General features: G+C 37.2%; 2 protein-coding genes across 2 annotated transcripts in view; both read left to right on the top strand.

Annotated features, from left to right (window-relative positions):
* LOC143567861 (cadmium/zinc-transporting ATPase HMA3-like) overlaps positions 1-4,729 on the top strand; it is an 11,623-nt gene extending 6,894 nt beyond the window's left edge. Inside the window, exons 5-7 of the mRNA XM_077054156.1 lie at positions 1,608-1,832; positions 2,616-2,818; positions 3,496-4,729. Of these exons, the coding sequence (XP_076910271.1) occupies positions 1,608-1,832; positions 2,616-2,818; positions 3,496-4,638 (1,571 nt within the window). The 3' untranslated portion in view covers positions 4,639-4,729. The remainder of the gene's footprint in view (positions 1-1,607; positions 1,833-2,615; positions 2,819-3,495) is intronic.
* Positions 4,730-34,899: 30,170 nt separating this feature from the next.
* Positions 34,900-51,730, top strand: LOC143567862 (putative inactive cadmium/zinc-transporting ATPase HMA3). The gene is made up of 8 exons (XM_077054157.1): positions 34,900-35,122; positions 38,910-39,167; positions 39,379-39,732; positions 39,805-39,942; positions 41,628-41,946; positions 48,548-48,750; positions 49,534-49,736; positions 50,414-51,730. The coding sequence occupies exons 1-8, from the start codon at positions 34,930-34,932 to the stop codon at positions 51,551-51,553; spliced, it is 2,808 nt and encodes a 935-aa protein (XP_076910272.1). The 5' UTR covers positions 34,900-34,929; the 3' UTR covers positions 51,554-51,730.
* Positions 51,731-72,089: the final 20,359 nt, after the last annotated feature.

Below are 72,089 nucleotides of genomic sequence, written 5' to 3'. Positions count from 1 at the left end.
ATCATAATTTTCCAACGTTAGGAGTAACACTTCTGTTTTGAACCAATAACCCTGCATGGCCCATTGAAACTCGGGGCAAAACTGTTTACACTCGAGCTCCTTCCCGTCTGCCACTCCCACGTTAATAGGAGTGATGTCTCGTACCTCGCACTGCGGTTTCTTGGCAACCCGACTGTCAATGAAATTGTGAGTGGACCCGGAATCGATGAGAATATGCAGCTGACGATTTCCCATTGAACCTTGAACCCTCATAGTCGAGTAAGACGACATTCCAGTTAGTGCATGGATCGAGATTTGGTGTTCTTTTTCATCGTCTTTGATGACCTCAGTTTCTACCTCTTCTTCATCGTCAACCTCGATGACATAAACTTGGCCCCTCGGCCGTGCACATTTGTGACCCGGTACGAACTATCCGTACACCAAAAACATTCCCCTTTCGCCCTTTTTTGTTCCAGTTCTTTACTACTTAAACGACGTTGGTTGTTACCTGGCTTAGCCGTGGCAGTAGTGGTTCGGGTGGGTGTGGGTAAAATTGGTAGTTTAGCTGCATTGGTAGGCGGAGTAATCTTTGTGTTGTTCGGCTTAGCATTACCCCCGTTCCATTTCCCACCTGCAAACTTCTCCTCAAGGGTTTCATTATTAAGGTCTTGTGTCTTGGCCAATCCATACGCTTCATGCAGTGTACGTGGTCTGAACATTTTTACCGGCCCCGGATGTCCGGCTTGAGGGTCTTGATATACAAACTAACGACTTGGGTTTCGCTTAATGACTTGTTCAACAACGAATCGAAAGCGGTGTTCAGTTCCTGTAACGTACCCGTTTGTTGTAGCGAGGCCATTTCCTCCAATGGGTCTTCGAACATAGCATCAGAGAAACGAGCAGAAATGGAACGAACGTACTCCGACCAGGGAACCTCAGCAACCGTAGCGTTTCTGGTCTTCATATAGGCCCGGTGCCACTGTAGGGCATCTCCCTCCAAGTGAACCGCAGCGCACCGCAGCTTGGATTCGTCGGGTGTATCGTCCATTGCGAAGAAGTGCTCGCAACGGTAAACCCAACCCTCTACATCCTCTCCCGAGAACTTGGGGAAGTCGATCTTTCCGATACGAAAGGGTTTGGAACCCCTGGAATCGGCATCGGGACCGGAGGACCCAAAAGAACTGCCGGACGATTGCGACTTGTCCCGCACAGCCTTCAGGATCTCTTCCTGCTGCTTGGATGATTGTTCCTGCTGTTTCATCAAGGCCGACAACGCAGCTTGGATATCACTGATGGCTTTATCGTGAGACTTAAGGGTGTTATCGATTTCGTTGTTACGTGTGTTTGTCATGGCGGCGGCGGCAGAGCTCCGATGAGGTATCGAGAGGCTCTGATACCCTTGATATGGTTGAAGAAACTAACAAGGAGATAAACGAGGAAGCTTAATTTCTGAATGATTAGAAACTAGCAACAAACCGAATTAAATCCAAACCAAACATTCAAGTTACAAAAGACACCCCACAAATAACCAACAAAGCCATAATGGTCCTCTATCATGCATACGTAAATAACAAAACAAAGAAAAACATAAACATAACCGAACGGATCGTATCAAACCGACACCTAATTTCGTTTATGGGTTATTTGCAGGGTTTCAAGCCTAGAGAGCAAATCTAGTCATCCAATGGCTGCAGCACTTGTAGACTATGCACGCGCTAACTCAGTCGAACCGCAACCCGACAACGTGGAGGAGTTCAAAGATTTTCCTGGGGAAGGAATTTATGGAAAGATAGACGGGAAAGATATTTATATTGGAAACCAAAAGATTGCCATTAGAGCAGGATGTTCACAAGGTAAAATATTATTCACAACATCATTTTAGATCTCATTTCAACCACTCGAATCAAGCCGAGCTTTAACAGGCACATTTATCAAAACGAGCTCGATCCTGGGCTTTACATGTCGAGTTTAACTAGACTCACAGTTCTAAACGAGCCTCGTATTTATATTATTTTTATTTAACGTTATTTAACGTACTATATATATATAGAAAATAGTTACAAGTATTTCACAACACCATTTTTAGATGTCATTTCACATGGGTGTAAACGAGCTGAGCCACTCATGGATTACTCAGGATTCGCTTGCCAAAAGCATGAACTAGATCGAATTTGAGCTTCACATATTGAGCTCGACTAGACTCATGAGCCTAAAGAGCCTGTTATATATATAATTTTTATTCAATATTTTAAATACGTGTATACATAATAACTATTATATTGTATATTTTTTATGCTAAAGATAATAAATTATATATATATAATGTTAAAGACAATTATACATGAACACAATTATATATTTGTGTTTATGCTAAAGACAATTATACATGAACACAAAATAAAATATTTAGTAAATAATAAACGAGACAGGACCGAGCTGTGATTGAGCAGTCGAGCTTGAAAATCTACTCTCGAGCCGAGCTCAAGCTTTAAAAATAGAGCTAGAAACGAGTTGAGCATGAGCTCTTCATGTTAAACGAGCCGTGCTTGAGCTTAGGTGAGCTTGGGTTAGGCTCGGCTCATTACATATTTTTACTCCCATCATGTTTTCTAACTTGTTTACTGAACTATTATTAGTTCCAATGAACCGGGGTGAAAATAACAAAGGGAAATCGACTGGTTACATATTTGTGGGGCCCACACCTGCTGGGGCATTTAGTCTCTCTGATTCATGTAGAATTGGAGTAAAAGAAGCACTCGAAGAACTTAAATCTATGGGGATCCGAACAGCCATGCTTACGGGCGATTGTGAAGCTGCAGCCGATTATGCACAAAATCAGGTGAATAGATAGAAAATTCTTGTTTCCAATATTAGATGTGCAATTTCAACCCGTTTATTATTAAACGGGCTTATTTGAGTTAAATATTATCTCTAACAGGTTAATTTATAAAATTTAACCTGTTAGAAATAAGGAAAGTCAGTTAGTTCGACAAATTTTCAACCCGTTTATATAGACATGGGTTTATTTAACTTAAATGTTATCTCGAACGGGTTAGATCTTTTAACCCGTCAGAGATAAAGAAAGTTGGTTAATAGACAAAAATAAATAAAAATTCAACCTGTTTATTTATAAATGGGTTTATTTGAGGCAAATAGTATCTCTACCGGGAGCTAAGGAAAGTCAGTTAGTTATTCGACAAAAATTTCAACCCGTTTATTCATAAATGAACTTATTAAAAGAACTAGATTATTATTGTAATATAAATATAACTTTTGTAATCACTTAAGTATTTATGTAACATTTTTCTGGAAATGTACCAACAAGCGGTTGCTGATCAACGAACATGAACCAACGCGTTTTGGCCCGTTTATGTCTGAACGGGTAAATAAAAAAGTAGCTAAAAGGAAACCGGGTTCAAAGTGACCTAAACTGTAATTTTACTAACCCTTAGATATTTCGACCCGTTAACCACCGTGCCCGACCTGACCTGTTTAATTCGCATGTTTATTTTGCAGTTAGGAGGGGCATTAGATATGATTCATGCAGGCCTTTTACCACAAGACAAGGCAAAAATAATAAAAGAAATTCAAAAAGAATCGAAAACCGCGATGGTCGGTGACGGGCTAAACGATGCACCCGCTTTAGCCACAGCCGACATTGGGATCTCAATGGGAGTTTCTGGATCCGCACTAGCAAACGAAACCGGACATGTAATCTTAATGTCAAACGATATCAGAAAAATCCCGGTAGCCGTGAAACTAGTGAGAAAAGCCCGCAGAAAAATATTCGAAAACATATTTATTGCAATCATCACGAAAGCTGCCATAATCGCATTAGCTATCGCGGGCCACCCACTCGTGTGGGCCGCAGTTCTCGCGGATGTCGGGACATGTTTGTTAGTGATTTTCAACAGCATGCTTTTGTTACGAGGCGTAACTTTGAGAACCGTGAAAACGCATTCGGGTTCTCATAATCATGCTCAATGCGTGTCGGGTACGAAGGTTCAAAAGCACGGTGGGTGTTGCGGTCATGGTCTCGAAGATAATGCACAAGAGTTGAAGCATTTGGTACAAGTAAACGAAGAAACCGACAGTTGCTGCACGCATCACGATGATCATGATAATCATGTATCCGAACCGGATGATAACGACGACTGTTGTCATGATAATCACTGCACACAAGATACGAAAGACGAGTGTTGCGCTGACGTCACTCATGATGTCAGCGAAGGAAAACAAAAACACGGTTGTTGTGCTGACGATGACGTGGAGGAGATACAAGAGGTGAAGCATGTGGTACAACCACAACATGCGTGTCAAACCGCTTGTAAACCAAAACAAGAGACCAAATGTCAAGAAACCAAATGTTGTAATGTGACTAAAGATGTGGAGTCACATTGTTCGGGGAATTCGGTTAACGAAACAATCAACGATAACAAGCCGCATTGTCACTTGATCGAGGACACGACGAAACATGAAAACCATCATCATCATCATCATAACCATAACCATCACCACCATCCCCATCATCATGGCTTGAAGAAGAGGCATGTAAGTGCATGTTGCAAAAGTTTTATAAGTTACAGATGTTGTGGGGCGCAGTCTTTGAGAGGTGGATTTAACAGGAAGGGTTATTTATCAGAAATTGTGATTCAGTGAATATTCACATTATCTTAAGGGGGATTATGGATATCATATACATGATGCATGTTAATAATGGGTGTAATAGAGGTATTGTTGCCAGTTTAGGAGTTTTATTGGTAAGATGTACCCTGGTGTAATTTGGTATGATATTAAAGTGTTAAGTTGAGATTTATACGAGTATGCGCATGCTTTATGACACGTGGGGGTGTGCAGATACAGCTGAAATAGAATCGAAGCGAACCATATTACCACATAGGTCATGTCGGTTCTAGTTTAGTATTTCAAAAAGATGGTTTATGTTTGGTTACTAAACTAGAACCGACTAAACAACTTTTTATAAATTTGTTTTTCTAGGTTTTCAAAATGATGGTAAGATTCCATTCATTTTCTTTTAACAGTAAATAACATTATGTCCTCGAATAAGATCAAATGAGAATGTAAAACAGTTTGACGCACTACAAATGTCATCGAATCGTGACAGCAAGAAACCCAGAAGTCCTATATTCTTTAGTAAGTACGGTGTATTTTGGTATTCCTAGTTAATCAAACAACATATGATATGAATTTAGCGCTACAAAAGCTCATTATCGTCTTTACCCAATAATTGTTACACTTTCTACCCGGTACCAACCCGCGGCGAGTTTTTAATGTTCGCTATTTATGACAATATGACACGAATAAATGTCATTAAAGCACTTACTATTCAAGTTTAATATAGAAAATATTTCACAAATAGTACATGTGGTAGACTGTAGAGATGGGCTAAAAACAGGTGAAAATCCATATTCGGGTGTTTAACTGACACACACACAGAATACAGCCGGTTTAGCCATACCCATCCAGCAACCTCCTAAAGTTTGTTATGGACTGAATCTCACCTAGCTTATTCTAAAACAATTTAAGTTTTATATTTCCATACGCAAAGAAATCTTTCTGTAAGTAAGCGCGCGGCTTTTAACCACGTGGTCGTGGGTTCGAGTCCCACGAATGGAGAACCTTAGATCATTTTATCACTAAAATCAAAACCAGATTGATGCATTTATTGGTTCTGCCTTTTCCATGCAATGTTTTAGTCAATCAAATTTATGCAGTTTGGTGTTTCATTTATAGAGTTGAGACTAGAGAGAGTGTGTTGTTAGGATCTCGATTATGCAAAATACATACACATTTAAATTGCATATAAACGAACACGAGAGACAAGGATTTATATGGTTCTGTTGCTTGTGTCGAAACGTACCCTACTATTGATGAACAGGCTTGGAGCGAGCCAAGCGCAGCTATACCAGGTTTGAGTAGTGAACAGTACAAACAGTTTATTAACATATTCAGTATGAAGAATTCGCCTAATTCTGAAATCTCTCAACCTATGGCAAACATGACGGGTAGATTGGATGAAGGTGACAAATGGGTTGTTAGACTCGGGTTGCACCCATCATATGACCCATAATTTTGATCTATTTCATGGCGACATCGAAACATCACATCGAAACATCACGAGAATTGCCTGTGACCATTCCCGATGGTGATTCTATACCCGTAAGGAAAAGGTTCATGTACCTTTCCAAATGGAACAAACATTCGGGGCGTGTTATTGTCAGAAATTAAACTTTGATTTTATTAATAACCAACCACGAACCAGAAACAAAGTCTTTTTTTAATCGAACAGAGAAGATATTACATCACCGATCATAAACCAACTACTCAGATCATCTTTGTAATGATCTGAGATTAACAACTCTCAAGAACAAAGGAAATTGATGATACAACAAACCCTAGATCTAGATATGAAATACAGAGAGAATACGAGCTGGTGTAGAGAGAAAAAGAAACAATATCTAGATAAAAAACAACTCTCATATTCAGCAGTAATATAAACCGTCAGCTGCAACATACTCCAAATGGGCCTTGGGCCAAAACCAGCAACTTTACTTCATCTAATCAAGCCCAATAAGACTCCACTCCACCATCTAATGTATTTTAAAACCTTGTGTAACATAAGTTGTTCTGGACTAAGGACATGATAATCAAGACCATGACTATAAAAGTTTTGTAAACACACAAGTGATGTTTGAAATTGAAATCGACATACCATAGATTATCCCATGATATTAACGAAGCAGACTGTCTCTTTCTTTGATTTTGCAGTGATGCATCAAGTGTCCTTGCGCGCAAACTAGCCGAGCTCAGTCCGTTTTGACTTATGAGAGCTCTGCCTCAAGCTTGGTTTGGCTTGTTTCGAGCTCTTTTTCTAAAGCTCGAGCTAGGCTCGTAAGTTGTTTTTCAAGTTCGGGCTTGCTTGGCTCATTTATTATTTGTTAGTTAACTAGCTTTAGAACCCGTGTAATACACTGATTGATCTAAATAATACAATACAAATAAGGTTAAGTAATAAATATATAATCTATATGAAAAAATGTATTAAATTTGTACTACTATCCATACCATGTGTATGAATCAAGCAAAATCATTACTGTTAGAAAAAGTTTATTTTTTATTTTTATTTTTACATTGGATGATTAGAATATAAAATTTTAATGTTGAAAAACTTCCAACAAACAGTTTATAAGCTGCAAATGACAGTATTAAAGTTCCATTTTTCCACCTTTGACTATAAAGTCCAGTTACACTGGATAAAAGTCAAGGGTCAGTTTAAAAGTGTTAGAAAAGTATACTTAACCTGTTGTAGAAAGAAACACAGATAGCCACAAACAACTGCTGATATCAGTGACAAACCTTTGAAAATCGACATAAATTCTAGCAACTATTTTATCATTTTGGAAAGTCTATTTTAGCATATAATATCTTTGACTTTCTATGACTAAATTGAATACTTATTTCTACTTTCATGACAAAAATAGTTTGCGTGTACCTTAATTTGTATACAGTTGCCAAAACAAAGGTAGAAAGAACCGGTCAAACATTAAGTTTTGTTAGGCTATGCGTCGGGCGAATTGCGACATGTGACGCACAGTCAGCAAAATGGTAGGAATTTGTTTTTAGGTATAATGTATGTATATATATATATATATATGTATGTATATAACACACACACACATATTAATATAATAATTAAATCATTCCTCTAACGTCGACAAATACCCCCCCGCCCCATTTCGCCCCAATTTCGCCCAGGGGCGGTGTTCCACCCTAATGTCGCCCAAATTCGCCCATCAATTTTGCCCAGTACACATGGCCTTAAGATCTAACAAAATCGAAATATGAATTTCATATAATAGCATGCATTGTTAGGCTAAAAAAAGAAATGGAACTAAAATTTTCTATCATCACAGCTTGTTGAGAAATGGAAATAATTTGAAAGTGATAAACTTAGCCATGCGTGCAACTTATCGTGTCACATCACTGCTACGTAGGACAACTAATCACTCATTGGTTCAAGCGTCGTGGATAACTAGCCACTATCCCATTAAATAATATTAATTAAACTATTTAAAAAGAAGTGGTAAAGTGAGGTGAGGTGAATCTTTTGATTGATTTACACAATTAATTCATTTAGTTGTTAGGGGGTTGAAACCACCACTTTCTTTGACATTGCTGTTAATTTGGGTGGTTCTCGCCACCAATTGCACCTCATAAAAAATTTATGGCGTCGCGCAGCAGGCTTTGTCATGTCCATGTGACATTGATGATGTTAGGATTAGTGAAGGCCTTTGGGTCGGGTTCGTTGGTTGACATTTAGAAGAAAAACGGGGGCGGCCCGTATAATTATGGAGGATTGCCCATTTGGAGTTTTCTTAGTCCCTACTCTGTTAAACCTAATTGTTATCTATATATACCTAGTCATGTATTGTAATCTTTTGTGCCATGCTTAATAAAAATACCCTAGTTGCAGCCCGTGGACGTAGGTCGCCTTGATCGAACCACGTAAAATTTCGTGTGTCTTATTTATTGCTTTCGTTTGTGCGTGTGTGTTTGTGTTTCCGCTGCATACCGACTATGTTAAATACCTAACAAGTGACATCAGAGCCAAAGGTTTGTTGAACACACAGTGCACTGAGACGAAGAACTTTTTTCCGGTTTATAAATCCTATTCATAACCCTTGCAAATTGTTTTTTCTTGGTGTGGCACGTTTTCCAAGAAGGATTTCAAGGTAATTGATTTGCAAGTCAAAAGGGAGTCCTTTTTTTTTTCTTTCTGTCATGACTAGTGTTGGTACCGGGAATGAATTCTTAGGTAGATCGATTACTTGAGAATGGATGATCGGTGCAATAGTTGAGTAAGAATGTGAATATGAAAGTGAAAGTGTAAGTATATTATCTTTGTTGTGTGTTTGTTGTGTGTCTCCTTACAAACATAGCCTCCCCTCTTATAAGGTCCTTATAAGGTCAGGGAGAAATAGAATAGACAATTACATAACATATAATATTGAGATTTCTAAGTATACACTATTTCCCCCTGGTCTCTAGTCTTCTCCGCGAGCCTCTCCTTTTCCTTCTTTTACCCAACGTGTCTTCTTCTGAGCTGGGCCGACCATTTTCCTTGGGTCGCCCACTTGGACTAGGCCACAACACCTTTATGTAGTCTTGACGAGACCAGCCCCTGATGTTGCTTTCCCACTCTTCCTTCACTGGGCTTGGGCTTTTCCTCTCCTTTGGGCTGTTGTTATGGGCCCATTTCCTATGTAACCTCTTCAAGTCCCCCGGTCGATTATTGTTATTATTTATGGTGACGATAATAGACTCGTTCGCTCAGCTTTCCACTTTTATGAGTGGCCCAATCGTTTATGTCTTTTCTTTCTTCCAAACCCAAGTATTAACTTTTTCTCTCTGGCCTAGGCCCATTTTTTGGCCCACTGGCAATTTAAAGGATGCAGTAGATATTTTTCACAGTCTTCAAGGTTATAATTACCTTCTATACACCTCTCACTTCTCATTTCCTTTTTTCACATACATTTTCTCCTTTCATCTTTCCGACGACCTTTGGTATTCCTCCCCGTCCTTCTTCGCCGTCAAACAAACATGTTGGTCTTTCTTTGATATTCTTGCACCATGAGTTGTGATGGTTTGTCCACTATCGCCTCCACCGTTTCTCACGCTAGAATGTTATCTTTTTGTTAAAAATATCAAATCCCCCTTCCTTGTCTCCTACTCTTCCTAACCTTAGCGATATCGCTGCCCGCTGAGATGGACTCATAACCTTGTATACGAGAAACTTTGATTGTGCTAACGTTCGCTATCCGTTGACGGAATTTCAACTCTCTTTGCTAAAACACCACAAGTTGTGTTTTTCCCAAGTCGATCCCCTGGGTTTTCTAAGGGTTACCCACTTTGAGGTGGCTTGTAGGGCGATGGGTGGCGCCGCGACTGTTCCTCTTTTCTGGCGGTTCTACCGTTTGAAAATAGATGGAGATTGGTTTACATTCGAACGTCGATCGGGTGCGGGTCACCTTCCCTGCTACTCTAAAATGCCAATGGGGTTCTATCCTCGCGATTGGAAAGATAGTTTTTTCTTCGTTTCTTCCTCTTTCGCTCCAGGACTGCGTTGTTGTCGTTCCACATCTTTTAAGGTTCACGACCCTGTTCCCATTCTACCTCCCAGTCAACATCAATTGTACCAGCTCTTAATTAAAAACCCCACCGAGGCCGCGACCTATCCTAAACCCTTGTTATATTTGGCCGGATTGAGCAAAATCTGGTTGGACCCGTCGACCCCTCCCACTATATTTGTGGATGACCAAGGTTGGTGGTTCTTTTACCCTATTTTGCTAGTTTCCATATGTCTTTGATATTAACCACTTATTTTTATTGCATGCAGAGATAATTTTAAAGGAACTTCTTCAGAAAGGCGCCTTAAAGTCTGCCGAATTTGTGACACTGCCCATTCAAAAGAGTGATGCATCAGAGCCTACCACTCCCTTTGCTGCCATGTCCCAGGGTTCTAGTGCCCGGGTTTCTCTTCTGATGCTGATGCTCAAAGGCCTGCCAAACGCAAGGATCCCGCTTCCGATATCTTTATTGCTTCTTTGAAAAATCGGTTGCACAATGCTAAACGACCTTGTCTCAGCCAGAAAATGCCCATGGATTCTTTTCCTGCTACCTCTCACGAAGTGATTGATGTCGAAGCCGAGTTGAGCTTTCCCACAGTGAACGAGACTGGAGTGGTTTCTAAGTTTGTGGCTCCTCAAGATGTTGATACCAATTCCCATGGTCAGCAGCCGAAAATACCTCAAGATCATCCCCAGGTATCATCAGTTCCTTTTGAAGGTGGATCGCCTTCCTCAGGTGTTTTTATTCCCAGGTGGGGTATCATGGCGAATGCTTCTGTTCATTCTCCACAATTAGCTCATGAATTCTTAACTGAGGTGGTTCCACCTGTTGACTATGCTCATGTTCGAGGCTTGACGGCTGACGGTTTGATTGGTGAATTTGGGATGTACTTGTATTGGACTTTGGTTTTAGGGGTTGCTACCCGTCAAGCGGTGATATAGTTGAACCGTTCTTTTCATGATGGTCAAGAGGAGCTAGTTGAATTGAGAAGCTCTTTGGAAAGAAGTAGTCAAAAGATCATGGAGATGAGACGACAAGTTGTTTTTGCTGAAGAGAAGAATTTAGAGCTTCCCGGCTTGGAGGCTAGTTTGCAATCCTCTAAAGATCATGTTTCCCGTTTGACCGCTGAGCTAGCTATTGCTAATGACCAGTTGAAAGAGTTGGATGTTCTTCGCTCTTCGCTTAAGGCGTCTCAAGAAAAGCTAGCTGAGGCAAGTTATTTATCATGCCCCTCTTTTTTTTTCTTTCGTGTGACCCTCTCTTTTAAACTCTTGCAGCTGGAATCTTCTCCTTCACAAGTCCAGATACATCAGCTGGAGGCCTCCCTTGCCCAAGAACAAGCCAAGTATGAGGAGCTTTTCAAGAATACCCATGTTACCCGGGAACAACAGAACAAAATCATTAAGGAGCTGGGGGTGGAGACTGACCAACTTCATTAGGAGTTAGACAAAGTGAAAGGTGAGAAGGAGCGGATCATAACCGATGGTTTGAAAATGATTTATGAGAGGGATCGCTCTTGTCGGGAAGTTCTTCAGGCGCTAGACTCTATGAACGGTGCTGTCTTTTCTTCCGACTTTCACATGGTCTGAAAGCGGGTCATGATTATGGTCTTAAAGGAACTCCTTTCCTTGAAATCCCCACCTTTTCGGACACGGCGGAAGCTGAAGCCGAGGCGATGTTTTGTGCTTATAATGTTGTTCCACCCATCTTGCTTCTACTTCCCACTACCCTGGGTATATCAGTGGAGGGTAGAAAAGCCTCGGCCCAGGTGGTGGATCCACCGTCTCCATACCCGTGAACCTGCATTGGTTGCTGGGTATTTATCTTATGCTGTCTTTTGTGAACATTAATAATTGTGTTTTGTGTACTTTGTCCAACCGTTAGTTTTTGGTACTTTATCGGTTGTTTATGTGAACTCAGTAAGGACTATGTAATCGTGTTGCCCCTTCATGGGCTTTGCTTTCTCTAATCATGTGGTTTGCTATAGTATTGTAGTTGTTGTTGTGTATGAACCGCGGAGGTTGTTTGAAAGTTTTGCGTGTTTTTGGTTAACCATTTTGCCTATCGGCAGGCCTTCCGTGTTCCTTTTGTGACACAAAGGTGTGCGTATGACCCCCCCCCCCTCTTAGGGCCTTCTCGTCAGCGAGGCTAGGGGGTAAGTATTGGTGATTTTGCCTTTTGTAGCAAAGTGATGTAATATGAGTTTTAATCAATTGCGACATTTTTTCCTTTGGAATGTCCTATCTATCCTCTCAGAGAGGGCGGTATGGTAACTCAAAGCTTTTTAAATATCCCAACTGTACAGTTGTATATGAGTAAAATGTTTTGCATAACAAACAAAAGGTACTTGAATCCTTCTTGTTTTATTAATTCACCCTCGTTACATCATTAGATAAACAAAAAGAAGCTGTTTAGAGCATTTTATAACAGGCGATTTTCCTCTTGGAGAGGTAACTCAATTTCTCAAGATGTTACCAAAAAACTAACCCTTCCTTGTTCACGGTACCGCCTCCCCGTAGTTAGAGGTTTAGGCATATTATTTTCTCAATTGCATGAAATTCCAGGTCCTTGGCACCTCCTTCCCCCCGTGGGGTAAGCGAGTTTGTATGAACCTTTATCTCCAGCCCAAATAATTTGGTATGGACCTTCCCACTTGGGGCCCAACTTGCCTTGATCTTCCTGCCTGCTTGCTTCATTTTCCTTGAGGACCAGATCTCCCAATCGAAACTTGATCTCTCTGACCCGAGCATTATAATATTTCTCTACCTTCTTCTTGTATTCTATCTCTTTCCGAGCGGCCAGTTCCATTCTTTCCTCGGCTAGATTCAGGTTTATACGGAGGTCTTCTTCGTTCTCAACTTCCGTCCTCCTCATTTGGTCAATCGGCAATCAAATCTCAGCCGAAATCATTGCTTCAGTTCCATACGTTAAACTGAAAGGTGTTTCCCCATGGCTGGTTTTGGGCATGGTACGATGGGCCCACAAGATGTGTGGTAACTCTTCCACCCAGGCGTTTCGATGTCTGCCCAACCTACTCTTGATTCTTTCCACTAAACTTCTGGTGACCCTTTCCACCTGACTGTTGGCCTGGGGTGTGCCACAAAAGTAAATATTTGTTTGATTTCTAACTGTAAACAATCATTAAATAATTATCTAAGAAAGCTGTAAACAATTAATTTTGAACACATAATGCAAACAGATTAGCACGTATGGGGCTCCTAAGCATGTTACTAAGGCACCACTCACGACCTATCTTAAACCTTCGACTCTGATACCAATCTGTCACACCCCAACCTAAGGTGGAAATGCAGGGGCGTGAACTGATTGCTCATAGCTCTCAGGTACTATCATGCAATAATTAAATTGACAGTATCTATTAATTAAATTCAAATATTCAAACCAAATCCAATCAAACAAAATACATCATCAATAATTAAAACAAATAAGAAATTAGATAGTTCAAATCATATTAAATATTGATATCTCTTCTCTAGCACAACAAACTCTAAGTTTCTTCAATAGATCTTGATCAATCAAATCACACGGTGACCTACATTTGTGTTGAAAATACAAATAATTTTGTCAACATGAGGTTGAGTGAGTAAAACACCAGTTTAAGACACTACAATACTAATATATCAAGAAAACGCAAATTGTTCCTGTGAGATAAACAATTAAGCCATAGCACATAAACAATTCAACCAATTATAAAGATATGGCTAAACCGTTGCCATGCGAATCGGGCATTGGTTGCCAAAAAATGAGTTGTCGGTGAAACCATTATCATGCGAATGGACGCCGGTCACTACGACGGTCGTATAATCATACTATTAATTATGGACCTCTCCGAATTCGGTAAAATAAAACAAGTAAGCAAATAGCAAGTTATGCATAAACTGATATACACACAAGGATAACAGTTTCTAATGTGGATAATGATAATAATATAAATATACCTAAGTTATGCATATGTCCCAAAAATATAAAATGAGTAAAATAGGGGAGTGAAATACTCACCTTAGCAAGTTAAGCAAAGCGGGAAAGATTCAATAAGAAAGCGATAAATCACGCTCTTCAGGAATTACCGACGAGTATCCTAATTACAATAATTACGGAAATTAAATATGAATTCAACAACGAATCAAAAACTAGATAGAGATTCGGGAATTTTGATGATTATCAGGTGTGTTCTTGCGAAAGTTTAATATAACAAAGATTTATTATTACTTTAATAAAAAGTATATTTTAATTAACAAAATGCTTAAATAAATATTTATAAAATTTTGGATAGATTATAGAAAGGGATTTGTTTTTAACTATTTCTTTTAAATTAAAAATACATTTAATATATTTATATACATTTATATATGTTAGAAATCTTTATTTATCCTAATATATGTATACATATATAGTTTTAAGAAAATACCGAAAACGACAATTAAACGTTGTCAGCTTAGTAAAATAAAGTTTATTTATCATCCATGTCAATAATATTAACTAATTAATTAAACAAAACGAATACCTTTTTAAAATCCTTATTATTTAAACCATTAACAATTATTAATAACTATTATACATTAATATATACATAGGGCTATTGGTTTTTAATACTCTCAACTTTCACTCATTGGACAATAACACTCCCAACTTACGATTTGTCCCTCACCACTCCCAACTTGTAACTTGTTTTCTTCCATCACTCCCGAACTTAACGGACACTAATTCCGTTAGTTTTTTTGCTGACGTGGCATGTATTCACTGATTTGGCATGCTATTTGGAAAATAAATTATTTAAAAAAACACAAAAACACAAATATTGTACACACACACACACAAATACATGCACACACACACACACACAAATAGACATATATACACACTACTACAAATACCACCAACAATCCATCACCACCGTCTACACCACCACATCGGCCTCCACCATCGACGCCAGCCTCCATTGCCTTCACCATCACCACCAAACCCTAGACCAAACTTTGCTAAAATTCAATTATTTTGTTTACAGTTTGAATACATTATCATAGGGCTTTTGATCGGAATAAAGAAACAAGTAGAACACAATGTTTATTACCTCAAATTGCTACTCTATCATTACCGGCAGATAGGGTTCAAATTGTTTATTAACGAAGTTAGGGTTCGTTAAGTTCGGGAGTGTTAGAAGAAAACAAGTTACAAGTTGGGAGTGGTGAGAGACAAATCGTACGTTGGGAGTGTTATTGTCCAATGAGCGAAAATTGAGAGTATTAAAAACCAATATCCCTATATACATACATACATATATATACACACACACACACACACACATTCATATATGGTATTTAACCAAAGTTCGGAAGAAGACTAGTTAATGTGTCGGTTTTAAGAAAAATATAATTTTATTACAGGATTTATAACATTTATTATATTAATTAGATGATTAAATATACTAGTTTCATTCTCCTTTTACCAAAAATAAAAATAGAATCGGGTTGGGGGGTTTCGAACCCGTGCCCCCAGCCAAGCAAATCATCAATACACATCCCCTAGCCACCTGGGCTAGGGAGCCACTTGGTTTAAACATAACAACAAAGTATTGTATCATGCAGAACCCAAATACTATATTAACCCTAGAATCATCATTCGCTCAATCTCATTTATTTTTTATTTAATTGATTTGGGGCTCTCATACCTTGATTAAAAACGACCATAATACATATAACAATTACCTTAAACGGTGTTGTATTGATGGTGATCAAGAAACAGATAACGACAGCCAGACGATGATCAAGAACAAGAACAGGAAGAACAGTTGATGTTGATTCAATTGGTTTGCAGGCTTTGATCGCGGGATTGAATGGATGGAGTGCACCAGTTTAATTTGACTATTATCAACTCTTAATAGGCAAACCCGATTAAAAATATAGGCGGTTAACATATTTTAGGAATTATAATCAGTTTGTAACATCCTAATTTTTTATAATAATAAATAAAAAGGATTGTGTTTATTTAAAAGTGTGTTAATATTTAATTAAGTTAAATAACATAAAAGAGTGAGGGTTTGGTTAATGAAAGATGAAATAAGAGATGGTCATGGGCCTTAGGTCTATGGGCTTGAGAGAGTATAAATACTCCTTAAACCTCCCTAAAACCCTAAAATCTCTCATTCTTATCCACTAGCCTCTTTACACACCCAAAAACACACACAAACACTCTCAACCATTTGGCCGAGATCCAAGATCCAAAAACCAAGCTTAGATTTTGATAGATCTTTAGCTAAGCAAGCAAGAACAAGTCCGTAGCATACGTTGAAGCTAATCCGTATATATAAAATGTAAAAAGGTACGTGCTTTACGTATAAAGGTTGTGTTTTTAAGAACGGTTTGCCCTAAGACTGGGTACTAAGTCAAATCAAGTATTTTTATACCATAAAAATATAAAATTGATGTTAAAAGTGGACTTAATGAACTCGCGAGTAAGAACGGTTCATGTAAAAACCCTAGATCTAGCGTAAACGGGTTTGAATCAATAAAGTGTAAACTTTATTGATAAGTAAGCTAGATCTTGGTCTAGAATAGAAAGGAGCGTGTTAAAAGATAAAAGAACACAAAAATATGGGAATGGATGTTAGATTATGAAGTGAAAATGAGAATAAAGGTGTTAATGCCCAAACAGTGGGTGTATTCGAATAAAGCAAGCATTCGAATAGAGTGTATTCGATTGGAAAGGAAAGAAAGAAGGAAAAAGGTGCAAACACCTTTGAATCAAATAGAGATCCCATTCGAATAGAGGTTCCATTCGAATTGATAACCCATTCGAACAGAGATCCCATTCGAATAGATAACCCATTCGAATAGAGATCCCATTCCAATGGATAACCCATTCTATTCGAATGGATAACCCATTCGAATAGAGATCCCATTCGAATGGATAACCCATTCGAATAGATAACCCATTTGAATAAGAGGTTTGATTCGAATGGATAATCCATTCGAATAGAGTAGAGAGCTCATTTGAATGGAATGTTAAATTGATCTGAGGGCTCATTCGAATCAAACTGACCATTCGAATAGAAGGTCCATTCGAATAGAATAGTTCATTCGAAGAGAACTGAGAATTCATTTGAATCAGCTTAACCCCAGCCAGGCGCTCTGCCCCTTAGACCCCGCTAGGGGCTGCCGCCCCTAGAACCCTGCTGCTAGAGGCGCTGCCCCCGGACCCCCGTTCATTGAGGGGTTACAATAATTTAGAAGTATGATATAGTTAGAGATAGTTAATTGATACTTGTAATTATTATACAGTTAGTCATGCATAGCTAATGAAGGGCATTACTATAAACTCAGAAATAAACATGATCCAGGTGAGTTTCTAATCCTATTTCATTGTCATGTTTTCGGGGCTGTGTGCATACTCGATCTGATTAGTTAATACACTTACCTTAAGTGGAAAGTGTATGATATGTGATTGTCATATGTATGATGTATGAATTATATATGAATGCTATAGAAAGTATTGAGAGTATGTATGAAAGTTTATGCATAAAAATATAAAGAAAGGTATGGCATGGTTGCACGGAAGAAAGGGACCAGACCCTAATAATATTTTTGAGGATAGGGACCAGGCCCTAATAATATATGTGAGGATAGGGACCAGACCCTAAATATATCTGTGATGTTGGGGACTAGACCCTTATAATATTTGTGATGTTAGGGACAAGTCCCTTACAGTATCTGTGAGGTTATAGGGCGAAAGGCTCTTTAAAAGGTAACGATAGTTATGTATGTATCATGTAAGTAAAGAAAGTATGAAAGAATGAACGCATGAATGCATGTATGAAAGTAAGGTGAACAGGTTAAGTATTTAAGATGTATATACCTTCGGGTATGCATACAAGTATGTGAATGTATTGTATGTTGCTTGATTAACTGGAACTCACTCAGCGTAGCTGACTTTTAGTATGCACTATGCACGCAGGTGAGTAGGATGAGACAGCTAGCTTGAAGAGAGGCACATGGAAGAAGAATAAAGAAGATGACATCTGAAGACTTAATTTTATGATGTTTGAACTTAAGACATGTTTTATATGGTTTAAATTTTAAGACTTATGTAATGAATGGTTTTCTTTTATCTATTCCGTGAAACCTTTTAATTAACTCTGATATTGAGAACTGTGTTTTTTAGTAAATCCAACGCCAATGTAGGGCACCGGGACTGGGGCCTTACACAATTGTGATTCGTTTTTCCAATTATTTGAGGGATATGATTAGTATAAATCATATAAACGATATTGTGAGATCAATTCATATTATAGACGAAGATTAAGGGGCAAGGAAGCATAAACAGGTTACGGTTCGGGTATAGAATACAGGTTATGGATCTTGGGTGAAATAATTATAATAATCTTTTGATAAATTTACAGTTTGGTCCTTGCACTTGATATGTGGATACAAAATTAGCTAAAACCTAAGTTTAGGGTATAAATCGTATATATTTCAAAGATAAAATGGATTAATTAAATAAATATAATAAACATTATAATAATAACTCGATAAACACGATTTTCATTTATTAAAATTTCCCGAACATCAAAAGAGGTCGGGTAAACGGATAAAAATATTAAATGGAAAAACTGAGTTGTTACACATGTCACATTATATTTATAACTAGTTATTATAAGTTAATAATGAATTAATTAAAATGCTAATGATTATGTATGCATTATGAGGGAAATAATAACAAGATGAGTTGCAAAACTTTTGATATGCAAAACTCTCTCCCTCCCTCTCTTGGCCGACCTCATACTCATACACACACACTTTGTATTTTCTTTTCTCTCAAGTATTATACACACAAACATCTCTTAGTTGGTGATCAAGATCAATGCGTTAAAAGGATTGTTTAGTTACATTTCATTAACCTAGCAAGTGATTTTTTTATGATTATGTTGATATATTTGGTAGGTTGGGATTATGGATTAGTATCCAAATAATGTCTAATCAATGAATCCAAAATTTAAAATTGAAATATTGAATTGATCATCATTGTTGTTATTCTTGGTTTGAGATGTTACATAAAAACACTAAATGGTTCAATGTATACTGTAACGAAATAATAAAATATGATGATTAGTTGATGAACTAGAACCATAATCATGTTAGAAATATGATTTACATGTGTTATAAATGAACTTAGTTTGCTATCAAATTCGTTAATGTTTATTGTTGGTAATGTAAATTGATGTTAATTTCGTATTTTTGAGTGGTACTCGATTCTATGATATAGTATATTGAGTCTAGTATCTAGAAAACTAAGAATTATAAATTTTGATTTTTGATTTAATAGTTTTTATGATTTTACAACTTTACATGTCTGGGCTATTGTGAAAGGTTGGTATTATGCTCTTGAGTTTAAGAAACATACCTTGAGTTTGACGAAGGAAGTTGGGTTTATTCCATGTATGTAAGATCATAGATTGAGTTAGGATTCTAACCCAATTGGTCTTGCATGATTTGGTTAAGTAGAGAATTTTAGCCGAATTTATACTTCAGGTTACGCACTAAAATAGCTACATTTACATTGTTATCTTGTATGAAGTTTTATGATTTTTGTGTACATTGGAAAAAAACAAAAAAAAATAGCTTGGTAAACTTAAGACTTGTAGCTTTCTATCGTAAACTTTTCATAATTAAAATCAGTGATTTTATGTGTTAGAAAAATAGGTTTTGTAGGGTTAAAATCTGCCTTGTGAATTCAGATTTGTTAAGTATGCTTCATGATGAGTGTTATGATAATTTGTGCACTACTTGACTTGTTGGATGATTAGTACATGGTTTGGCACTTAAGAGCTGTTTTGACTAAATGTTTAGTCTTAATTGAAATCCTTGTGGTGGTGAACACTTGGTTGCACCATTATTAATACATGTAATATGGTGTAATATAATTGCACCATTATTAATACATGTAATATGGTGTAATATAAATGTTGTGCATTGTTGCTAAACGTATAAATTGAAATGATACTTGTCAAATATAAGTTAATATATTTAGTTATAAGTCACCAATAGGTTATCGTGTCAACTCGGTCAAACTTTGTTCAAAGGCCAACTCAGTCGACCTTTTTGGTCAACTGTCAACAAAGTTGAACCTTTTGATTAAATGTTAACGAAAGTCAAACTTTGGTCAATGTTAAAAAAGAAAAGGTTGGTCAAAGTCAATTAAATTCAAACTTTGGTTAAACACTAATAAACAAAAGGATTGTTTGGATACTAAGGGTTCTTGGAATCACTACACATTACTTGCGTACGTATACTTTAGGGTACTTGTACGGGAGTTTTGCCTAGCAGTTGAATTTATTTTTAGCACGCATTCGAGGTGAGTTTCATGGCGCCTCTCTTTTACTTACTCCTTTTGAGGGAGAAAGCATGCATAATCCTTTTTGGATCTTGTAGATTATTTATCGCATGTAAACGTAGTAAACTTATAAACTGAAAGTTCTTACACATATTGGACCGTTAATTAAGGTTAATTGGGGGGGGGGTAATACTACGTAGTACTATTGGGATTGACAAACTTTATCCGCACTAAAAATTACTGGATGTCGGACGGGTGTAACATTGACATAAACATTTCCAAGTCAGGGTAAAGACTTGTTAGGAGGCACAAACTAACATGTTTTCGGTTGCAATGGACACTACACTATTGTGTCATGAATACTAGCGTACTTAACTAGTGATAGATAATGCTTACATTATCTACTTATTCAAAGAATTGTTTTTAGATACAAACCTGTGAACTCACCGATCGTCGTATTGACCCTTTTAGCATGTTTTTCTCGGGTCACTAAGGTGCACATCAGGAGTTAGAATTGCATTGTGCTTCTATGGATTTTATCAAACAATCAAGTTTGTTTTGGTTACATGAATTGTAGTGTCTGGGAATTTAACTGTGAACTAGTTATTTATAATTTGTAGTTGTTTTACGCTTCCGCAAACGTAACTTACACCGAAATGGCTAGATCTTGGTATGTCACACGCCGCGTGATAAAAAATTTTTAGTTGAAAATTGTGGGTGTGGCGTTTATAACCATAACTTTTTGTTGCAAAATAATACACTTATTTATCATAGATTTATATACATGTTAATAATCATTATGTAAGTGGGTGTTTGGGTGAGCTTCTAAAACTTGGTTATTTGCTTTTAGAAATGCAAAAGCATTTTTGAATAACTTCAATTTGAAGCTTTGATGGAGCTTTGGCAAACATCTTTTATTTTTCAAAAAATAAATAAGCAAATTTTAAAAGTTCACCCAAACACCCCCTAAATAGGATACGTTTAAAATACAAAGGGCCACAAAAATGAAAAATGTAAAAAACCAATCTAGTTCGTTGATCTTATATTTAAATGGTTGTGATTAATCTAAAAAAAATAATAATGAAAAACGCATAAAAGGAATAACTCACATTTGTTGACTTTGTCTTCCACATGCAACTATGCAAGACATATGTCAATGTCCCCAACATTTAATGTTCATAACTTTTTCATACGACAACTTTTTTCTAAATTCACCATAATAACAAACACTTTTTATCATTAATATGAGTATCATATTGTTATATTAAAGAAAAATTTAATACGCTTTTATATATTGTGTTATTGGTTGGTCATTGTGTTTTTCAATTAGTACTCATATTAAAGATAAAAATTAAAACAAAATTGCGTTATTGTGTTTTTCTTCTTACCAATTTTTTTGTTCGTCATTATGTCTTTCTACTCATCATTGTGTTTTAGTCATTGTGTATTATGTTCATTGTCTTTTGTTCGGTATTAACATGTGACATTCACTTAATTTGAGAAAAAGAATATTACGTTCATTACGTATTACATTTAGGTTATTGTATAATGTGTATTTTTCATTGTGTTTTACTTTTCCAATCATTGTGTAATGTGTATTCACCATTGTGCTTTACATTAAGGTTCTTGCGTAATATATATCATCATTATGTTTTATGTATTTGATAATTCGCGTTTATCTTTTCAATTATATTTACATATTAGGATTACACAACGGTGTTATTTGGATTAAAAAACACACAATAACAAAAAAAAGACACAATTACAAGCAGAAATAACACAATGACGTAATTTTTTTTTAATTTTTATATAACAAAGTCATAATCATATTAAAGATAAAAAAAACGCTTGTTATGATGGTCATTTTTATTAAATATCATATGAAAAAATTATAGACGTTTTAAAACGATGAGAGAATTAACATGTGTCTTGCATGTTAAGAGAGAAAATATGTGTTATTACTTTTATGTCATTATCACTTTGGTCCCATTAAAACATGTCAATCAATTATGGATTCTCACACTTCTCTTTTATATATATATATATATATATATATATACACATACTAGTTGGAAACCCGCACGATGCTGCGGCGGCAACGATTTACATCATAATATTCGTTTATGTTAGTTTTTAAGTCTATCGGGGTGAGTTGGTGACCACCATAGCGGAGTGCAGCTATAGGTGCATAAAAAACCTGAAAAAAAACACTAGAAACCGGGTTTTTTTATACCCGGGATTTTATTACCCGAACCCATACACATACCTACCCGTAGGATACGTCTAGGGTATGCATTTCAGTACCAAAACTCATACCCAACAATACCCGAAAACTGGAAACGGTGCAAAGGATAAGGTTTTTAAAGACTACCAAGACCAAAAAAAATTATAAATATATATCTAAACAATACCCCCAATAAAGTGCAACCCTTTAAAAAAAACTTAATGAATACCTAAACATATACCTAAAAAAAACCCTGAAAATAAGGTTTTTTCAATACCCGAAGATAGGGTCATAGAATATCTGATTCTATACCTGACCAGGTTTTTAGAGACTACCATGCAACATTTTTCTAAAATAGGCCAAACACATTGATACGAAATAAACACATAATCTTCTTTAAATAAAATGTCAAATACATTGTTCCAAAATAAACACGCAACCTTCATAACATTGTTCCAACTTCCAATTTATCCGGTGTTACACAATAACCTTCAAATGTAAATGAGTATGATTATGAAAATGCAGATTTCGTTTATGTGGGCAAAAATTTTACATAATGATATGAAAGTGTCTGCAAATGTTCAAACAAAATCATAATTAGTAATTTGTGTAAACCAGTGAATTAAATAGTTAGTTATGACTTATGAGATCTTAACTATGAGCTTAATAATTAATAATAATAATAATTTTAAACAGTTTTTCTTTTTTACAACATTAATCATACTCTGTCAATATTTAAAATAAGATCTTGTAGCTTACTCACTTATTCAGGCTTGCCTTACCTGAAAATATCCAAAAAAAAGTGTATTCACTTAAAAGAATCAACTGGATAACTAAAATGTAAAATTGTTGTTTGCAGGTCAACCAATGGCCCGTACTAAAAATTACTCGTTTTGACACAAAATGATTTTGGCTCGTAAAAATTATTCGTTTTGATAGAAAACCTCATGTTGTGACAAACCCAATTTCACCGAAATAAAGATTACTCGTATTGACACAAATCCATTTTGACTCGTACTGACTACTAAAAATTAATCGTTTTGACACAAACTCATTTGACCCGTTACCTAATTGATTCAACCCTTCATTTTGTGTAAAAAATAACACTATCAAAACGATAAAGGCTAAATAAACTCACTACACATAAAACTACATTCCATCTTACCCAATTATTTGAGGCACGAATCCAAATTCAGAATGAACAATTAGGCATGCCGTCTTTCCGTTAGTCGCTCCCTAAGAAAATTCAGAGTTTCTGCAGCTTTAAACTCTTCTGCAGTAGGTTCTGAAAATGGCTCGCCACCACCATATTTACTGACCAAAGACTAAAACATCACGTCTGCCTTCCTTTCCTCTGACTTTGCATTTGTGAAATGTTAGCATATAAGTCATCTGAATCTTTCTTTAACATGCATTTAGTCAAATGAGACAATTCAAAACAATATATGAGCACCAAGTGACTTCAAATAAGACATTTTTAGTTTCATTTATTTAATAAGAACTGTTAAACCGACATCAAGTACATCGTAAAAAAATGGACCAACAACAGAATATCAATATGTATAGCTTTTTTTAACGTCCAATAATTGCCCCAAAAGAAGAATGCAATATATACACATAACATTTTTTTTAATATTTCCAAAAATTATATTTGATTAAAATAAACCAACTACATCAGCCGATAAAAACTACAAATACACAATAAAGCCCCTTTTATGTTTATGTTTATATAAATATAATTACTAAAGGAACAGACACAAAACAAACAAACATAAACGACTGAACATAAACATACGTAAATAAAGAAAACATATAAAAAGGATTAAATTTTTTTTTAAAACAGTTTATTTCATCAAGTATGTCACTTACCGGTCAATTTGATCTACTGTGTTTAAGAAACATGAAAAACATCAAATGGAGAATCAAGAAAGCTCAAATGTTTGCAAAAATAAGCAAAACCCTCAAAATTTTAGCAACAATCATTTTAAAAAAGGGTGATTAATTGACAAATTTATATAATTGAATAGTCTAAATCATAGTAGGGTCCAAATCAAGCAACTGAAGAATTTAATGTTGCTCAGAAATCAATAGTTAAAAACAGACTTAACCAAATTAACCAACTTGATCGTATTGAACAATTAACCAAGATAACTTATTGAAGAGGTAGGTCCCAGCAGAGGTGATTACTCGTATTGACACAAATCCATTTTGACTCGTACTGACTACTAAAAATTAATCGTTTTGACACAAACTCATTTGACCCGTTACCTAATTGATTCAACCCTTCATTTTGTGTAAAAAATAACACTATCAAAACGATAAAGGCTAAATAAACTCACTACACATAAAACTACATTCCATCTTACCCAATTATTTGAGGCACGAATCCAAATTCAGAATGAACAATTAGGCATGCCGTCTTTCCGTTAGTCGCTCCCTAAGAAAATTCAGAGTTTCTGCAGCTTTAAACTCTTCTGCAGTAGGTTCTGAAAATGGCTCGCCACCACCATATTTACTGACCAAAGACTAAAACATCACGTCTGCCTTCCTTTCCTCTGACTTTGCATTTGTGAAATGTTAGCATATAAGTCATCTGAATCTTTCTTTAACATGCATTTAGTCAAATGAGACAATTCAAAACAATATATGAGCACCAAGTGACTTCAAACAAGACATTTTTAGTTTCATTTATTTAATAAGAACTGTTAAACCGACATCAAGTACATCGTAAAAAAATGGACCAACAACAGAATATCAATATGTATAGCTTTTTTTAACGTCCAATAATTGCCCCAAAAGAAGAATGCAATATATACACATAACATTTTTTTTAATATTTCCAAAAATTATATTTGATTAAAATAAACCAACTACATCAGCCGATAAAAACTACAAATACACAATAAAGCCCCTTTTATGTTTATGTTTATATAAATATAATTACTAAAGGAACAGACACAAAACAAACAAACATAAACGACTGAACATAAACATACGTAAATAAAGAAAACATATAAAAAGGATTAAATTTTTTTTTAAAACAGTTTATTTCATCAAGTATGTCACTTACCGGTCAATTTGATCTACTGTGTTTAAGAAACATGAAAAACATCAAATGGAGAATCAAGAAAGCTCAAATGTTTGCAAAAATAAGCAAAACCCTCAAAATTTTAGCAACAATCATTTTAAAAAAGGGTGATTAATTGACAAATTTATATAATTGAATAGTCTAAATCATAGTAGGGTCCAAATCAAGCAACTGAAGAATTTAATGTTGCTCAGAAATCAATAGTTAAAAACAGACTTAACCAAATTAACCAACTTGATCGTATTGAACAATTAACCAAGATAACTTATTGAAGAGGTAGGTCCCAGCAGAGGTGGTTAGGACCCGCAAGACTTCCTTAAAAGGAGACGTCTGCGCAGTTGAACACGCAAGACTCCTTAAACGGACGTCTGCGCAGTTGAACCCGCAGACTTCACCATAGGGACGTTTGCGCCACGACCTACCAAACCCGCAGGACCCACCACGCTCAGAGTTGTGACGACCTCACATGCGGTACGCAAGCTGGTCCCGCAGGAAATGCCTCCCTATGGTTTCCAAGTATCCACCTGTTCCCGCAGGTGCGGATACCCGCCATTAGGGACTGGCCACCCGCGCAGCATGGCTACACGCATAAGGCTCAGACTCGTAATAATTCAGTAGTCACCTGAAGAAGGAATGAGCAAAGCCGGGAGCATTCCCGCATAAAGGCGGGAGGGGGAAAACTCCCGCCTAAATGAGCCAGTCCGTATAATAATGGAGGATCTTTTGTGTGATACCTGACGAGGTATGGACAAAAGATCTGATCAACGATACGACAGCTCACTGACAGCAGCATGGCAGACAACACGCCACAGCACTGTGACCAATAGCCGCCGCCTGCTCACCAACTCCTGCCATACCACATGCCTAGCCTGTAGTTGGTGGAAAAGGAAAAGTGAACAGCACGCCTGGTCACTGTCAGCCGCTGCCTATCCACCAATTACCAGCAGAGCACGTGTGTAGGCCACAGTTGGCAGAGTAGTAGGCCGGCTAAACCTCCTTGGAAACCCACCTTCGGCTATAAAAGACATCAAATGGTATTATCATTTCATCATCTAATATCTTGTATAATTTACCTGATAACTGCTCTAGTATTAATAATATACTTTTATATTCAAAGAGTAATATAGACTGATTCTCACGCCGGAGGGTGGTCACAAGGAGGAACCCCCCCCCCCCTTTCTTAGTGACGAGCTCACGGTGTCTGTTTTGCATGTTATCGGAAGAACCATCTTGCCGGAATTAACCCCTCGTGGGAAACGTCTATCTAACCCTCAGGTTACTCGTAATCTGTCGGGGTTCGACTGGTGTTTCTTCGCTTATTTAACCGAACCACGACAGAATTAACCAAAGGGAACAACTAACCAAATCAGCGGACTTAACGAAGAAATAAACATATTTGCCTTTCACTCAAATATTATAAAAACAACAAAAATATTTTTTTCATAAGAAATATTTAACTCTCTTTATTGCTCCAGTATATCAGTTACACTACAAATCAAGATAAGAATTAAAGGGCCAAATCAAGTAACACATAATTAAGACATACAAATCAAGCCAACATGAACATCAATACCATGAGTCCAAAACTCACCTCTAATGCTCCAACAAAGACAACATGAATACACGATACTGTTTTCAAATCATAATTAACTTTATAAAATGTACAAAAAGTTTTTGCAGATCAGCCATAAAACCGTTTCAACTTGAACGCAACTCGTTTTTATCCATTACTCAACTTGAACTGTTATAACCAGTTACTCAGCCTGAACATGTTACTCAACCTGAGCACATTTCGACCATTGCCTATCTGTCTCATATAAGAGAAAACATACCCTTACCAAATATGAAATTAAGAATTCAGTCAGCTATTCTTATTACGTTAATATAATCGTAAATATTTATATAATCTATTCCTCTTATGTACATATTTTAGTGACCCAATATCATGAGCACGTTTCGTGAAAACAAATAAGCACCAAAACTTGCTACACCGCATCCAACATCTAATGTAGCCCTTGTTCGGGTCAGCTCTAGCATGAATCATTTGTTTTCAACTAATTCGACAAAACTATAGTAAACCAAATATTAAATGACATTATTAAAATTATTATTCATTATTATCAACTAACACATCCCACACATAACAATAGCTAATACTTGCAACAAACTACACTTTAACCGTTTACTTTTAGGGTTAATTAACTCTCAAGTCTTAACTATAGATAAATATCTTTATATTAAATGATCACCAATTTTTAATTGTGTATAGTGCATGTATTACCAAGTTGGACTTGTTTTAAAACAATTTTACAAAACTAAATAAAAAAATTTATTTTTTTTCCAAATATACCCTTTAAACACGTATTAATACCACATAAATCTGTTTGCAATTTGTAATCGAACATAGTCAGATTTAAAAAAGATAGGCACAAAATATTGAAAAACATGACAAATGGACAAGATAATCGAACCTCACCATACCTTGCTCAACTTAAAAAAAAAAAAAAAACTTTTGCACGAGTTAAATCATCCCAAATTGTGCATTCATCATTTTTTTTAACTATCCAAAATTAGTTGAAGATAAAGTATAAAACAAAAACATACCCATTAGGGCCACCAGACTCAAACTCTTTAGAAATAAACATTCACATTGTACAAAGAGCACTGCAAGGGTATGCACCCCTAATCTGCAATAGAAAAAAAAGTGACATTGAAAATCTGATTAAATAATATTATCAGAATAGCATGATGACGTGTGGTGTAAATTTCGAACAATAACAAAGCTCACCGGATAAAAGTGGCCTCTAACAAAGGTTGCACCTACAAAGCCCACTGATCCTCACACTCTAACCATGGTTTGTTCTTGTTATAACCTGCACAATGCATAATATGTTGAAATTTGGAAGCTTATAACAATCAGTTCAATTATCTATCAAAATTCAATTACATAATTTTCATTACAACATATCTCCACATTAAAAGTGGAAATAAGATTTGAGCCCAAACTCATCAAAACACTATTTCGAGTCACAATCCTTAAATTTCTACTTTAAAAAGATTAGAAACATCACCAAATTAACACCATGATATAGATTAATATTCATATTCAAATTTCGGTTTTATGTAAACAAATAATTTACAGTAATAAGTTCTTATATGAGTAGAGGAGAGAATTTTAGAAAAGTTAATTTCTCCTATGGTGAAGTTAAAAAAAACAATTTAATTTGTTTCCAAACAAATCAACTAACAATTTTATTTAAATTAAAATTGCCCCATCAGAGATCTCTAATACAGCATAAGTGTGAATTGACTACATACAATAAATTAATTATAAATAAATTTAAACCACATACACAACATTTGGAAGCAAAATTACCTTATGTTATGCTTTTTTCAAACAATACAAAAATTTGTAATTTCCTTTAATACTCGAAGAACTTCCAAATCATCCAACCTAATTGAAAAAAAACAAGGAACAAACAAACGAAACGAATTAACACGAATGTGATTAGAAAAAACATTCGATATTTTTGAAATTCTCCGTCATTTTCTCTGAGAAAGCAAACACTTAAAAGAAAATAAAGAAGACTGAGCTTACCATGTTGTTAGCAGGTGGACGGACACATGAGTAGTTTTGAAAGAAGCAGATAACTGGTATGGCAGCGACGATACAATATAGGAACAAATTATAAATGGCAGGCTCTCAAGTCTACTCAAACTCGAGGAATGATGTTTAAACTCGTACTCATTTATTAGGCAAACTTATCGTTAGGCTCATACTCGAACTTGAGCTCACTTCTCAACTCGGTTCAACTTCTAACAAGTCGATCGTGAATAGCTAACGAATGGTTGACACCCCTAGTTTCGCAATCTCACTAGTATGTAACCAATATTTTCTAAAAATAATTGGTATTAATAAACATAATTCATATTAAAAACTCACTTTATGCTAATGTAATCGAATTTGACAAGTAACTTCTACGTGCATTACCTTGCTTTTTCGATTCTGAAATCAGATACGTCTAACAAGTTCTAAATATTCGTTACATATTTGTAGAGCATTAAATTTTGGAATAGGAAATTGTAAATTACTTAATTACCTCTTGGCCTATATATAGCCGACAATTATATGTGATATCTTACATAATAATGCTATTAAATGACTTCAAATAACAAATATAATGACCGAGAACTTTGCTTGTGTTACTATCTTACGTAATACTACAATAAGACAATAGTTATCTAGGATTTAGAATATAAATCGTGTCAGGTATGTTGTTCAACCCAAATATAACCAATATTTTCTTTAACAAAAACATCAACGTTAACCCCTATATATTAAAAAAAGTATAACTCAAACAAGACTTATTTAATCTGTTTATTAAAGGTATCAAATAAGTTGATAGGTAATAATCGATTTATAAATGTGTTTAAAAAGATAATTAAACGAATCACAAACGGGCAAAGGTTAGGCCGTTCACATGCTGAGACAGTTTTAGCTCGTGTTTGGATTGGTTTGTAAACAAGCCAAGCCAAACTAAGACCATGAGTAGTCATAACCAATGTTTTGAAACTCGGCCTGGCCGGTCGGACCGGCCCGACCGGAACCCGGGAGTAAAACCGGTTCGGGTCGTAGTATACAACCCGTTTTCTAATGAACCGGCCGGGTCTCGCGGGCGCCGGTTGGGCCGGACCCGGTGACCCGACGATTGGACCGGCAGGTTTGTTAATTTCCTTTTTTTTGTTTAATCAGTTCTGAATATGTGAAAATAATCACCAAACACAGCCGCTCCTAACAAACTAAACCCTATAATCACTTCATGACCCACCACCGCCGCTCCATAACCCACCATCGCCGCTCCAAATCACCAAACACACAAACTTCGTCGTCTCGTCCCAAATCACATAAGGTAAGTAATGAAGAAGATGAAGAGATGAAGAAGATGAAGGAGATGGGAGATGAAGGAGGCGGCCGTGTTTAAAGCAAACTAACCCTAGATGAGATATATTGAGATATATCGATTTATGAAAGATACCGGAAAGAAATTAATTTTTTTCCTTTTCACCTTTTGTTTACTACAAATTACATTATTCATCCTCAATATTATAGTATTAGCAAAATAACCTTAGACTTTTACATATTAGTGCATTAGAAATTTTACATGGCTAATCACTTTTATGAGATATATAAATATATGTTATTTATATTATTTATGATGTCATCCGGGTCAAACACCGGTCCGCCCTCCCGGGTCGGTCCGACCTTTGACCCGGTAAGGCGTTCGGGCCGACGTCCGGGCCGGGTCTGAAAACATTGGTCATAACTCTCCACCCCCAGGCGTTATGCGTCACGTGGCGCCCAGTCAGAGTTATGATTTTTTACCAAAACAGAGTGTAGTCATAACTCTCCAACCCCAGACGTTATGCGCCACGTGGCTAATCATTTAAATAATAAATCATTTAAATAAATAAACTTAAAATTAAAAGATACATTAAACTTCCAAATAAAAACTAAAAAAAATACATCAAATTAAAAAAAATACTAATAAAACTACATGTTATATTTTTCTAAAATTTTCGCTTGTCGAGCAACTTTTAGAGATTGGACTCTCGGGTCGGCTTCGGTTAGCTCACTTGATAAAATCTCGATGTCTTTGTCCATTTGATTTCTTCTAAGAAGTTCGACGGCGTCCAAATTTACTTTAAGTCGTTCGGTTCCAAGTTCGTGTAAATCTCGGAGTCGAGTGTTCATTTCATTGAATTGACTATCCATTTCGGGATTCGACGACGAAGCGACCCCTTTCACCTTTCCCTTTCCCCTGGTTCTTCTACCTCCTGGCCGAGGCATCTCGGTAGTATTCACGGCATCATTATCACTTAAGTTGAAGTTTCGAGCGTCGGAACGGGGCGTGTCTGGATCAACCGAAGACGATGTTTTAGACTTTTTTTTACGCGGACCAACTTCGGCTTCGGCATCCAAAACCTGGCCCCATTTTGGGTGAAACCTCAACAGGTCTTTCCAAATGCCAAAGAAGTTGAAGGCCCCCGAGACCTTATGTTGATACTCTGTCAACGCGTTTTCCTTGACGTCCGCGTCGAGACACCGCTACTCCTCGTTCGATTGATCCGGGAGTAAACCGTATGGAAACCCATGCATTTGGTGTTTATGTCGCCCCATTTCGACAGTATGGAATCTTTTTCTCTACGCGAGTCCCCGCCAAGGTCGTGGAACAACTCTTTAATTTTGTGCCAAAATACCCCCGTTTTTTGATAGTTCGCTAAAAAAATTAAAAACATTACACGTTCAATGATTGTTTTAAGAAATTTAAAAAAATATATATGTACTTTAAAAACATACCACACTTGGCATCTTCTGATATCGCGCACCAAGCACGAGCACATAGTACGCACTCGTCGATAATCCACGGTAACACCGTCTTTTTAGCCAGAGGTTCGCCGGCGGGCTTCTTTGCGTGTTTTTTCGGACGCCCGCATTGGCTCGAACTGCCTACGGTCTCCGGGAGGGGTTGTGTCTCCGGCACGAACTCGACCTCGGGTTCGGTCTCCGGGACGCGTTGGGAACCCGATACGGTAAAAATGTTTGTCGTTGGGTTTTGGAAATCGGGCACCGTATTTGGCATAGAGTTTTGTAAAAATGCAATGTACGCGACCATTTGCGGGTCAATCATATGCGGGACGGGTACGGTTGGCGTCGGGGCGGTAGATTGGTTCGGTTGTGGATTTTGGTTGCCTTGACTGGCATATTGACCGAAACCGATAATATTTTGGTTGTTGTTCGGAAACATTTTGGTAGAAATATTTGACTAAAAAATATATAGAAGTGAAAGGAATAGAGGAATGTGTTAAAAAAATATGAGTTTGGTTTGGTTTTATAGTATAAATTTAATTAATATAATTTTTTTAAGCCCCAACGGCATGATGCAACGGCTAATTTTTTTGATTTTTTGTCGATTTCTGCGTTATCATCAAAACGTTCAAAAAGAAAAAGCCAAAATGCTGGGGGGCGGTGGCGTTATACCATAAAACGCGAGGCATAACGTGCCGCTACGGATGTTCTAATCCATCTCACATTGTATATGATTTGATTTTGAGTGAGCTTTTTTGAATCTTTTTTCAAAACGTTTGGAGTCATAAATTGTTTGAATATCTATAGGCTTGACATTCGCCTAAATTATGGCATATTTTAAAATATATAAACCTATAACTTTTACAAGGTAACGAGTAAACTAGCTAAACAACATTCACCACTAACAATTATATATACATGTAATAAAATCAAAAATAAAATTTGAGTTGAGGTGAGCTAACTTGATTCGTTAACGATTCAAACTGAGCCAACCTGGTTCATAAAACAGTCGATCTATTTAAACAGTACTAATAGATGGTAGATACATTTAATTAAACAGTTTAAACATATCAATCCAATCCTCCTATTAAAAATTTAAAATCACATATAATTTTTGAACGATCAACTAATCCTTCAAACAGTGTGGCTAAATTCATCATATTGGGATATACTCGCAGTTCGATCCATGGAAAACCCTCACCAAAGACCAGCGCACGTGAACACTCGCTCGAAGACACGACATTGCGATGAGATAAATCTCGTCATGTTCAAGAATCCAACGAGCGAACATCACCTACACTCCTATTTTCCCATCATCACCCTGGTACCGCTAAACTAAATGTTGTGAGTAGAAATCATACTTATATCACCTCAAACATCAAATCTCTCATTTACTACTCCACCAACAACTCATAGTCTAAAATCACATATTTATTAATAAATATTTTTTTGATCATGCTCGCATCCTAAGTATTTATAAAACAGAATAATAATAATAATAATAATAATAATAATAATAATAATAATATTAGGAAAATTGGTTTTAAATACTCCCAACTATCATGTGTTGACAAATAACGGGTCCAACTTTGCACTTGGCGGGTGGCGGTCCCAATTAAAGACCTGTTTGTTTTTAACGGTCCTCGACTAACGATGACTAACTCCGTTAGTCGGTTGCTGAGTTGGCACACCTGGTTGTCAAATATTGCATATGTGGCAGCTTATGTGACAATCAAAGTAATATATAATACATAATAAGTAATATATACATATATATATATATATGTATACATGTGTTGTCTACTTGTCTTCCTCCTCCCTGTTTAATTCTCTAGCAGCCACCACCATCGCCATTAGCAGGCACCACCATCGCCATCACCTGCAACAATCGCCGGAAAACAAATCACCACTACATCACGTTTTTCTGGCTCCTCCCTCCCACTGCATATGCCTACCCGCACCCACGTTTTTCCGGCGAATAAACGAATCACCACCACCACCAATGGGTAGTTTGAATCCAAAAAATCCAAAATCGTTTTTCCGATTGGTTGTTTGAATTCCGGCAAGGCTCTTCGGGATATCAATTCGAACACCATTCGAGGTAATAAATATATCATTCAACTCATTTTTATCAACCAAATAAAAGCCCTAAGATTTTAATTGCAATCTGTAATCAACTAACACGAATTATGGATTCGAATTGGAGCCCGTTTCTAGACTTCTAATGAAAAAACCCACCATTGGAAACCTAGAACTAAAATTGACCTGAATTTTAGTCATTCGTTAGTTGCAGAACCTTTTAGGGGATTTCTTCCAACGAGATGAAGAAGACGATTGGGAGCTCAATTCCATCATTTTGGTGTTTTAGGGTTCTTCAGTTTGCTTAATTGGGTATTTTAGAGTTATGATTTTGGTCAACTACGTCACCTGATGTTTATAAAGAGATCACAGCCACGTAATCGTTCCACGTCAGATGGTTTTTAACAGCTGGATGCCAACCCAACATAATACTAACGGAGTTATGAATCCGTTAGTCGCGGACTGTTAAAAACAAATAGGTAATTAGTTGGGACTATCACCGGCCAAATGTAAAGTTAGGCTCGTTATTTGCCAACACATTATAATTGGGAGTATTTAAAACCAATTTTCCTTATTATTATGAATTCCACACATGATGTTATTTAAATACACACCATCTACTCCCACCGCACTTATTATAATTACTCCCTTCTTCTAATTTCACTTTCTTCATCAAACCAAATTCAGAAAAAAAAAAACATGAAACCAGATTCCTCAAAGGACTTGGAGAAATCCTATTTCGATGTACTCGGATTATGTTGTTCCTCCGAGGTGCCATTGATTGAAAAGATCCTCAAACCTCTAGAAGGTGTTCATCATGTCTCCGTTGTCGTCCCGACCAGAACTGTTATTGTTGTTCACGATGTTGGTGTCATATCTCAATCTCAAATCGGTATAGTTGTACTTTCTTTTTTAATATTCTTTTGTGTATGAATCTGTTTCGAAACTGGATTAATATAGAGAATTAATATTAAGGGGACGTGCATAGTCCGGTTTGGGTCGGTTCTAGGCCAAAACAAAAGTTTGGTGTTTGGATTTTTAAAATGAAACTTTGGCTTTTTTTTTCAGTTTTTTTTATTTGAGCTTGAAAAATTCGGCTCGTTTTTTTTTTCCGATTTTGTTACATACGATAACGTCGGTTTTGTTTTGGTTTGGTTTTTTCGGTTTATATAAACACACCCCATTTAATATATTAATTAATATAATAAAATCATATATGAATAATAATTGCATAAAATTGATGTATCTTAACTTTTATTCGGTGGGAAGATGTGAGTTATGACCGACCAAATGAAAAAAGCGTGAATGGCTGGGATATCACGTAAAGATAAAGTATCTTGTAGTTGCACAGTGGTTATATTGTTATTTTATATTTATATTATGAACTGTTAAATGAATGGAATCCACTGAAATTTATGATTGATTGTGTTAGTGGTTCAGCTTTAAAAAAAGCATACAAAATTTTATGAGTTAAACCGTGAGCTAAGCCATTGAAACCGTCCTAAAAGCCGAATTATAAGTCGAATTGTGAACCATATTAGAGTTTGACTCATAAAATTCCTAACTTATTATATGTATGATATCATTTTCCTTTAAAATCTTTATTTTTAAGGATCTACTACAATAATATAATATTGTTTGATATAATTATCTAATATATGTATTTAAATTCTTATGACGCTATTATATAACGATCTGTTTATAACTCCTTGTAAATATTTTTTCTAAAAATAAAGATAAAGATTGTAAAAAGTTGTCTAAAAAGTGAAATAAAAGATTATAAGCTAAAAAGGTAAAATTAAATAAAGAAGCAATAAAGTAAATAAAAAGAAGGAAAAAGGTAATAAAATTACATAAAATTAAATTATATAATTTTGTTATATAAATTGGTTGTGCCTTAATGGTAGAGCAGTCACTTTACTAGTGAGAGGTATGGGGTTCAAACCTCTCACTACCACCAATTTATATGAAAGATATGAGGGATGACCCTGGCTTGCCAGGGTTTGAGTCCTAATCTCACCCGGTTTCACCGGCTCTTCGCTGTCGTGCCGTTTGGCGGGCGTGGGGGTCGGGTTTTATCCGGTGAATCCCTCAATAGGTGGACGCTAAGGGCTCCGTCCGTCCGGACTAGTGGCTGAATCGGGCTACCTTTAGTAGGGGCCGCGTACAGAGTACCCGACATTACTTAGTTGGTCGTTAAAAAAATATAATTTTGTTATAATAAAATAAAGATACAGGTTTCCGAAAAGAGTGAAACCCGGAGGCATGGTCTGCCAATGTTTTGTTTCTTTTTAAAACAATAATAATTAATGTTTTAAAGTTTGGTTAGTTTTCGTAACTGATGATAAAACCTTCTTTCCTTCTATAAATATTCATTGTGGTAGTATTTTAAGCCTAAATAATATTAAATTTAAATGAGGTTTCCGAACAAAATAAAATTATATATTCATGTTTGGCCTAAAATTAGCATCAAAACCGGCTGAACCGAACACGATAATCTGAGTTAAGTAGTAATTAATTATTTAATTGTGCACCTTTCATTACATGTCATGTTTAGTTGACCTTATTTTTGTGTATATAAAATTAACCTGATTTTGTGTGTTTACTAAAACTGTAATACAATTGTACGGCGACGATCACTAAAAAACAAATTGATAATTATTTTATTATTGACGTTTACACATTCTAAGATGACAAATATAACTTTTCAACCTTGGTTACTTGATACAGAGGATCAACCAGTTTCACTATCAAAGAAAATGTGTTTTTTTTTTTTAATTTAAATTTATTTTTCTACACGAATTCATGATGAACAAAAACACCAAACGAAACTCATGATGAACAAAAACACAAAACGAAACTCAAAGCAATAGGTCTAGTTTAAACGGGTTCGGTTTGGAAAGAACTGATGAGTTCATAAGTTGGCCCGTTTAACTTTTTTTATTTTTAGTTCTTTTTCATTGTTTTTTATGTTATAACTTAAAACAATTGGCTACTTTATGCCAAAGTTTTTAAAGAGAATTGGTACCAGCAGTGGCGAAGCTTGGGTTTAGTCACGGGGGTGACCAAAGTCACGGACTTAAAAATTTTCGGGTCGACGATTCGGTTCGTGTCGGTGATTCGGGTCGGGTCGGATCAAACAATATGACATTCATATATCTAATTTTCTTCATTTATTCAAACAATTGTTCTTACAATAAAAAAATAAATAATTTTTTAACCAACAAAGACCTAAAATATTCATGATTATGCGAGAGGAAAGGTGAGTAGTGATAAGCAGATTCGGTATTGATACCGGGTACCGGTACCGAAATCGGTACAGATTTCGTACCGTCGGTGCCGAATAGATACCAAAGTTTTGAGTTTTGGTACCGGTATATATCTCAAATTTTACCTTCAATACCGGTATCGAACCGAATATTTGGTATCGGTACCGGCACCGGTACGGTACCGATCTCATCCCTAAGGGTGAATACCTAGAAGAAGAATTGCAAAGGCCTATAATATTTATAAAACCAAATCTTTTACTATTCGACTACTATTTTGTAACTTTTGTTTATAAATATTGCGAGGTTTTAGATAAAAATAACCAAACGATGGGGTATTATATTTAAAAAAAATCAGTAGTGACCGGTAGTATTTTGGAAAAATACATCAGGGGTGACCGCGCTTAATACCTATAAAAATTTTCGAGAAAAATCGCAAAATTTACCATGCTAACGGTGAAAACGGCAGTGGCCGGGGCCACCCCTGGTCCCTACATAGCTTCGCCCCTGGTACCAGGTATTGATGAATGGAACACGTATTTGGCTAAACACCCAAACATCTTTATTGAGAAACTCACTCAAAACTCAATTACAATAATGAAACCCTACACAGTTTATATGGACCAAACCTAAACACGTTTGAGTCTAACTAGGATTCCTAAACAACAGGTAAATAAACCTAACAGCCTAAACCAACATGTATTAGGAAGTATTAGGATCCATATATATAACTTGTGCCTTGCCTTGCACTTCAAGGAAGATCATTCAAAATTGCCAACAATTTTAACACTATAAGAGAAATTGATATTAACTTTCACAATTTACACAGTAATTGTTTAGCATGCGTTTTATTTTTGTTTTTTTTTTGCTATAAGGTTGTAGTTTTAGAGTACTAAGATGATTTATTTAAAATCGAGTTAAAAATGCCGTGTTCGTGTCAACCCGTGAATACCATGTTGTGTTCAGATTCATGAATCTCAGTGTCGTGTTTGGCTTCTAACCTACGAATTCAAACCGTTTAAACTCATATAAAATCAATTAATCCCCAAAAATAGTATGTGTGTGTATATATTTATATATTTATTCGTGAGTTGATAAACACAAATGTGGGACTGACAATCAAATGGGCGGGGGCCTAAAGTTTGGTATCAACACTCTAGCTTATTCTCGTTAATTAGCTGTGAAAAGACGAAAATGCCCTCATAAATATGAAAAACAAATGTGTTAATTTTGTTCCTAACTGAATCTTAAATTAGTGGTGACAACTGACAGGCTTAGTTATTTATGCTTGTTTACTTTTTAAGTTTTTTTTTCTTCAATTTAGATACAACTTTTAGTGACATGTTTTTCTTAATTCATATATGCATCAAATACTAGTATTATTAATTTTAATTTTATTTTTTAAACAATCAGTTAAGGCGCTAAACCAGGCGAGATTAGAAGCAAATGTGAGGATGAAAGGCGATCAAAGCTACCGAAACAAGTGGCCGAGCCCTTATGCCATACTGTGTGGCGTCTTGCTTTTGCTGTCATTTTTGCAATATGTTTATTCGCCATTTAAATGGGTGGCTCTTGGAGCTGTCGCTGTCGGGATTGTACCGCTGATTTTGAAAGCTGTTGCTTCACTACGTAACCTTCGAATCGACATCAATGTTCTCATGATCATAGCAGGTACACAATCTGACTATAATAAATGATAACAGTTATAATATTGATATAACAATTCAAAAATTGTTAATGTTTATACTAAAGTCAAACAAGACCCATATTTTTTTTCCGTGTCAAAGACGTCAACCCTAACGTCAGGTCGGATCATGTGACGGGTCGAAACTAGTTCTGGTCAACATGGTCTGTTTTAAAGAAGTCTAAAAATGTTTTGCAGTTGCTGGGTCCATAATTCTTAAGGACTACTGGGAAGCGGGGACGATTGTGTTTCTGCTGACCATCTCAGAATGGCTTGAGACGCGGGCCAGCCACAAGGCAACCGCGGTGATGTCATCGTTAATGAGCATAGCCCCTCAAAAGGCTGTGCTCGCTGACACTGGCGAAGAAGTCAACACTAAGGATGTTATGGTCAACACCCGACTTGCGGTGAAAGCTGGGACCATGATCCCCATTGACGGGGTAGTCGTTGAAGGAAACTGCGAAGTTGACGAGAAGGCGTTAACCGGTGAATCGTTTCCCGTGTCCAAACAAGTGGATTCCATTGTTTGGGCCGGCACGGTCAACTTAAATGGTACATTTTAATCTTCAATTGTCATTTGACATAATAAGTCAAAGTTTGACACAATGTTTTTTTTTTTTTCAGGTTATATTAGTGTGAAAACTTCTGCTCTAGCTGATGCTTGTGTGGTGGCAAAGATGGCAAAACTCGTTGAAGAAGCTCAAAATAGTAAATCAAAAACTCAGCGATATGTTGACAAAATCGCCAACTATTACACCCCCGGTAAGGTTTAATTTCTTTATATATATATATAACATATATATAACATTTTAATGTAAAAAATAAATATTACTTGAAATCAGTTCGCTAAATGCTCGAATCGAGCCGAGCTTATACGAGCTGCAACCTAAAATGAGTTTTTTTAATAAAGAACTTAGGCTCTAGCTGCTCGCAAGCCTAAATGAGCCTATTTTTATATAATTTTTCTTTAGTATATCTAATATATATTTATAGGATTATTGGATTTAAATAATCCCACCTTTAATGAATTGGCCAATAATAATCCCACCTCCGGTATTTCCCCGCTGGCAGTCCCACCTTTTCAAGGTTTTTTGTTTTATGATCCCCCGTTAAAAATAATTAACGGGGTTAAGTTTTTGCTGATGTGGCCATTGAGTTGGCATTTTTCATTATCTACATACGTGGAATCCTCAGCCTTTCTCTTATTTTTAAAAATCGTAAATACTTGATGAATACTGAACCCACGATGCTTAATCAATCAACCCCATTCATTTCCTAACTGAACCCTAATTTGAAGAACACAATCGTCAAAATCCCAAGGAGAATTTGTTAATCAATCATCCTCCACGTCATCGTCATTCTCTTCGTCGTCACTATCAGCTCACCGAACCCATTCGTTCCCCGATCAAATGAGTCACCGGATTGAAGGCGCCGACGGCGAGGTGGAGTCTATTTGCCGATCAAATGAGTCACCGGATTCGTTAGGTCTCTCAGGGCCTGAAGACTTTGCAATTCCGGTGGCCGAGTGGGAAGCCCGTAAATCTGTTACGCCGGAGAAAATTAGGGTTTTGGATGAGGAGTCTGCTACGCCGGAGAATATTATTGAGTCTTTGATTGACGTCAGCAGGGTTTTGGATGAGGGGAAGAGTGGGATTAAGGGAGTACGGCCGCCTCCGGTGCTAGCTCGTCCGCAGGTGGATGATTTGGGTTCGAGTTGGGATTTGATTCGTGGGTTTGCTCCTGCGGCTGATGTTGTTGAAGAGGATGAGTTAACAAGTATTTACGGTTTTTAAAAATAATTAGGGTTCAGTTAGGAAAAAAAAAGGTAAAAGCCATGTAGGATAATGAAAATGCCAAGTCACTAGCCACATCAGCAAAAACTTAACCCCGTTAATTATTTTTAACGGGGGATCATAAAACACAAAAACCTTGAAAAGGTGGGACTGCCAGCGGGAAACACCGGAGGTGGGATTATTACTGGCCAATCCATTAAAGGTGGGATTATTTAAATCCAATAATCCATTTTTATGTAGTTATCATTACTATTACATTTATAAAATTATGATGAAACTAACTATGAGCAATGTTATATATAAAAGTTATAATTAAAGTAGATATATGAAATACTTATAGATAACATATAAGTTAATTAATAAAAATAAACGACCCGAAAAACTACTCACGGCCAAGCTCGAGCTTTAGAACTAGAGCTCGAAATAAGCAAGCTCAAGCTCGAGTTCTAGTATCTTAAACGAGTCTGGGCTTGGCTCGGCTCGTTTACAGTCCTCTCGACCAGAAATGCTTCTTGTTCAAAGTTTTTAATCTTCTTACTGTGGCAAATAACATTATGAAAACTATATTATTTCAATATTAATATTATTATATTATTTTAAATATATTTCTAATATAAAGCAGCTAATAATGCTGATGTCACTTGAGTTTTGCAGCTGTGTGTATAGTAGCCATATGCTTAGCTGGCGTACCGGCTGCTTTACGAGTTCATGATGTTCAAAAATGGTTCCACTTGGCATTGGTGGTTTTGGTAAGCGCGTGTCCATGCGCGCTAATTTTGTCTACACCCGTGGCAGCATTTTGTGCATTGTCAAAAGCCGCTACATCAGGACTTCTAGTTAAAGGGGCTGAATACCTAGAGACACTTTCTAAGGTTAAGTTTATTTGTTTTGACAAAACGGGCACTATCACTAAAGGAGAGTTCTCGGTTTCTAGCTTCCATCCGCTCGTTGACAATCACAAATTGCTATATTGGTAAATTATTCATAAACTTGTTATATGTTTATTAGAGGTATGCATGGGTTGGTTTAGGGCTTAAACTGTACCGAAAAACAAAAAATCGGTTTTTGGTTTTCACATTGGGTTCGATTAGGTTTCGGTCTTAACATTTTTGAGGTATGCAGTGTAACTTTCTGTACGGTTGTTTTTTCAAAATTATATTATGTTAACTATGATTTCTAGAAGTTAGTTACTCAGTTAGTATCATTTCAATAAGGTCCAACTACAAATTTTGTCCTTTAAAAAAAGCCAAATTACGGTTCGTGTCCTTTTTTTAGTTTCCTTGCAGGCGGTGTCCTTTAAACATTTTTTTCCTACACGTTATGTCCTTTACGCTAACTGGGTTAGAAAAACTCAGTTAAATACCCTCACATGAGACGCATGTGAGGGCATATTGGTCTTTTCGTCTACACCTGCAAAAATTTTGTATAAGACTATCTTTCTTCCAGAAGCCATCCACCACCACCAAACCCACCATCAACACCCACCTTCACATCACCGTTCAACCTCCAGTAACCACCATCATTCCGGCCACCAAAGCCCAACTCTACAACCACTCTCGTCCCGTCTACCGTCCTCAACCCCGCCGCAATCGTTCCATCTGCTGCTCATGCTGTCTCTGGATCACCTTCACCGTCATTATCCTACTACTCATCGCCGCCGCAACGTCCTCAACCACGTCTACCGTCCTCAACCACGTATTGTCACTCCACGTGTCACAATTTAGCTTATCTCCATCCAAAAAACTCAACACCAAATTCAATTTCACTATCACCGCTCGAAACCCTAACAAGAAGACCCGTTCTCCTACGATCCGGTCACCGTATCGTTCGATTCCAACGGCGTGGACGTCGCGACGGGACGGTTTTGGCGTTCAAGAGTAAGAAGGTCCCGATTAGGGTTACGTGTACCGGCATAAAGGCGGCGCCGCCGGAGTGTAATGTGGATCCCGGAGTGTAATTTCAACCTTCAATCCCGAGGAAGACGATGAGGACGGCGGATGGGGAGTGTAATGTGGATCCCGTTGAAACCCAGATCGGCCGTTACGATTCCTACGAGTTTGAACCAAATCTCGCCGGAGAATATAACGCCGACGAGTTCGATAGTTTGGCCGAGGTGTACGGCCAGGTTTTGGTTTGATTTGAATTTGGATTGAGGAATGGGGAGATGGTTGGGTTTTGGTTTGATTTGAATTTGGGATGATAATGGATTTGCAGGTTTTGGGGTTGGTGGTAGGTTTTGGGATTTTGTAAGTTATAAATTTGCAGTACAGACGAAAAGACAAAAATGCCCTCATATGCGCCTCATGTGAGGGTATTTAACTGAGTTTTTCTAACCCAGTTAGCGTAAAGGACATAACGTGTAGGAAAAAAATGTTTAAAGGACATCGCCTGCAGGGAAACTAAAAAAAAGGACACGAACCGTAATTTGGCTTTTTTTAAAGGACAAAATTTGTAATTCTGTCTTTCAATAATAATGTCTTGTTTTATAAATAATTTATAAGGATTTATGCATTAACAGTCTACTTCATGCCACTTTCAAACTGTTTTACATGTTTCTTTTAAATCCACTTTCATCACCAAATCAAGGTATTGACCCATTTTGTAAGTAAACGGGTCAAAACCGTGATATGGTTGAAGAAACTAACAAGGAGATAAATGAGGAAGCTTAATTTCTAAATGATCGGAAACTAGCCACAAACCGAATTAAATCCAAACCAAACATTCAAGTTACAAAAGACACCCCACAAATAACCAACAAAGCCATACTGGTCCTCTATCATGCATACGTAAATAACAAAACAAAGAAAAACATAAACATAACCGAACGGATCGTATCAAGACTTCCCCCTTAGCACTTTTTGACCTCAAGAAGTGAGTTCTGAAAAATCTGGAAACCGTAGCGTTAACTCATCCAAGAATTCCCACGTAGCCTCTTGCTTTCCTTGCCCTTTCCACTGAACGAGAACCTTCATCTCTGCCCGATTCCTTCGCTTTACCAACTTCCGCTCCAGCACCGCCTGAGGTTGAAGGGAAAACCGAGCTTCGGTAGGGAGCGGCACAATTTTAGTTGGTGGTCAGCCGCTTCTTTCAACAATGATACATGGAAAACCGGGTGAATTTGTGCCTCTTCAGGTAAGTCTAAACGATACGCGACATTCCCCACCTTCTCTGTTAACATAAAGGGCCCGAAATACTTGGGAGTGAGCTTTGAATGCTTGTTGACTCTTAATGAATTCTGCATGTATGGCTGCAACTTTAAGTACACCCATGCCCCTGGTTCAAAAACCCGTTCCGATCTATGTTTATCCGCTTGCTGCCTCATACGGTTTTGAGCTTAAAGTAAGGACTGTTTCACCAACCTTATCGCGGTCTCTCGATCTTGCATCATCTCGTCTACATCCTTATCATTCGTGTCACGAGGAATATATGGTATGTGTAAGGGAGGACGATACCCATACAAAGCCTCAAAAGGAGTTTTTTCCAACGACGAATGGAACGTGGTGTTGTACCACCATTCAGCTAGGGACACCCATTTAACCCAAGTGTGTGGCCTCTCCATTACCATGCATCTCAAATAACCCTCCAAGCAACGATTAACTACCTCCGTCTGCCCGTCCGATTATGGATGGTATGCGGTGGACAAGTTTGCTTCTATCCCTTGTAGGTTCAAAAATTCTGTCCAAAAAGCACTAAAAAATATCGGATCACGGTCTGCTACGATTGACTTAGGACACCCATGGAGTTTAAATACATTATCAAGAAATACTTGAGCCACTTCTTTAGCCGAGAACGGATGCCCTAATGTCATGAAATGGCTGTATTTCGTGAGTCGGTCAACCACCACGAATATTGTATCTTTCCCTTTAACCTTCGGTAATCCACCTATGAAATCCATAGAAATATCCGTAAAGATCATGTCAGGAATCGGTAGCGGCTGTAACAAACCCGGGTAGGCAACATTTTCGTGTTTGGCTCTCATGCACACATCACATGCACGTAACAACCAGCGAATCACCTTCGATATCCCCTTCCAAAAGAACATACCCTTGACCCGTTGGGTTGTAGCTCGCACCCCCGAGTGACCTCCCATGGCCGTCTCGTGACACAGCCGTACACCTCCTCCCTTAATTTCGTGTCAGCCCCAATCACCATCCGGTCCTCTTTTGTTAACCACTTCCCGTTCCATTTAAACCGTGGCACATGTTCCCCATTTTTAAGCTTCTGCACAATACTTTGCACTTCAATATCTCCCCTTTGACTTTCCAATATTCTTTGTAGCAATAATGGTTCAAGTTGGGAGATGGCCATCTCGAAAAGAGTACCGCCTTGAACTCGAGATAGGGCATCAGCCGCGACGTTCTCCCGACCTTGTTTATACTCGATGCAAAAATCATAACCCATTGACCTTGCTAACCATTTATGTTGCAGCGGTGTAGTGACTTTTTGAGTCAAAAGATGCTTTAGGCTCCGTTGGTTGGTACGGATAATGAAAGGCCCGGTAATGAGGTAATAGTGCCATTGTTTTACAGCCACCATGATTGCTAACAGCTCCTTTTCGTAGACCGACAAAGCATCTTGTTTGGGTGATAGGGCTCGACTTAAAAACGAAACCGGGTGATTTTCTTGCATGAGAACCGCCCCAATACCCCCCGCCGATGCATCTGTCTCTATTACGAATTGTTTCTTAGGGTCCGGTAGAGTCAAAACCGGGGCCGATGACAGGGCCGATTTAAGGCGTTCGAATGCGTCTTGGGCATCACTACTCCATTTAAAGGCGTCCTTCTTGAGTAAGTTCGTGAGATGTTTTGCAATCATACCGAAGGATCGTATAAAGTGTCGGTAATACCCCGCTAGCCCAAAAAAAACCTCTTAGTTGCTTAAGTGTTTTCGGTACGGGCCACTGTTGGACTGCCTCAATCTTCATCGGGTCCGTTTTCACACCTTCACATGATATTATATGGCCCAAATACTCTACCGCTCGGCCCCCGAACACACACTTGGACTCCTTTGCGAATAACTTATTTTCCCTCATGATGGATAAAACTTGTTTCAAATGTTGCACGTGTTGTTGTTCATTCCGACTGTAGACCAATATGTCATCGAAAAACACCAAGACTCCTTTCCGTAACATGGAACGAAACACGTGATTCATAAGTTCTTGGAACGTCGCTGGGGCGTTCGTGAGACCGAACGGCATAACTAGGAATTCGTAGTGCCCTTCGTGGGTACGGAACGTGGTTTTGTGCACGTCTTCGGGTGCCATGCGCACCTGATGATACCCGGAACGTAAGTCTAGCTTCGAAAACAGTGTAGCACCCCCCAACTCATCTACTAATTCTTCGATCAACGGAATAGGAAACTTATCTTTAACAGTTACCTCATTGAGACGGCGATAGTCCATGCACATACGCCATTGGCCATCTTTTTTTTGACCAATACCACTGGGGCTGCGAAAGAGCTTTGGCTATTCTGGATAACCCCAGCATCCAACAGTTCTTGGGTCGTTTTTCGATGACGTCCCACCGGTGGGTACCTGTAAGGACGCTGGCTTATTGGTGACGTTCCCGCTTGGAGTACGATCCGATGATCAAACGGTCGAGGCGGGGGCAGGCCTTCGGTATTTGGAACACTTCAGCGAATTCATGTATAAGTTGTTTCCACGGTAGGCTCTCGGCAGGTACATTAGGGTCACAAAGGACCTTGGACTGGTACGAGGTCTCGGCTCCCCTATTAGCTAGCTGCAAGCTAAAAAGTTGCAAGCTACCTTCCTTCACATGTTTGTTCAACATCCCATCCATTTTTTCCAGCGAACACACAACCACCTTGTTATTTTGCAGACCCTTCAATTCGTATTGTTTGCCCTCTAACTCGAAACACATGGTCATTTTTTGAAAGTTCCACAAGATATCTTGTGACGGCAGGAGCCATTGGACCCCTAAGATCATATCATAATTTTCCAACGTTAGGAGTAACACTTCTGTTTTGAACCAATAACCCTGCATGGCCCATTGAAACTCGGGGCAAAACTGTTTACACTCGAGCTCCTTCCCGTCTGCCACTCCCACGTTAATAGGAGTGATGTCTCGTACCTCGCACTGCAGTTTCTTGGCAACCCGACTGTCAATGAAATTGTGAGTGGACCCGGAATCGATGAGAATATGCAGCTGACGATTTCCCATTGAACCTTGAACCCTCATAGTCGAGTAAGACGACATTCCAGTTAGTGCATGGATCGAGATTTGGTGTTCTTTTTCATCGTCTTTGATGACCTCAGTTTCTACCTCTTCTTCATCGTCAACCTCGATGACATAAACTTGGCCCCTCGGCCGTGCACATTTGTGACCCGGTACGAACTATCCGTACACCAAAAACATTCCCCTTTCGCCCTTTTTTGTTCCAGTTCTTTACTACTTAAACGACGTTGGTTGTTACCTGGCTTAGCCGTGGCAGTAGTGGTTCGGGTGGGTGTGGGTAAAATTGGTAGTTTAGCTGCATTGGTAGGCGGAGTAATCTTTGTGTTGTTCGGCTTAGCATTACCCCCGTTCCATTTCCCACCTGCAAACTTCTCCTCAAGGGTTTCATTATTAAGGTCTTGTGTCTTGGCCAATCCATACGCTTCATGCAGTGTACGTGGTCTGAACATTTTTACCGGCCCCGGATGTCCGGCTTGAGGGTCTTGATATACAAACTAACGACTTGGGTTTCGCTTAATGACTTGTTCAACAACGAATCGAAAGCGGTGTTCAGTTCCTGTAACTTACCCGTTTGTTGTAGCGAGGCCATTTCCTCCAATGGGTCTTCGAACATAGCATCAGAGAAACGAGCAGAAATGGAACGAACGTACTCCGACCAGGGAACCTCAGCAACCGTAGCGTTTCTGGTCTTCATATAGGCCCGGTGCCACTGTAGGGCATCTCCCTCCAAGTGAACCGCAGCGCACCGCAGCTTGGATTCGTCGGGTGTATCGTCCATTGCGAAGAAGTGCTCGCAACGGTAAACCCAACCCTCTACATCCTCTCCCGAGAACTTGGGGAAGTCGATCTTTCCGATACGAAAGGGTTTGGAACCCCTGGAATCGGCATCGGGACCGGAGGACCCAAAAGAACTGCCGGACGATTGCGACTTGTCCCGCACAGCCTTCAGGATCTCTTCCTGCTGCTTGGATGATTGTTCCTGCTGTTTCATCAAGGCCGACAACGCAGCTTGGATATCACTGATGGCTTTATCGTGAGACTTAAGGGTGTTATCGATTTCGTTGTTACGTGTGTTTGTCATGGCGGCGGCGGCAGAGCTCCGATGAGGTATCGAGAGGCTCTGATACCCTTGATATGGTTGAAGAAACTAACAAGGAGATAAATGAGGAAGCTTAATTTCTGAATGATTAGAAACTAGCCACAAACCGAATTAAATCCAAACCAAACATTCAAGTTACAAAAGACACCCCACAAATAACCAACAAAGCCATAATGGTCCTCTATCATGCATACGTAAATAACAAAACAAAGAAAAACATAAACATAACCGAACGGATCGTATCAAACCGACACCTAATTTCGTTTATGGGTTATTTGCAGGGTTTCAAGCCTAGAGAGCAAATCTAGTCATCCAATGGCTGCAGCACTTGTAGACTATGCACGCGCTAACTCAGTCGAACCGCAACCCGACAACGTGGAGGAGTTCAAAGATTTTCCTGGGGAAGGAATTTATGGAAAGATAGACGGGAAAGATATTTATATTGGAAACCAAAAGATTGCCATTAGAGCAGGATGTTCACAAGGTAAAATATTATTCACAACATCATTTTAGATCTCATTTCAACCACTCGAATCAAGCCGAGCTTTAACAGGCACATTTATCAAAACGAGCTCGATCCTGGGCTTTACATGTCGAGTTTAACTAGACTCACAGTTCTAAACGAGCCTCGTATTTATATTATTTTTATTTAACGTTATTTAACGTACTATATATATATAGAAAATAGTTACAAGTATTTCACAACACCATTTTTAGATGTCATTTCACATGGGTGTAAACGAGCTGAGCCACTCATGGATTACTCAGGATTCGCTTGCCAAAAGCATGAACTAGATCGAATTTGAGCTTCACATATTGAGCTCGACTAGACTCATGAGCCTAAAGAGCCTGTTATATATATAATTTTTATTCAATATTTTAAATACGTGTATACATAATAACTATTATATTGTATATTTTTTATGCTAAAGATAATAAATTATATATATATAATGTTAAAGACAATTATACATGAACACAATTATATATTTGTGTTTATGCTAAAGACAATTATACATGAACACAAAATAAAATATTTAGTAAATAATAAACGAGACAGGACCGAGCTGTGATTGAGCAGTCGAGCTTGAAAATCTACTCTCGAGCCGAGCTCAAGCTTTAAAAATAGAGCTAGAAACGAGTTGAGCATGAGCTCTTCATGTTAAACGAGCCGTGCTTGAGCTTAGGTGAGCTTGGGTTAGGCTCGGCTCATTACATATTTTTACTCCCATCATGTTTTCTAACTTGTTTACTGAACTATTATTAGTTCCAATGAACCGGGGTGAAAATAACAAAGGGAAATCGACTGGTTACATATTTGTGGGGCCCACACCTGCTGGGGCATTTAGTCTCTCTGATTCATGTAGAATTGGAGTAAAAGAAGCACTCGAAGAACTTAAATCTATGGGGATCCGAACAGCCATGCTTACGGGCGATTGTGAAGCTGCAGCCGATTATGCACAAAATCAGGTGAATAGATAGAAAATTCTTGTTTCCAATATTAGATGTGCAATTTCAACCCGTTTATTATTAAACGGGCTTATTTGAGTTAAATATTATCTCTAACAGGTTAATTTATAAAATTTAACCTGTTAGAAATAAGGAAAGTCAGTTAGTTCGACAAATTTTCAACCCGTTTATATAGACATGGGTTTATTTAACTTAAATGTTATCTCGAACGGGTTAGATCTTTTAACCCGTCAGAGATAAAGAAAGTTGGTTAATAGACAAAAATAAATAAAAATTCAACCTGTTTATTTATAAATGGGTTTATTTGAGGCAAATAGTATCTCTACCGGGAGCTAAGGAAAGTCAGTTAGTTATTCGACAAAAATTTCAACCCGTTTATTCATAAATGAACTTATTAAAAGAACTAGATTATTATTGTAATATAAATATAACTTTTGTAATCACTTAAGTATTTATGTAACATTTTTCTGGAAATGTACCAACAAGCGGTTGCTGATCAACGAACATGAACCAACGCGTTTTGGCCCGTTTATGTCTGAACGGGTAAATAAAAAAGTAGCTAAAAGGAAACCGGGTTCAAAATGACCTAAACTGTAATTTTACTAACCCTTAGATATTTCGACCCGTTAACCACCGTGCCCGACCTGACCTGTTTAATTCGCATGTTTATTTTGCAGTTAGGAGGGGCATTAGATATGATTCATGCAGGCCTTTTACCACAAGACAAGGCAAAAATAATAAAAGAAATTCAAAAAGAATCGAAAACCGCGATGGTCGGTGACGGGCTAAACGATGCACCCGCTTTAGCCACAGCCGACATTGGGATCTCAATGGGAGTTTCTGGATCCGCACTAGCAAACGAAACCGGACATGTAATCTTAATGTCAAACGATATCAGAAAAATCCCGGTAGCCGTGAAACTAGTGAGAAAAGCCCGCAGAAAAATATTCGAAAACATATTTATTGCAATCATCACGAAAGCTGCCATAATCGCATTAGCTATCACGGGCCACCCACTCGTGTGGGCCGCAGTTCTCGCGGATGTCGGGACATGTTTGTTAGTGATTTTCAACAGCATGCTTTTGTTACGAGGCGTAACTTTGAGAACCGTGAAAACGCATTCGGGTTCTCATAATCATGCTCAATGCGTGTCGGGTACGAAGGTTCAAAAGCACGGTGGGTGTTGCGGTCATGGTCACGAAGATAATGCACAAGAGTTGAAGCATTTGGTACAAGTAAACGAAGAAACCGACAGTTGCTGCACGCATCACGATGATCATGATAATCATGTATCCGAACCGGATGATAACGACGACTGTTGTCATGATAATCACTGCACACAAGATACGAAAGACGAGTGTTGCGCTGACGTCACTCATGATGTCAGCGAAGGAAAACAAAAACACGGTTGTTGTGCTGACGATGACGTGGAGGAGATACAAGAGGTGAAGCATGTGGTACAACCAGAACATGCGTGTCAAACCGCTTGTAAACCAAAACAAGAGACCAAATGTCAAGAAACCAAATGTTGTAATGTGACTAAAGATGTGGAGTCACATTGTTCGGGGAATTCGGTTAACGAAACAATCAACGATAACAAGCCGCATTGTCACTTGATCGAGGACACGACGAAACATGAAAACCATCATCATCATCATCACCATCACCATCATCACCATCACCATCATCATGGCTTGAAGAAGAGGCATGTAAGTGCATGTTGCAAAAGTTTTATAAGTTACAGATGTTGTGGGGCGCAGTCTTTGAGAGGTGGATTTAACAGGAAGGGTTATTTATCAGAAATTGTGATTCAGTGAATATTCACATTATCTTAAGGGGGATTATGGATATCATATACATGATGCATGTTAATAATGGGTGTAATAGAGGTATTGTTGCCAGTTTAGGAGTTTTATTGGTTAGATGTACCCTGGTGTAATTTGGTATGATATTAAAGTGTTAAGTTGAGATTTATACGAGTATGCGCATGCTTTATGACACGTGGGGGTGTGCAGATACAGCTGAAATAGAATCGAAGCGAACCATATTACCACATAGGTCATGTCGGTTCTAGTTTAGTATTTCAAAAAGATGGTTTATGTTTGGTTACTAAACTAGAACCGACTAAACAACTTTTTATAAATTTGTTTTTCTAGGTTTTCAAAATGATGGTAAGATTCCATTCATTTTCTTTTAACAGTAAATAACATTATGTCCTCGAATAAGATCAAATGAGAATGTAAAACAGTTTGACGCACTACATATGTCATCGAATCGTGACAGCAAGAAACCCAGAAGTCCTATATTCTTTAGTAAGTACGGTGTATTTTGGTATTCCTAGTTAATCAAACAACGTATGATATGAATTTAGTGCTACAAAAGCTCATTATCGTCTTTACCCAATAATTGTTACACTTTCTACCCGGTACCAACCCGCGGCGAGTTTTTAATGTTCGCTATTTATGACAATATGACACGAATAAATGTCATTAAAGCACTTACTATTCAAGTTTAATATAGAAAATATTTCACAAATAGTACATGTGGTAGACTGTAGAGATGGGCTAAAAACAGGTGAAAATCCATATTCGGGTGTTTAACTGACACACACACAGAATACAGCCGGTTTAGCCATACCCATCCAGCAACCTCCTAAAGTTTGTTATGGACTGAATCTCACCTAGCTTATTCTAAAACAATTTAAGTTTTATATTTCCATACGCAAAGAAATCTTTCTGTAAGTGGTGTATGTAAGCGCGCGGCTTTTAACCACGTGGTCGTGGGTTCGAGTCCCACGAATGGAGAACCTTAGATCATTTTATCACTAAAATCAAAACCAGATTGATGCATTTATTGGTTCTGCCTTTTCCATGCAATGTTTTAGTCAATCAAATTTATGCAGTTTGGTGTTTCATTTATAGAGTTGAGACTAGAGAGAGTGTGTTGTTAGGATCTCGATTATGCAAAATACATACACATTTAAATTGCATATAAACGAACACGAGAGACAAGGATTTATATGGTTCTGTTGCTTGTGTCGAAACGTACCCTACTATTGATGAACAGGCTTGGAGCGAGCCAAGCGCAGCTATACCAGGTTTGAGTAGTGAACAGTACAAACAGTTTATTAACATATTCAGTATGAAGAATTCGCCTAATTCTGAAATCTCTCAACCTATGGCAAACATGACGGGTAGATTGGATGAAGGTGACAAATGGGTTGTTAGACTCGGGTTGCACCCATCATATGACCCATAATTTTGATCTATTTCATGGCGACATCGAAACATCACGAGAATTGCCTGTGACCATTCCCGATGGTGATTCTATACCCGTAAGGAAAAGGTTCATGTACCTTTCCAAATGGAACTAACATTCGGGGCGTGTTATTGTCAGAAATTAAACTTTGATTTTATTAATAACCAACCACGAACCAGAAACAAAGTCTTTTAATCGAACAGAGAAGATATTACATCACCGATCATAAACCAACTACAAAACTACTCAGATCATCTTTGTAATGATCTGAGATTAACAACTCTCAAGAACAAAGGAAATTGATGATACAACAAACCCTAGATCTAGATATGAAATACAGAAAGAATACGAGCTGGTGTAGAGAGAAAAAGAAACAATATCTAGATAAAATTTACTAGATTACCCTTTATTACTAGTTTTATTAACTCGAAGGAATGTTATGATCGAGCTTTTGCATTGTGACATATGAGGGAGATACCGCACACCCTCCTAACTAGAGATGGGAAAAAAAGCAGGTAAGGATCCATATTCAGGTTTTGAACATGAACAGACACCCGCTCTAAACCCGTTTTAGCCATACCCGACTCTACTGAGTGTTCAGTAGTCAGTACCCGGTACTCATGTAACTGCGCCTTGCATCTAAAGATGCATGAATACCAACATGAGATATGATGGCAATTCAAATTGATAAACAAGAACAATGACAATGGTTTTGTGATTTCGTAGTGTGTGTAAACAACGAAATAAGAACTAACACAAATGGTATTAAGATGGTGAATTGTTTTGCAATGTATGTAGGATACATGCTTATCTTGAAGATCATAACCGTTGCGATAAACTGTTGCAACTGTTAAGATATCTTTTGTTAGTTAACCGCCAACATCCTTAGAAACCTAAAGTCTAATAATGTCACATGCATACAATAAATCCGTTAAAAACATCAGAATCATTAGTGTGTTCATGATTCTAACTAATTATTGGTTCATCAAATATATACGATATGTGGCATTTGTCACCATCTAATGTATTTTAAAACCTTGTGTAACATAAGTTGTTCTGGACTAAGGACATGATAATCAAGACCATGACTATAAAAGTTTTGTAAACACACAAGTGATGTTTGAAATTGAAATCGACATACCATAGATTATCCCATGATATTAACGAAGCAGACTGTCTCTTTCTTTGATTTTGCAGTGATGCATCAAGTGTCCTTGCGCGCAAACTAGCCGAGCTCAGTCCGTTTTGACTTATGAGAGCTCTGCCTCAAGCTTGGTTTGGCTTGTTTCGAGCTCTTTTTCTAAAGCTCGAGCTAGGCTCGTAAGTTGTTTTTCAAGTTCGGGCTTGCTTGGCTCATTTATTATTTGTTAGTTAACTAGCTTTAGAACCCGTGTAATACACTGATTGATCTAAATAATACAATACAAATAAGGTTAAGTAATAAATATATAATCTATATGAAAAAATGTATTAAATTTGTACTACTATCCATACCATGTGTATGAATCAAGCAAAATCATTACTGTTAGAAAAAGTTTATTTTTTATTTTTATTTTTACATTGGATGATTAGAATATAAAATTTTAATGTTGAAAAACCTCCAACAAACAGTTTATAAGCTGCAAATGACTATAAAGTCAAGTTACACTGGATAAAAGTCAAGGGTCAGTTTAAAAGTGTTAGAAAAGTATACTTAACCTGTTGTAGAAAGAAACACAGATAGCCACAAACAACTGCTGATATCAGTGACAAACCTTTGAAAATCGACATAAATTCTAGCAACTATTTTATCATTTTGGAAAGTCTATTTTAGCATATAATATCTTTAACTTTCTATGACTAAATTGAATACTTATTTCTACTTTCATGACAAAAATAGTTTGCGTGTACCTTAATTTGTATACAGTTGCCAAAACAAAGGCGAATTGCGACATGTGACGCACAGTCAGCAAAATGGTAGGAATTTGTTTTTGGGGTATAATGTATGTATATATATATATATGTATGTATATAACACACACACACATATTAATATAATAATTAAATCATTCCTCTAACGTCGACAAATACCCCCCCGCCCCATTTCGCCCCAATTTCGCCCAGGGGGCGGTGTTCCACCCTAATGTCGCCCAAATTCGCCCATCAATTTTGCCCAGTACACATGGCCTTAAGATCTAACAAAATCGAAATATGAATTTCATATAATAGCATGCATTGTTAGGCTAAAAAAAGAAATGGAACTAAAATTTTCTATCATCACAGCTTGTTGAGAAATGGAAATAATTTGAAAGTGATAAACTTAGCCATGCGTGCAACTTATCGTGTCACATCACTGCTACGTAGGACAACTAATCACTCATTGGTTCAAGCGTCGTGGATAACTAGCCACTATCCCATTAAATAATATTAATTAAACTATTTAAAAAGAAGTGGTAAAGTGAGGTGAGGTGAATCTTTTGATTGATTTACACAATTAATTCATTTAGTTGTTAGGGGGTTGAAACCACCACTTTCTTTGACATTGCTGTTAATTTGGGTGGTTCTCGCCACCAATTGCACCTCATAAAAAATGTATGGCGTCGCGCAGCAGGCTTTGTCATGTCCATGTGACATTGATGATGTTAGGATTAGTGAAGGCCTTTGGGTCGGGTTCGTTGGTTGACATTTAGAAGACAAACGGGGGCGGCCCGTATAATTATGGAGGATTGCCCATTTGGAGTTTTCTTAGTCCCTACTCTATTAAACCTAATTGTTATCTATATATACCTAGTCATGTATTGTAATCTTTTGTGCCATGCTTAATTAAAATACCCTAGTTGCAGCCCCTGGACGTAGGTCGCCTTGATCGAACCACGTAAAATTTCGTGTGTCTTATTTATTGCTTTCGTTTGTGCGTGTGTGTTTGTGTTTCCGCTGCATACCGACTATGTTAAATACCTAACAAGTGACATCAGAGCCAAAGGTTTGTTGAACACACAGTGCACTGAGACGAAGAACTTTTTTCCGGTTTATAAATCCTATTCATAACCCTTGCAAATTGTTTTTTCTTGGTGTGGCACGTTTTCCAAGAAGGATTTCAAGGTAATTGATTTGCAAGTCAAAAGGGAGTCCTTTTTTTTTTCTTTCTGTCATGACTAGTGTTGGTACCGGGAATGAATTCTTAGGTAGATCGATTACTTGAGAATGGATGATCGGTGCAATAGTTGAGTAAGAATGTGAATATGAAAGTGAAAGTGTAAGTATATTATCTTTGTTGTGTGTTTGTTGTGTGTCTCCTTACAAACATAGCCTCCCCTCTTATAAGGTCCTTATAAGGTCAGGGAGAAATAGAATAGACAATTACATAACATATAATATTGAGATTTCTAAGCACACACTATTTCCCCTGGTCTCTAGTCTTCTCCGCGAGCCTCTCCTTTTCCTTCTTTTACCCAACGTGTCTTCTTCTGAGCTGGGCCGACCATTTTCATTGGGTCGCCCACTTGGACTAGGCCACAACACCTTTATGTAGTCTTGACGAGACCTGCCCCTGATGTTGCTTTCCCACTCTTCCTTCACTGGGCTTGGGCTTTTCCTCTCCTTTGGGCTGTTGTTATGGGCCCATTTCCTATGTAACCTCTTCAAGTCCCCCGGTCGATTATTGTTATTATTTATGGTGACGATAATAGACTCGTTCGCTCAGCTTTCCACTTTTATGAGTGGCCCAATCGTTTATGTCTTTTCTTTCTTCCAAACCCAAGTATTAACTTTTTCTCTCTGGGCCTAGGCCCATTTTTTGGCCCACTGACAATTTAAAGGATGCAGTAGATATTTTTCACAGTCTTCAAGGTTATAATTACCTTCTATACACCTCTCACTTCTCATTTCCTTTTTTCACATACCTTTTCTCCTTTCATCTTTTCGACGACCTTTGGTATTCCTCCCCCGTCCTTCTTCGCCGTCAAACAAACATGTTGGTCTTTCTTTGATATTCTTGCACCATGAGTTGTGATGGTTTGTCCACTATCGCCTCCACCATTTCTCACGCTAGAATGTTATCTTTTTGTTAAAAATATCAAATCCCCCTTTCCTTGTCTCCTACTCTTCCTAACCTTAGCGATATCGCTGCCCGCTGAGATGGACTCATAGCCTTGTATACGAGAAACTTTGATTGTGCTAACGTTCGCTATCCGTTGACGGAATTTCACCTCTCTTTGCTAAGACACCACAAGTTGTGTTTTTCCCAAGTCGATCCCCTGGGTTTTCTAAGGGTTACCCACTTTGAGGTGGCTTGTAGGGCGATGGGTGGCGCCGCGACTGTTTCTCTTTTCCGGCGGTTCTACCGTTTGAAAATAGATGGAGATTGGTTTACATTCGAACGTCGATCGGGTGCGGGTCACCTTCCCTGCTACTCTAAAATGCCAATGGGGTTCTATCCTCGCGATTGGAAAGATAGTTTTTTCTTCGTTTCTTCCTCTTTCGCTCCCGGACTGCGTTGTTGTCGTTCCACATCTTTTAAGGTTCACGACCCTGTTCCCATTCTACCTCCCAGTCAACATCAATTGTACCAGCTCTTAATTAAAAACCCCACCGAGGCCGCGACCTATCCTAAACCCTTGTTATATTTGGCCGGATTGAGCAAAATCTGGTTGGACCCGTCGACCCGTCCCACTATATTTGTGGATGACCAAGGTTGGTGGTTCTTTTACCCTATTTTGCTAGTTTCCATATGTCTTTGATATTAACCACTTATTTTTATTGCATGCAGAGATAATTTTAAAGGAACTTCTTCAGAAAGGCGCCTTAAAGTCTGCCGAATTTGTGACACTGCCCATTCAAAAGAGTGATGCATCAGAGCCTACCACTCCCTTTGCTGCCATGTCCCAGGGTTCTAGTGCCCGGGTTTCTCTTCTGATGCTGATGCTCAAAGGCCTGCCAAACGCAAGGATCCCGCATCCGATATCTTTATTGCTTCTTTGAAAAATCGGTTGCACAATGCTAAACGACCCTGTCTCAGCCAGAAAATGCCCATGGATTCTTTTCCTGCTACCTCTCACGAAGTGATTGATGTCGATGCCGAGTTGAGCTTTCCCACAGTGAACGAGACTGGAGTGGTTTCTAAGTTTGTGGCTCCTCAAGATGTTGATACCAATTCCCATGGTCAGCAGCCGAAAATACCTCAAGATCATCCCCAGGTATCATCAGTTCCTTTTGAAGGTGGATCGCCTTCCTCAGGTGTTTTTATTCCCAGGTGGGGTATCATGGCGAATGCTTCTGTTCATTCTCCACAATTAGCTCATGAATTCTTAACTGAGGTGGTTCCTCCTGTTGACTATGCTCATGTTCGAGTCTTGACGGCTGACGGTTTGATTGGTGAATTTGGGATGTACTTGTATTGGACTTTGGTTTTAGGGGTTGCTACCCGTCAAGCGGTGATATAGTTGAACCGTTCTTTTCATGATGGTCAAGAGGAGCTAGTTGAATTGAGAAGCTCTTTGGAAAGAAGTAGTCAAAAGATCATGGAGATGAGACGACAAGTTGTTTTTGCTGAAGAGAAGAATTTAGAGCTTCCCGGCTTGGAGGCTAGTTTGCAATCCTCTAAAGATCATGTTTCCCGTTTGACCGCTGAGCTAGCTATTGCTAATGACCAGTTGAAAGAGTTGGATGTTCTTCGCTCTTCGCTTAAGGCGTCTCAAGAAAAGCTAGCTGAGGCAAGTTATTTATCATGCCCCTCTTTTTTTTTCTTTTGTGTGACCCTCTCTTTTAAACTCTTGCAGCTGGAATCTTCTCCTTCACAAGTCCAGATACATCAGCTGGAGGCCTCCCTTGCCCAAGAACAAGCCAAGTATGAGGAGCTTTTCAAGAATACCCATGTTACCCGGGAACGACAGAACAAAATCATTAAGGAGCTGGGGGTGGAGACTGACCAACTTCATTAGGAGTTAGACAAAGTGAAAGGTGAGAAGGAGCGGATCATAACCGATGGTTTGAAAATGATTTATGAGAGGGATCGCTCTTGTTGGGATGTTCTTCAGGCGCGAGACTCTATGAACGGTGCTGTCTTTTCTTCTGACTTTCACATGGTCTGAAAGCGGGTCATGATTATGGTCTTAAAGGAACTCCTTTCCTTGAAATCCCCACCTTTTCGGACACGGCGGAAGCTGAAGCCGAGGTGATGTTTTGTGCTTATAATGTTGTTCCACCCATCTTGCTTCTACTTCCCACTACCCTAGGTATATCAGTGGAGGGTAGAAAAGCCTTGGCCCAGGTGGTGGATCCACCGTCTCCATACCCGTGAACCAGCATTGGTTGCTGGGTATTTATCTTATGCTGTCTTTTGTGAACATTAATAATTGTGTTTTGTGTACTTTGTCCAACCGTTAGTTTTTGGTACTTTATCGGTTGTTTATGTGAACTCAGTAAGGACTATGTAATCGTGTTGCCCCTTCATGGGCTTTGCTTTCTCTAATCATGTGGTTTGCTATAGTATTGTAGTTGTTGTTGTGTATGAACCGCGGAGGTTGTTTGAAAGTTTTGCGTGTTTTTGGTTAACCATTTTGCCTATCGGCAGGCCTTCCGTGTTCCTTTTGTGACACAAAGGTGTGCGTATGACCCCCCCTCTTAGGGCCTTCTCGTCAGCGAGGCTAGGGGGTAAGTATAGGTGATTTTGCCTTTTGTAGCAAAGTGATGTAATTTGAGTTTTAATCAATTGCGACATTTTTTCCTTTGGAATGTCCTATCTATCCTCTCAGAGAGGGCGGTATGGTAACTCAAAGCTTTTTAAATATCCCAACTGTACAGTTGTATATGAGTAAAATGTTTTGCATAACAAACAAAAGGTACTTGAATCCTTCTTGTTTTATTAATTCACCCTCGTTACATCATTAGATAAACAAAAAGAAGCTGTTTAGAGCATTTTATAACAGGCGATTTTCCTCTTGGAGAGGTAACTCAATTTCTCAAGATGTTACCAAAAAACTAACCCTTCCTTGTTCACGGTACCGCCTCCCCGTAGTTAGAGGTTTAGGCATATTATTTTCTCAATTGCATGAAATTCCAGGTCCTTGGCACCTCCTTCCCCCCGTGGGGTAAGCGAGTTTGTATGAACCTTTATCTCCAGCCCAAATAATTTGGTATGGACCTTCCCACTTGGGGCCCAACTTGCCTTGATCTTCCTGCCTGCTTGCTTCATTTTCCTTGAGGACCAGATCTCCCAATCAAAACTTGATCTCTCTGACCCGAGCATTATAATATTTCTCTACCTTCTTCTTGTATTCTATCTCTATCCGAGCGGCCAGTTCCATTCTTTCCTCGGCTAGATTCAGGTTTAGACGGAGGTCTTCTTCATTCTCAACTTCCGTCCTCCTCATTTGGTCAATCGGCAATCCAATCTCAGCCGAAATCATTGCTTCAGTTCCATACGTTAAACTGAAAGGTGTTTCCCCATGGCTGGTTTTGGGCATGGTACGATGGGCCCACAAGATGTGTGGTAACTCTTCCACCCAGGCGTTTCGATGTCTGCCCAACCTACTCTTGATTCTTTCCACTAAACTTCCGGTGACCCTTTCCACCTGACTGTTGGCCTGGGGTGTGCCACAAAAGTAAATATTTGTTTGATTTCTAACTGTAAACAATCATTAAATAATTATCTAAGAAAGCTGTAAACAATTAATTTTGAACACATAATGCAAACAGATTAGCACGTATGGGCTCCTAAGCATGTTACTAAGGCACCACTCATGACCTATCTTAAACCTTCGACTCTGATACCAATCTGTCACACCCCAACCTAAGGTGGAAATGCAGGGGCGTGAACTGATTGCTCATAGCTCTCAGGTACTATCATGCAATAATTAAATTGACAGTATCTATTAATTAAATTCAAATATTCAAACCAAATCCAATCAAACAAAATACATCATCAATAATTAAAACAAATAAGAAATTAGATAGTTCAAATCATATTAAATATTGATATCTCTTCTCTAGCACAACAAACTCTAAGTTTCTTCAATAGATCTTGATCAATCAAATCACACGGTGACCTACATTTGTGTTGAAAATACAAATAATTTTGTCAACATGAGGTTGAGTGAGTAAAACACCAGTTTAAGACACTACAATACTAATATATCAAGAAAACGCAAATTGTTCCTGTGAGATAAACAATTAAGCCATAGCACATAAACAATTCAACCAATTATAAAGATATGGCTAAACCGTTGCCATGCGAATCGGGCATTGGTTGCCAAAAAATGAGTTGTCGGTGAAACCATTATCATGCGAATGGACGCCGGTCACTACGACGGTCGTATAATCATACTATTAATTATGGACCTCTCCGAATTCGGTAAAATAAAACAAGTAAGCAAATAGCAAGTTATGCATAAACTGATATACACACAAGGATAACAGTTTCTAATGTGGATAATGATAATAATATAAATATACCTAAGTTATGCATATGTCCCAAAAATATAAAATGAGTAAAATAGGGGAGTGAAATACTCACCTTAGCAAGTTAAGCAAAGCGGGAAAGATTCAATAAGAAAGCGATAAATCACGCTCTTCAGGAATTACCGACGAGAATCCTAAATACAATAATTACGGAAATTAAATATGAATTCAACAACGAATCAAAAACTAGATAGAGATTCGGGAATTTTGATGATTATCAGGTGTGTTCTTGCGAAAGTTTAATATAACAAAGATTTATTATTACTTTAATAAAAAGTATATTTTAATTAACAAAATGCTTAAATAAATATTTATAAAATTTTGGATAGATTATAGAAAGGGATTTGTTTTTAACTATTTCTTTTAAATTAAAAATACATTTAATATATTTATATACATTTATATATGTTAGAAATCTTTATTTATCCTAATATATGTATACATATATAGTTTTAAGAAAATACCGAAAACGACAATTAAACGTTGTCAGCTTAGTAAAATAAAGTTTATTTATCATCCATGTCAATAATATTAACTAATTAATTAAACAAAACGAATACCTTTTTAAAATCCTTATTATTTAAACCATTAACAATTATTAATAACTATTATACATTAATATATACATAGGGCTATTGGTTTTTAATACTCTCAACTTTCACTCATTGGACAATAACACTCCCAACTTACGATTTGTCCCTCAACACTCCCAACTTGTAACTTGTTTTCTTCCATCACTCCCGAACTTAACGGACACTAATTCCGTTAGTTTTTTTGCTGACGTGGCATGTATTCACTGATTTGGCATGCTATTTGGAAAATAAATTATTTAAAAAAACACAAAAACACAAATATTGTACACACACACACACATGCACACACACACACACACACAAATAGACATATATACACACTACTACAAATACCACCAACAATCCATCACCACCGTCTACACCACCACATCGGCCTCCACCATCGACGCCAGCCTCCATTGCCTTCACCATCACCACCAAACCCTAGACCAAACTTTGCTAAAATTCAATTATTTTGTTTACAGTTTGAATACATTATCATAGGGCTTTTGATCGGAATAAAGAAACAAGTAGAACACAATGTTTATTAGCTCAAATTGCTACTCTATCATTACCGGCAGATAGGGTTCAAATTGTTTATTAACGAAGTTAGGGTTCGTTAAGTTCGGGAGTGTTAGAAGAAATCAAGTTACAAGTTGGGAGTGGTGAGAGACAAATCGTACGTTGGGAGTGTTATTGTCCAATGAGCGAAAATTGAGAGTATTAAAAACCAATATCCCTAAATACATACATACATACATATATATACACACACACACACACACACACATTCATATATGGTATTTAACCAAAGTTCGGAAGAAGACTAGTTAGTGTGTCGGTTTTAAGAAAAATATAATTTTATTACAGGATTTATAACATTTATTATATTAATTAGATGATTAAATATACTAGTTTCATTCTCCTTTTACCAAAAATAAAAATAGAATCGGGTTGGGGGGTTTCGAACCCGTGCCCCAGCCAAGCAAATCATCAATACACATCCCCTAGCCACCTGGGCTAGGGAGCCACTTGGTTTAAACATAACAACAAAGTATTGTATCATGCAGAACCCATATACTATATTAACCCTAGAATCATCATTCGCTCAATCTCATTTATTTTTTATTTAATTGATTTGGGGCTCTCATACCTTGATTAAAAACGACCATAATACATATAACAATTACCTTAAACGGTGTTGTATTGATGATGATCAAGAAACAGATAACGACAGCCAGACGATGATCAAGAACAGGAAGAACAGTTGATGTTGATTCAATTGGTTTGCAGGCTTTGATCGCGGGATTGAATGGATGGAGTGCACCAGTTTAATTTGACTATTATCAACTCTTAATAGGCAAACCCGATTAAAAATATAGGCGGTTAACATATTTTAGGAATTATAATCAGTTTGTAACATCCTAATTTTTTATAATAATAAATAAAAAGGATTGTGTTTATTTAAAAGTGTGTTAATATTTAATTAAGTTAAATAATATAAAAGAGTGAGGGTTTGGTTAATGAAAGATGAAATAAGAGATGGTCATGGGCCTTAGGTCTATGGGCTTGAGAGAGTATAAATACTCCTTAAACCTCCCTAAAACCCTAAAATATCTCATTCTTATCCACTAGCCTCTTTACACACCCAAAAACACACACAAACACTCTCAACCATTTGGCCGAGATCCAAGATCCGAAAACCAAGCTTAGTTTTTGATAGATCTTTAGCTAAGCAAGCAAGAACAAGTCCGTAGCATACGTTGAAGCTAATCCGTATATATAAAATGTAAAAAGGTATGTGCTTTACGTATAAAGGTTGTGTTTTTAAGAACGGTTTGCCCTAAGTCTGGGTACTAAGTCAAATCAAGTATTTTTATACCATAAAAATATAAAATTGATGTTAAAAGTGGACTTAATGAACTCGCGAGTAAGAACGGTTCATGTAAAAACCCTAGATCTAGCGTAAACGGGTTTGAAATCAATAAAGTGTAAACTTTATTGATAAGTAAGCTAGATCTTGGTCTAGAATATAAAGGAGCGTGTTAAAAGATAAAAGAACACTAAAATATGGGAATGGATGTTAGATTATGAAGTGAAAATGAGAATAAAGGTGTTAATGCCCCAACAGTGGGTGTATTCGAATAAAGCAAGCATTCGAATAGAGTGTATTCGATTGGAAAGGAAAGAAAGAAGGAAAAAGGTGCAAACACCTTTGAATCGAATAGAGATCCCATTCGAATAGAGGTTCCATTCGAATTGATAACCCATTAGAACAGAGATCCCATTCGAATGGATAACCCATTCGAATAGATAACCCATTTGAATAAGAGGTTTGATTCGAATGGATAATCCATTCGAATAGAGTAGAGAGCTCATTTGAATGGAACGTTAAATTGATCTGAGGGCTCATTCGAATCAAACTGACCATTCGAATAGAAGGTCCATTCGAATAGAATAGTTCATTCGAAGAGAACTGAGAATTCATTTGAATCATCTTAACCCCAGCCAGGCGCTCTGCCTTTTAGACCCCGCTAGGGGCTGCCGCCCCTAGAACCCTGCTGCTAGAGGCGCTGCCCCCGGACCCCCGTTCATTGAGGGGTTACAATAATTTAGAAGTATGATTTAGTTAGAGATAGTTAATTGATACTTGTAATTATTATACAGTTAGTCATGCATAGCTAATAAAGGGCATTACTATAAACTCAGAAATAAACATGATCCAGGTGAGTTTCTAATCCTATTTCATTGTCATGTTTTCGGGGCTGTGTGCATACTCGATCTGATTAGTTAATACACTTACCTTAAGTGGAAAGTGTATGATATGTGATTGTCATATGTATGATGTATGAATTATATATGAATGCTATAGAAAGTATTGAGAGTATGTATGAAAGTTTATGCATAAAAATATAAAGAAAGGTATGGCATGGTTGCACGGAAGAAAGGGACCAGACCCTAATAATATTTTTGAGGATAGGGACCAGGCCCTAATAATATATGTGAGGATAGGGACCAGACCCTAAATATATCTGTGATGTTGGGGACTAGACCCTTATAATATTTGTGATGTTAGGGACAAGTCCCTTACAGTATCTGTGAGGTTATAGGGCGAAAGGCTCTTTAAAAGGTAACGATAGTTATGTATGTATCATGTAAGTAAAGAAAGTATGAAAGAATGAACGCATGAATGCATGTATGAAAGTAAGGTGAACAGGTTAAGTATTTAAGATGTATATACCTTCGGGTATGCATACAAGTATGTGAATGTATTGTATGTTGCTTGATTAACTGGAACTCACTCAGCGTAGCTGACTTTTAGTATGCACTATGCACGCAGGTGAGTAGGATGAGACAGCTAGCTTGAAGAGAGGCACATGGAAGAAGAATAAAGAAGATGACATCTGAAGACTTAATTTTATGATGTTTGAACTTAAGACATGTTTTATATGGTTTAAATTTTAAGACTTATGTAATGAATGGTTTTCTTTTATCTATTCCGTGAAACCTTTTAATTAACTCTGATATTGAGAACTGTATTTTTGAGTAAATCCAACGCCAATGTAAGGCACCGGGACTGGGGCCTTACACAATTGTGATTCGTTTTTCCAATTATTTGAGGGATATGATTAGTATAAATCATATAAACGATATTGTGAGATCAATTCATATTATAGACGAAGATTAAGGGGCAAGGAAGCATAAACAGGTTACGGTTCGGGTATAGAATACAGGTTATGGATCTTGGGTGAAATAATTATAATAATCTTTTGATAAATTTACAGTTTGGTCCTTGCACTTGATATGTGGATACAAAATTAGCTAAAACCTAAGTTTAGGGCATAAATCGTATATATTTCAAAGATAAAATGGATTAATTAAATAAATATAATAAACATTACAATAATAACTCGATAAACACGATTTTCATTTATTAAAATTTCCCGAACATCAAAAGAGGTCGGGTAAACGGATAAAAATATTAAATGGAAAAACTGAGTTGTTACACATGTCACATTATATTTATAACTAGTTATTATAAGTTAATAATGAATTAATTAAAATGCTAATGATTATGTATGCATTATGAGGGAAATAATAACAAGATGAGTTGCAAAACTTTTGATATGCAAAACTCTCTCCCTCCCTCTCTTGGCCGACCTCATACTCATACACACACACTTTGTATTTTCTTTTCTCTCAAGTATTATACACACAAACATCTCTTAGTTGGTGATCAAGATCAATGCGTAAAAAGGATTGTTTAGTTACATTTCATTAACCTAATAAGTGATTTTTTTATGATTATGTTGATATATTTGGTAGGTTGGGATTATGGATTAGTATCCAAATAATGTCTAATCAATGAATCCAAAATTTAAAATTGAAATATTGAATTGATCATCATTGTTGTTATTCTTGGTTTGAGATGTTACATAAAAACACTAAATGGTTCAATGTTTACTGTAATGAAATAATAAAATATGATGATTAGTTGATGAACTAGAACCATAATCATGTTAGAAATATGATTTACATGTGTTATAAATGAACTTAGTTTGCTATCAAATTCGTTAATGTTTATTGTTGGTAATGTAAATTGATGTTAATTTCGTATTTTTGAGTGGTACTCGATTCTATGATATAGTATATTGAGTCTAGTATCTAGAAAACTAAGAATTATAAATTTTGAATTTTGATTTAATAGTTTTTATGATTTTACAACTTTACATGTCTGGGCTATTGTGAAAGGTTGGTATTATGCTCTTGAGTTTAAGAAACATACCTTGAGTTTGACAAAGGAAGTTGGGTTTATTCCATGTATGTAAGATCATAGATTGAGTTAGGATTCTAACCCAATTGGTCTTGCAAGATTTGGTTAAGTAGAGAATTTTAGCCGAATTTATACTTCAGGTTACGCACTAAAATCGCTACATTTACATTGTTATCTTGTATGAAGTTTTATGATTTTTGTGTACATTGGAAAAAAACAAAAAAAATAGCTTGGTAAACTTAAGACTTGTAGCTTACTATCGTAAACTTTTCATAATTAAAATCAGTGATTTTATGTGTTAGAAAAATAGGTTTTGTAGGGTTAAAATCTGCCTTGTGAATTCAGATTTGTTAAGTATGCTTCATGATGAGTGTTATGATAATTTGTGCACTACTTGACTTGTTGGATGATTAGTACATGGTTTGGCACTTAAGAGCTGTTTTGACTAAATGTTTAGTCTTAATTGAAATCCTTGTGGTGGTGAACACGTGGTTGCACCATTATTAATACATGTAATATGGTGTAATATAATTGCACCATTATTAATACATGTAATATGGTGTAATATAAATGTTGTGCATTGTTGCTAAACGTATAAATTGAAATGATACTTGTCAAATATAAGTTAATATATTTAGTTATAAGTCACCAATAGGTTATCGTGTCAACTCGGTCAAACTTTGTTCAAAGGCCAACTCAGTCGACCTTTTTGGTCAACTGTCAACAAAGTTGAACCTTTTGATTAAATGTTAACGAAAGTCAAACTTTGGTCAATGTCAAAAAAGAAAAGGTTGGTCAAAGTCAATTAAATTCAAACTTTGGTTAAACACTAATAAACAAAAGGATTGTTTGGATACTAAGGGTTCTTGGAATCACTACACATTACTTGCGTACGTATACTTTAGGGTACTTGTACGGGAGTTTTGCCTAGCAGTTGAATTTATTTTTAGCACGCATTCGAGGTGAGTTTCATGGCGCCTCTCTTTTACTTACTCCTTTTGAGGGAGAAAGCATGCATAATCCTTTTTGGATCTTGTAGATTATTTATCGCATGTAAACGTAGTAAACTTATAAACTGAAAGTTCTTACACATATTGGACCGTTAATTAAGGTTAATTGGGGGGGGGGGGGGTAATACTACGTAGTACTATTGGGATTGACAAACTTTATCCGCACTAAAACTTACTGGATGTCGGACGGGTGTAACATTGACATAAACATTTCCAAGTCAGGGTAAAGACTTGTTAGGAGGCACAAACTAACATGTTTTCGGTTGCAATGGACACTACACTATTGTGTCATGAATACTAGCGTACTTAACTAGTGATAGATAATGCTTACATTATCTACTTATTCAAAGAATTGTTTTTAGATACAAACCTGTGAACTCACCGACCGTCGTATTGACCCTTTAGCATGTTTTTCTCGGGTCACTAAGGTGCACATCAGGAGTTAGAATTGCATTGTGCTTCTATGGATTTTATCAAACAATCAAGTTTGTTTTGGTTACATGAATTGTAGTGTCTGGGAATTTAACTGTGAACTAGTTATTTATAATTTGTAGTTGTTTTACGCTTCCGCAAACGTAACTTACACCGAAATGGCTAGATCTTGGTATGTCACACGCCGCGTGATAAAAAATTTTTAGTTGAAAATTGTGGGTGTGGCGTTTATAACCATAACTTTTTGTTGCAAAATAATACACTTATTTATCATAGATTTATATACATGTTAATAATCATTATGTAAGGGGGTGTTTGGGTGAGCTTCTAAAACTTGGTTATTTGCTTTTAGAAATGCAAAAGCATTTTTGAATAACTTCAATGTGAAGCTTTGATGGAGCTTTGGCAAACATCTTTTATTTTTCAAAAAATAAATAAGCAAATTTTAAAAGTTCAGCCAAACACCCCCTAAATAGGATACGTTTAAAATACAAAGGGCCACAAAAATGAAAAATGTAAAAAACCAATCTAGTTCGTTGATCTTATATTTAAATGGTTGTGATTAATCTAAAAAAAATAATAATGAAAAATGCATAAAAGGAATAACTCACATTTGTTGACTTTGTCTTCCACATGCAACTATGCAAGACATATGTCAATGTCCCCAACATTTAATGTTCATAACTTTTTCATACGACAACTTTTTTCTAAATTCACCATAATAACAAACACTTTTTATCATTAATATGAGTATCATATTGTTATATTAAAGAAAAATTTAATACGCTTTTATATATTGTGTTATTGGTTGGTCATTGTGTTTTTCAATTAGTACTCATATTAAAGATAAAAATTAAAACAAAATTGCGTTATTGTGTTTTTCTTCTTACCAATTTTTTTGTTCGTCATTATGTCTTTCTACTCATCATTGTGTTTTAGTCATTGTGTATTATGTTCATTGTCTTTTGTTCGGTATTAACATATGACATTCACTTAATTTGAGAAAAAGAATATTACGTTCATTACGTATTACATTTAGGTTATTGTATAATGTGTATTTTTCATTGTGTTTTACTTTTCCAATCATTGTGTAATGTGTATTCACCATTGTGCTTTACATTAAGGTTCTTGCGTAATATATATCATCATTATGTTTTATGTATTTGATAATTCGCGTTTATCTTTTCAATTATATTTACATATTAGGATTACACAACGGTGTTATTTGGATTAAAAAACACACAATAACAAAAAAAAGACACAATTACAAGCAGAAATAACACAATGACGTAATTTTTTTTTAATTTTTATATAACAAAGTCATAATCATATTAAAGATAAAAAAACGCTTGTTATGATGGTCATTTTTATTAAATATCATATGAAAAAATTATAGACGTTTTAAAACGATGAGAGAATTAACATGTGTCTTGCATGTTAAGAGAGAAAATATGTGTTATTACTTTTATGTCATTATCACTTTGGTCCCATTAAAACATGTCAATCAATTATGGATTCTCACACTTCTCTTTATATATATATATATATATATATATATACATACTAGTTGGAAACCCGCACGATGCTGCGGCGGCAACGATTTACAACATAATATTCGTTTATGTTAGTTTTTAAGTCTATCGGGGTGAGTTGGTGACCACCATAGCGGAGTGCAGCTATAGGTGCATAAAAAACCCGAAAAAAAACACTAGAAACCGGGTTTTTTTATACCCGGGATTTTATTACCCGAACCCATACACATACCTACCCGTAGGATACGTCTAGGGTATGCATTTCAGTACCAAAACCCATACCCAACAATACCCGAAAATTGGAAACGGTGCAAGGGATAAGGTTTTTAAAGACTACCAAGACCAAAAAAAATTATAAATATATATCTAAACAATACCCCCAATAAAGTGCAACCCTTTAAAAAAAACTTAATGAATACCTAAACATATACCTAAAAAAACCCCCGAAAATAAGGTTTTTTCAATACCCGAAGATAGGGTCTTAGAATATCTGATTCTATACCTGACTAGGTTTTTAGAGACTACCATGCAACATTTTTCTAAAATAGGCCAAACACATTGATACGAAATAAACACATAATCTTCTTTAAATAAAATGTCAAATACATTGTTCCAAAATAAACGCGCAACCTTCATAACATTGTTCCAACTTCCAATTTATCCGGTGTTACACAATAACCTTCAAATGTAAATGAGTATGATTATGAAAATGCAGATTTCGTTTATGTGGGCAAAAATTTTACATAATGATATGAAAGTGTCTGCAAATGTTCAAACAAAATCATAATTAGTAATTTGTGTAAACCAGTGAATTAAATAGTTAGTTATGACTTATGAGATCTTAACTATGAGCTTAATACACTTATGAGATCTTAACTATGAGCTTAATAATTAATAATAATAATAATAATAATAATAATAATTTTAAACAGTTTTTCTTTTTTACAACATTAATCATACTCTGTCAATATTTAAAATAAGATCTTGTAGCTTACTCACTTATTCAGGCTTGCCTTACCTGAAAATATCCAAAAAAAAGTGTATTCACTTAAAAGAATCAACTGGACAACTAAAATGTAAAATTGTTGTTTGCAGGTCAACCAATGGCCCGTACTAAAAATTACTCGTTTTGACACAAAATGATTTTGGCTCGTAAAAATTATTCGTTTTGATAGAAAACCTCATGTTGTGACAAACCCAATTTCACCGAAATAAAGATTACTCGTATTGACACAAATCCATTTTGACTCGTACTGACTACTAAAAATTAATCGTTTTGACACAAACTCATTTGACCCGTTACCTAATTGATTCAACCCTTCATTTTGTGTAAAAAATAACACTATCAAAACGATAAAGGCTAAATAAACTCACTACACATAAAACTACATTCCATCTTACCCAATTATTTGAGGCACGAATCCAAATTCAGAATGAACAATTAGGCATGCCGTCTTTCCGTTAGTCGCTCCCTAAGAAAATTCAGAGTTTGCGCCGCGACCTACCAAACCCGCAGGACCCACCACGCTCAGAGTTGTGACGACCTCACATGCGGTACGCAAGCTGGTCCCGCAGGAAATGCCTCCCTATGGTTTCCAAGTATCCACCTGTTCCCGCAGGTGCGGATACCCGCCATTAGGGACTGGCCACCCGCGCAGCATGGCTACACGCATAAGGCTCAGACTCGTAATAATTCAGTAGTCACCTGAAGAAGGAATGAGCAAAGCCGGGAGCATTCCCGCATAAAGGCGGGAGGGGGAAAACTCCCGCCTAAATGAGCCAGTCCGTATAATAATGGAGGATCTTTTGTGTGATACCTGACGAGGTATGGACAAAAGATCTGACCAACGATACGACAGCTCACTGACAGCAGCATGGCAGACAACACGCCACAGCACTGTGACCAATAGCCGCCGCCTGCTCACCAACTCCTGCCATACCACGTGCCTAGCCTGTAGTTGGTGGAAAAGGAAAAGTGAACAGCACGCCTGGTCACTGTCAGCCGCTGCCTATCCACCAATTACCAGCAGAGCACGTGTGTAGGCCACAGTTGGCAGAGTAGTAGGCCGGCTAAACCTCCTTGGAAACCCACCTTCGGCTATAAAAGACATCAAATGGTATTATCATTTCATCATCTAATATCTTGTATAATTTACCTGATAACTGCTCTAGTATTAATAATATACTTTTATATTCAAAGAGTAATATAGACTGATTCTCACGCCGGAGGGTGGTCACAAGGAGGAACCCCCCCCTTTCTTAGTGACGAGCTCACGGTGTCTGTTTTGCAGGTTATTGGAAGAACCATCTTGCCGGAATTAACCCCTCGTGGGAAACGT

This window comes from Bidens hawaiensis, unplaced genomic scaffold, assembly GCF_021521415.1.
Source record: "Bidens hawaiensis isolate Kalapana, Puna unplaced genomic scaffold, B.hawaiensis_p1.1 tig00023659_1, whole genome shotgun sequence".
NCBI lineage: Eukaryota > Viridiplantae > Streptophyta > Magnoliopsida > Asterales > Asteraceae > Bidens > Bidens hawaiensis.
This window is presented reverse-complemented; position numbering and strand designations above follow the sequence as displayed.

Coding starts and splice junctions, on each gene's coding strand:
- LOC143567862 (XM_077054157.1), top strand. CDS start 34,930: ATGAAACCAGATTCCTCAAAGGACTTGGAGAAATCCTATTTCGATGTA. Junction 35,123..38,909: donor CATATCTCAATCTCAAATCG/GTATAGTTGTAC, acceptor TTAAACAATCAG/TTAAGGCGCTAAACCAGGCG. Junction 41,947..48,547: donor AATCACAAATTGCTATATTG/GTAAATTATTCA, acceptor GGTTATTTGCAG/GGTTTCAAGCCTAGAGAGCA.